Below are 72,089 nucleotides of genomic sequence, written 5' to 3' on the forward strand. Positions count from 1 at the left end.
TGGGATCCCTGCCACTGTGCTCCACAGCACCGTCTCCACCCTCTTCATCAGTCGACGCTGCAAACAGGGAGAGACAGAACACAGGCATCAGGGCACTGTACAATGGTCATATGCACACAACACAATTTCACATGAGTGGGAGTGTCAAACTTCACAGATGGCATCACACTCCCCAAAACACATATCATTTGAAACCACACACATGCACAAATTAAGAGGAATGGTGCAGCAGGCAGCAGCATCAATACACACGCAACAGCATGAACCTCCGAAGGTCAGCCTGACGTCACAAGCAACATGGGGAGTGCCAAACACATGCACACATGCCACCAGACAGACATATATCTGTACATCTTCACCACCTGTCACAGTGCAATCACCAACAACTATGGCACATCTGCCAATCGGCTCCCCACATGTCTGTGTCACATGCATCCATGGCGTATCACAGTCGCACACATGTCAAACACACACACACGCACATGTACACCGTGCACATACATGAAGGTGGAACCAGTATCCTTGTGTCACACTCCAACCATGGCATAGTACATACACAGAAATTATAACATGTGTGCATCTCCACATGCATTTGTGCATCATGCTTTGTAACACATACACCATTGATGTGCATCACACATGACTGGACTCACATGCAGCAGGCTCATGTCCCTGCACATACACATCCATACATGGGCCTTTCCAGACATATGTCCAAGCTGCACACTCCTTGCACACCTCAACATGCACTGCGTCCAATCAGTACACATGGACACTTACCACTCCACTCCGGATGGGTCTGCCTCTCGAGGACCTGGCGGTGAAGCGCTGGGTGTATGTGTTGCAGTACCCTCTGGTCGTTGGTAAGATGGACCCAGCACCCCACTGCATCTGCTGCATTCAATAGGCGCTGGGCCTTCCTGAGGGTCCTGGACCTGAGGTCCTCCCAGCGCTTATGGACGTGTGGTAGGTCGCGGGTTGCCACCCCATCCGCGTTGATGGCAACCATGATGTCCATCCAGATCCTCCTCCGTCCATCCTTGCCGGCGCGTGTTCTTCTGAAGAGGGCATCATAATGCACCAGGATGCCAACCTCTCCTGCTGTGAAGCTGGCAGCCCTCTGCCTCTCTGGCAGTGGTCTCAGATGGTGTTTCCCCCGACATGGCAACCCCCGAGGCAGGTGTGGGTGGGCAACTGGGTCCTGGTGCTGGGCTGTGGAGCGATGGAACTGCAGTCAGGAGTCTTCTGTTCCAGCAGGGGTGGTCACAGTAACTGGACCCCCCTTCAGATGGCTGACGTGCAGGCACCAAAGAGCAGGGCACGTGGCTAGCAGGCAGGCAGCAGCAGATGGCTGGTGGGAGTCGGCTCGGAGCTCTGTGGGACAGGAAAATGGCCTTCTGGGCAGGAGTGTGGTCTTCTGTGTGTTGTCGCGTGGCCAGCTTGATACAGAGTGATTTTGCAGGTGAAAAAACAGCATGTCAGCGTGTAATTCGAAGAAAAGCCCTTAGCGCGTAAGCGCGTATGTGACGTAACACGCGCTGCCGTTTCCCTCGGCACGGGTGCATACTGATTCAGCACGTGAAAAAACAGCACGTCCGCGTGTTAAAGCATGTAATTCGAGGAAAGGGCCTAAGCGTGTAGGTGACGTGACACGCGCAGGCGTTCCCCTCAGCGCGGGTTAAAGGTGAGCGGGGCCAGCAGTTCGCTGTATGTGCTTTTCGTGGAGACTGACACGTGTGTACCTACTTCTGGTTGTTTCATGTGCCATCATTACTTCACAGTGGATCAAGGACGTATCTCTTCTTTTGGCTGGAGTTTTGGCTACGCGTGTTTTTCATTACCACGTTAGTCAGATGGTGAGTCACGCAGGCTATTTTTCCCACTGCGGGTCCCCCTGTGTATCACATACCAGTTTTCGAGGTCACAGTAGCCTGCATGTCCCACACGTATGTGTTTTTCGTTTCTCTGGGTGCCATCACGTACTGCAGGAGGTTAATTCCACACACGTGGGCTACCGGGGGCTGCCTGCACAGTTTTACTGAAGTTTTGGGGTGCCTGAGTATTGTGTGACCCGCCACTTTATCACCGGGGTCACATACAGCCTTGCAGGCGCACAGGGGTGCTGTTAACATCTAGTACCCCACCCCCTTCACCCCAATTGCCCAGGACAATTGTCGTGTACACCTCCCATTGGCACTACTACATCTGTGCCGGTACTACTACATCTGTACCATGGTTGGGACGCCACGAAACGTGAGGGGTGCCTCAGCTGGGTGTCCTCCACGCGGCGGGCGTGGTCAGGGACGTGGCCGGGATGACCAGGGAGTAGGGGAAGCTCAAGGGTGTCCAGGGTGGCTGCAGAGGGGGAAGAGGCAGGGGGCGCATCTGGCACTGTGACCCGGCAGTCCGTTTCATCGACTGCCACGGGCCCAAGGGTAGTGGTAGCTGCAGGTGCAGCTGTGGCCACCACCAGCCAGGCTCAGGGTCTGCCAGCGCATGCTGCGTTGGCACCTGAAGAGTCCCAGTATGATTTACAGTTGTTCAGGAGGTATGTGGTAAGTGCACGCAGGGCTGCCCTGACCGAGGCACATGTCGCTGGGGCAGTATTATCATCTGCTGCCCCGAGCAGCCAGGTGTTGGCAACTGCATGGGCAGATGCAGCCGACACCACCCCGGCTGTGAGTCTGCCATCCAGGGGAGTCTCGGTCAATGACCATGGAACAGCGGATGTTGCTGTGCAGGGTCCAGTCAAGGGTACCCAGCAGCCACTGACGCAAGTCCTAGTTCCACCTGCCACTCCCTCGGTTCAATCCACCAGCGCCACTGCCCCTACTGATCAGGGCGGAATTTACCAGTCAGGGTCCGGATCACTGCCCAAGAGGAGGAAGGTCACACCTGCACAAGAGGCTGGGACCCCAGACACGGCTTAGGCCTCCGGCACGTCGAGGAAGAAGCCTTTCTGCAAGCAGGAACTGGACTTCCTTTTGGACTACGTGTCGGGACACGACCGTGATATTCTAGTGGGCCCAAATTGTTACACTACGGCTGCCCAGCGTTTGTACCACTGGAAGCATGTTGCAGAGTGTGTCAGTGCATTCAAACATGAGGTGGGCACAGCTCAGGAGTGCAAAAAGCATTGAGATGACCTCCGACGCTGAGCTAAGCTAAAGCGTGCCTCCAATTATGCCATGACTCGTCTGACTGGCAGTGGGCCACCACCTGAGGAAGATCTCACTTCGCACAAGTTGATTGCTGCGGAGTTCATACCGGCAGAATTGTATGAAGGAGTGGGAGAGATGCTGGATTTTGATGCCAGATGCTCCACAGGGACGTGAGTGCCCATTCATGCTCCATGTGCATTCCATGCATGCCCCTATGTGTCCTTGGCAGGATGATCATTGTAGTACATGTCCAGGATGACATACATTTAATGGCATTTGATCGTCCATTCCATGCCCACTCTGGCTCAGTCCTGCATCACGCACATGTTTAGGGTGTAATAGTCTGTGTGAGGCACAGGCCTCCCCCTGTTTCCGGCCCCCTGACTCTGTTCAACTCGTGTAGTGGCTTCTGCACAAAGGGGTGTACTACTGAGGGTTAATCATGTGTCCTGCTTACTGTCCCATGCTCATCTGCTGTGTTGTCAGTTGACTCAGATGATGCAATTGACGCTAGTCAACACTGTCTGCCAATACACAGTTCTCTGGTCAACCTTTCACTGCCATGCAATTCCTACTGCATTTTCACAAAGGGGGGAGATTGCCTGTAGCCATGCAACCCATTGCATGCACATTGCACGTGATGCCTGGACTTGCCCTTACACTGCCTTCATGTTTATTGATTGACATCATAATGTACTTGTTGATGTAGATAGTTGGTAACAAACACATGTTCTGCACTGCACCAACCGACTTCTGAGCCATGTTACACCATTCTACATGCCTACTCACTGCTACAATGTCAAAGTGACCTGGCATGTATGGTCAGATTATCATCCCTTCACTGTCATGAAAGGCACGGTCAGAGGTGCATCCTGTGACACATATACTCAGTATTGGAACACCCTAGTGGGTGTTTAGCAAAGTTGCTTGGTCAATCTGTGGCCCATGCCAACTGGTATAGGGGCAGATTGATTATAGCCTGCCAATCGGGTTGTAATGACTGTGGAGCTGTCTTCACCTGTGCATGTGTACACTTTCACATACATCGAAGCAAGCAGTGTTGTAGCTGCTTGCTTTGCTGTATAGGTTGCTGTTCATAATCACCATATGGGTGTATATGAACACAGGTGTTCTTGAACACTTTCACATGTACATATGCAAGCAGCTTCAACGTTGTGTGGTGCAACATTGCAGCTACTCACTTATGTGTGTGTGAAGGTGTTCATTTACACGTGTTCTCTGCAGCTTTTTTGTTGAATGACTAAAATGTAGTTGATTAACGTTAATGCTGCTGCGATTTCAGCATTCCGCCCGTTATGTTCAACTGGCACAATCCTGAAGGTGCACTGTGGTGCAGTATGTGTACGCCCAAGCCCACTTAGCTAATCTGGTGGGGCCTGGCCATGATGATTTGACACACTGAATAATGTTTGAGGGCACAATCAATGCTCAATGTGCTCAATCAGGCCCTGAGGGGTGTTCTGGAGGCTTCATGGCCGGCAGCTCGGACCATACTGGGCGTTATGGTCCCTCATGTCTGGTTGAAGGTATTCGCTTTGCTCGTGACATTCACTATGTCTACATGGCCCTTGACGCCCGGTACTGGCCGAGCTGCAGATGGATGAAGCTATATTGGTGATGATGGTTTAGTGATGCATGTGTACATGCATATTACGTGTGTCATGGTGTGTTTGGAATCACTTGCAGGTGTGGCCATTTTGCAGTTCAGACATGCTTATGGTATGTGCCATCTCTTTGTTGCCATCTGTTATTTCTGCCTGTGACATGTGCCTGACAGAGGTGGTGTGTGATGCAGGTGATATACTACATTCTGTACATGTGTAGGCTTTGCTATTTACACACATCCATTTCTGCTTTTGGGATGTGTTTGCATATCAATGCCACTGGATGCATGCCAGAATTTAATTTGTGTGTGATATGTCTGCTTCATGTGTTGGCTGTCGATGTGATGTCTATGTGTGTGTGAGTTATGTGCTTCTGACATGTGTACTCATGTTTGTTTTTTCCACATTACAGATGATGACGCAATGGAGCCAGAGGATGGTGATGTCAATCCTGACACGGGGTTGCTATCACATCATCAACCTGGCACAAGTGGGGGTCATGGGGTGGTAGGCCATGAGAAGCCACTTGTGCTCCAGACCATCGTGTCCAAGGCTGTCAATGAGCCTAGCTCGGATGATCACTCTGACAACAATGTTGAGTTGGATGCGCGTCATGTCCATTCGTTGATGGTGAGTGATTCTGATGTGGACGATCTTCTGTCCGCGACACCTGCACTGAGGGGCCAGATGGTTTTGGAACCTCCGCCTGTGGTGGATCGGGACGCACGGTCACACTCCACACAAGTTGATGATGTGCCTGGGGCACCACGTCAATGGAGGGATGTAGTCCTGCAGCCGCGGGTGGTGCCAACCCAGCAAGGGCCACGGCTCCTTGGGCCCTGCAGGTGTCAAGCCCGGCAACGCGGTGGCCGTGCACCACCGGGGTATACTTAGTGGGAGCAATACATGTGTGCCAATTCAGAACAACAGGGGGCAGCAATTGATAAGATCGCTCAGAGCATGGAACGTGTGGCCCAATCTGTGCTCCCCCCTGCTAGGCAGGTAGAGCTCCAGCAGCGGGCAGCACAGTCCACGGCCCGCTCACTCAGGCTGGGCATGATGGCCTCAGACAGGGCACGCCGGGCTGAAATGGTGTCTCTCCGTCAAACACTTGCTGCTCACACAGAGGCACACAGGGAGGCCCCGAGGGATGACCATCAATCCCTCAGTTGGACTCTGGGTGTGCTCAACATGTCCCAGAGGCAGCGGACAGAGGAGAGGTTGGAGCAGCTTGAGAATACCATCTCGCCTGAGCTACGTGCATGCCAGGAGGTGCTCCGGATGTCATGCGAGGCCATGCAGGAATAACTCTGTGTTACACGTGCTACCTTGCAATAGGAAGCACACATATCACGTGAGGTGCTGCATGCTGACATACGTGTCATCGCTGCACAGGACCAGGCTTACCAGTCCTGCAGACTTGCTGCTGATGAGGGGCAAGCTGCGCATAGGCATGGTCAGGGTACTGTGCCACGTTCACCTTCTGCTTTCCATCCAGAGGGTGACTCAGACGAGGACTTACCTCCCACACAGGTCGGGCCGTGCAGGCGTTGAGCCAATGGAGTTTTTGTTTTATCTCAACATCATCGCATTTGGGGGTTCAGGTGCACCCTGTACCTCCCCCCTCCTGGGTGCCCCCCTCCCGGGTCGTATGAGGGCATTTGTTTTTATTAGTTTAATTAGTTAATATAGTTTAAACATTTTTGTCTATTGTGCATTCATGTGACGGTGTGGTGCTTAGTGGCTTTTGAAAGCATCCACTGTCTGTTCCAGCTGGGCCCATTCAAGCTTGTCCCGTGTATGTGTTTGTGGCTTGGGGTCCTGACACATATGCCACTCCTGCTTCCCCTATCCATGAGCTTGCAAGGATGGTTCGGTGTGACAACCATTTACAAAAGGGCATTGGACTTTCATCATATCCGTGGCCTGTCTGTTGCTGTACTACTTGTGTTAACAACCCTAGTGGGGATTATGGATGTTTTCTCAAGGGCATGTCTGCAATCAATTTTGGTGAGTACATTATTGAACTGTCCATTTATTGATGTTGATTGTGATGTATGTTCTTTTCTTGCCTGTATACGTGCTTGATGCACTTCATGCTGTAGTCGGTAGCCTGCACCCTTTGGCTGTCAAAGTCACACTGATGGTGGGAGGGGGCCGGGTGATGACGATGTCAAGTTGGTACGTGTTGAGTTCAGCCCCTGGGGATTGTGGCAAAGGAGGATGCATTAGGAATGTGACCCAAGAGGCACATCTCACGGTCCAGTCCTCACCTGAGATGTCCACCTATACTACTACGCTCCGTTCCGTTTGGACGGCACGTTGTGTCTGTCTTCCCTCTTGGACTTTGATGCTGCCTGACAGCACAGGTTTCCTACTGGACTACTGCTCTTTTACTTGTTTTTCACACTCTGGTGCCTTTAGTCCCTGTTCTTCTTCCTGCTACTGTCCTTGTTGCAGATCTGTCCACCCGTCTCTCTGGCTGTTATTTCCATGTACTCTTACACTGCCTCAGTTTGCCTCAGTACACTTCTGTTCAACAGCATCTTTCTGTCGCTCCTCCTGTCTTTCATCTATTACATACATGCCTTTATGTTGACTGCTGGCTTTTACCAATGCTATTCAACTGTTGTGGCTCTTAACTTGCTGTCTGCTGTTTCCGGCTATCTCGCATTCTCTGTGCCTTTCCTTGACTTGTGCTGTCTCTGCCTTTCTTTGTTCACGCTATCAAAGATTGATAGGGTTTCAGCTCAACCATCCAGTTGTGCCAGCCTCCTTGGTTATTTTCGACTCAAGTTCCAGCTCTACCTGTCAGGGTACAGAACCTGGGGTTTTGTGGGAGGAGGTCAGATGTAGGTCTCAGACATGGCCCAGTGACAAGCAGCATAAAGACACTTAGACAGGAAACTTTCCAGCCTTATTAAAAGGTTTTATGCCCTTTCTGCAGGAAAAGGAGCCCCCAGACTACCTTTCCCAGCAGACACTGGGCCAAGAACTACAAAACCCTGGCCACGTTGGGTGGTGCACACATGCGCATGCGTGCACAAGTAGAAGCACAGGGCTTGTGCTCAGATGTCCGACATAAGCAGACGTGTTTCCAGGAGCTCGGAGCAAGGTGAGCAGCACGAGGGGCCACTCCCCAGCCGACCTTCCTCGAGGCCCCTCGCACATGAAAGCTAAGTAGCACCAGTGCTGGGGAGCTTAGCCAAGCGTTGGGGAAGATGCGCACAGTACAGCTAAGCCGCGGTGAGGAGCAAATGCCAAGAAGCTTTCCAAGTTGTAAGGGGCACACGCAGGGGGGCGTCGCCCATATCCTCGAGTCCCCCCTGCTCCATTGAAGCTAAGTTATTAGCGCAGTAACGTTCCTAGCCACAAACTAATACAGCGCAAGAGGGGGGGGCACCCAGGGACGCACAAACTCGAGTGCAGTGCATATCATTAGCATCTGCAATTAGCCACGTGCGCTGCCTATAGAAAGCCGCGGCTGGCATAACGCAACTTGTATTGAAGTTGCACCTCGCCACACGCGTCTAGCAGCACATCCAAGGCGCATTCTATCATGTGTGATTCTTAACACATGCTCTTCCATTTAACGCAGGGCCACATGCGGCTACCTTACTGCATTAACAGTGTATAAACCATCACGGGGGCAAGCAAAACTATACGAACAAAGCAGCAGACAAGAGTGCTTGTTTGGGGAGGAGTCACTAAGTTCGAGGCATGAATGGTGTTATGTATGTGTAGGGAAAACACACACAGAATAGTAACTCACGCTCTCTTTACAGCATTGAACTGCTCCTGTTACCGGACCTGAGAGTGCGCAGGCAGGAGGCCAGCACTCACCCCAGACATAAGTCTCTCTTTGGCTCACCTTTGAGCCATTTTGTACAATGTGCATGAAGTACATGGTTTCTCTGATTGAGTATGTATAATTGTCAATAGTTGTATTTTGTACTTTCACTACTTTCCCTTGCCCATCCACCTCCCATCGCCTGACCCTCTTTCCGGTTATCCTAAATACCGATGCCTACCCAACCAACAGATCCCTAACCCTCTTTCCCCATCGGGGTCTCAGAGGCCTGTGTAAGTTTTACCTTGCAGGCTCCCACACTGCGGAGGGGGTGGTTGGTTTGTGCCACTCCTGCGCCTGGAGACCGGAGCTGTGACACTACCCATCAGTTGTTGCATCCTCATTGATTGTTGTGTACTGGAATTGCTACACATCCTGTTGAACCATTGTTCAACTGTGCTACCTTGGTAGTTATTCTGTCATTCTGCTTGGACATGTGCTTGGCCATATTCAGCAACTTCAAGTCATCTACTGGAGACTCGTCCAGGGTTTTTTTGGTGGCTACAGGCTTTTTCCCTGGTTTGGCTCCTTAGAGTTCTCTGCGATTTGGTATTTTTACCAGTCAAGGTGGCCTATGAGGGGGCTAGACCCTATTTACACGAAAGGTAGAACAAGGAAACCAAGGGTTAGATTAGAAGACTAGACTACAAGGAAGAAGCCAACAGACCCCAGACACAGTTCTTCTGAAGGTCATGGTGATGAGTTTGTTTGTTTGTTTGTTTATTTATTTATATGGCGCACCGGACCAGAAGGTATGAGGGCGCAAGCATTACAAGAATATTCTCAACTTAGTTACAATACTGTACATTATTTACATTATTATGCATAGTGGGTAGATGCAGTTACAGTGAGTAGAAACAGTTACAAGGATACAGAGTAACATTACGACATAGTTACAAGTTGACAAATGTGTAGTAGTTACGGGTGTCATTATTGGCTGTCATTATTGGTCTTTGTTCTTAAGCCACTGGAGGTTGTTACGCCTAAATTGGTGGTAGGTTTGAAGTGCTCTGACGGAGGGTGGTAGTGAGTTCCAATGTTGGGCTGCTTTTACCTGGAAGCTGTTGCCGCCCATTTTCATGCGCTTGAATCTGGGAACAGTGAGCACGTTAGCATTGCTATTTCTGGTGAGTCTGTTGGGCATGTATCTGGTTATCCTGTCTGAGAGATAACTGGGAGCTGCGTTGTTAAGGCATTTGTGGGTGAGGGAGGCTACCTTAAGCAGAATTTTGTCCGAGGTAGTGAGCCAGTTGTGGGTTCTCCTAGTATTCGAGATGTGTACTCTTTTAGGGATGTTAAGCGCTGCTCCAAGGGCATTGTTCTGTAGGATCTGGATTTTATTGGTAATCTGTTTGTTGGCACCTACATAGAGGGAGTTACAATAGTGCAGTTTAGATAGTATGAGAGCTCTGGCTAGAGTAATGCAACTTTGGGTGGAGAGGAAGGGTTTGGCAGAGCGTCTAAGCTTGCATGTGTAGGCTGTGGTGGATGCCATGGAGCTGACCTGTTTATGGAAGGAAAGGGTGGAATCGAGATGCCAAGGGTTTTCACTTCCTTAGCTACCTTTATAGGGTTGCCGTCAATGGTGAAGCTGGAGTAGTTGAGTTCCAGTTTGTTTAAGTTCGTGGCTGATCCCAGGATGATGAGTTTGGTCTTGTCATCAGTCAGACATAGACTATGGGAGGCCATCCATGCCTGGATGATGAGGTACACCTTGTTCACCAAGGCCAAATCCGTGTTGTAGTCTCCCGTCAACGGGATGAGGATTTGGGTATCATCAGCATAGTTATTGTAGGTGATACCCAAACCATCGAGATCATCAAACAGGGGCTTAGTGAACACGTTGTACAGTGTGGGGGAGACACATGACCCCTGGGGGACCCCGCATGTGATGGGAATGGGGTCAGTGGAGGCCGTGGTGGAGAAGACGCACATGGATCTGTTGCTTAGGAATGATGTGATCCAGCCTATAGCTTCATGGGAAAAGTGGGCCGCCGAGTCTAAGTGGCTACATAGGATTTTATGATCAACAAGATCAAAGGCTGCCGAGAGGTCTAAAAGGAGCAATCAGGCAGTTTTCCCATTATCTCTCAGAGTGTCAATTTGGGCCTTGAGGTCGATGAGTGCGGTTTCTGTGCCATGTTGGGGTCTAAAACCTGATTGCCGGACTCCTAGGAGGTGGTTATGTTCAAGGAATTTTGGAATTTGAAGGTAGGCTGTCTTGTCGAGGATTTTTAGTAGGAAGGGGACGGTGGTGATGGGTCTGTAGTTAGTGGGTATGGCTGGGTCGAGTGTGGGTTTTTTTTAGTAGGGGGAGGACCCAGGATTCTTTGAGGTTGTTGGGGATGGTCCCAGAAGAGAAGGAGGCATTGATGAGTTTGGTGATAAATGGAGATAGGTCTCTGGCCGCGTCTTTGATGATTTGAGGTGGGCATAGGTCTCCTTGGCAGTTGGAAGGCTTGAGGCCGAGTATGATTTTTTCCACTTCTAGCGTGGAGACTTTGGAGAAGCTGAAGCGAGTGAGGGGGTTAGGGGGGGTGTCGAGGGATGGTGAGTGTGGGGGTGTTGTTAGATTTGGCATTGGATAGGGTCTCTTTCTTGTTGTTAATTTTGATTTGGAGGCCTGCAACTTTATTGGAAAGGTCATTTTGGATGCTGGTGCACCATTGTTTGTCTTTCTTGCAGGTGTCTGGGACCGGGATGGGAGTCTCCAGCTCTTTAAGGATGGTGAACAATTCTTTAGTGCTGGATTTGACATACAGTATTCTCAGATTGTAGGATTCTTGTTTGGCGAGGAGGATTTCTTTTTTGTAGGTACAGACTATTTTGTTGAGGATCAGCTTGTTGCTGTCAGTGGGATTTTGTCTCCAAATGTGTTGCTTTTTTCGTTTCTCTAGTCTGAGGGCTTTTAGGTGGGCCGTGAACCAAATATTCAGGTGTTTTATTGGCTTGGGTTTTCTCAGCTTTAGTGGTGCGATGGCATCTAGGGTTAGGCGCATGCTGTTGTTGTAACTTTCAACCAGATGGTGGTGGTTGGAGTTAGCAGGGAGTTGGTTCAGTGTAGGTAGAATGAGAGGGATGAGTTTTTCCGCAGTTATGTTTTTCTTGCTTCTAGTCAGGATGGCTGTGGCTAGGGAGATGTTAGCGATGGGGCTGGCCGCTTCGAGTATGAAGGAGAGGAGGTGGTGGTCAGACCAAGATTGCGGGGTGATGGCAGTGATGGAGATCGCGCAGTTGTGGTCTGCTATCCAGTCAAGAGTTCCTACCTTTGTTATGAGTGGGGATGGATACTCTTTGGGTGAAGCCTAGTTCTGATAGTGAGTAATTAATGGCTGACGCTTGGGTGTCTTTAGGGTCATTGTAGCCAAGGTTAAAGTCTCCTATGAGGAGGCATTGAGAGGTATTTTTTAAGTTGTTAGAGAGGATGGAGTTAAGGTCTTCCTCAAGGGAGCCTAGAGGTCCCGGCGGTCTGTATAGTAGGTGGATGGTGATGGTTTGGGAGTTGGTGGTGGGGAGTTTGGCTTTGAGCAATTCACAGGATGAGTAGTGATCGGTATTGACAGATTTAAGTTTGAGGTGGGTTTTGGCGATTATAGCGAGGCCACCGCCTCTAGAATCAATTCTGTCTGTTCGGAGGATGGAGAAATTCTCAGGGATGGCTAGCGCAAGGGCTGGGCCAGCTGCTGCATGAAGCCAGGTCTCAGAGATGGCTAAGAAGTCTAGTTCTTCCATTAGGATGAGGTCTGCTATGTCTGTTGCGTGGGCTACTATAGATCTTGCATTGATTAAAGCCCCTTTTATGGGAGAAGTGGTATGTTTACTCGTGGTAGGTGTAGAGGTTGATGATCGAGACTTATGTTTGGTGGTAGTATTAGTTTAGGTAGGCTTAGGTAAGTTTGTGCCTTTGTTGGACGGGATGGTCAGGATGTGAGGCTGGGGCCAATTAGGTGGTTTGGTATGGGTGGAATCCCTAGCTCTGGGCTTGTATGTTTTGGGGAGTCTGGCGCGTAGTTTGGAGTTTCTAGCAGAGAGGTTGCACAGTGTAGAGAGGTGCATGGTGAGTGGCAGGGTGGTAACCATGCTGGTCAGGCCTGGTAAGGGGGGGCTGAGGAGACTAGTTGCGTGGATAAGGTGGCTGATGACTCTCAGCAGTGCTGAGTATATACCTGGTAGGTACATTTTAGTGGGAGGAGGTGCGAGCAGTGGGCATGTGTTTGATATTAGCTGGTTCCTGAGTTGTTAAGGTTAGCCTTACCTAGGATCAGAATCAGGTAGGCAGCTAAGGCACATTAGATTGCGATGACTGAATGGGCCAGGGATACACATAGATTCAAGAGTCGCGTAGATAGCTAAAACACAATGGAATGCAATGACTAAGGGGGGGAAGGATTCACCTAGATTCAAGAGTCACGTAGACAGCTAGAACACATTGGAATGCATTGACCAAAGGGGGTAGAGACTCACCTAGATTCAAGAGTCACGTAGATAGCTAAAACACAATGGAATGCATTGACTAAGGGGGGCAGAGATTCGATAAATGATGGAGGGTCTTTTGTTGTCGGACAGTACACTTGGGCTACAGTGTTTGGGCACTCTTTGACATTCTCATTGTGGGGTACTATGTACATGATGTGTTCTGCTGGTCAATGGCTGTTCCTGTGTTGGGTTTACTTTTCAGGTGTCAGGGGATTGTTGTGGTTTGACATACTGGGGTGTACACATGGCCAATGATCACATGTGATAAGTGCAGGACACTGAGGGTCACTTGATTTCACATGCATGTATTGAGTGCATGTCCCTACTGATACACACACTTACACAATGCTCCACCACACATACAACCACCCTTCCATGCCCACGGATTGCCTTCTCTGGTTTGCTGTGTCCCTGCAGCGCATGATCACTTACCATTTGGGGATTGTGTACATGCATCAGTAGGTTATTTGTGTTGCTTGTCCTTTTTCTATGATGCTCAAGGTGTATCCCCAACACAATGGCTGCTCACTGTGCTGTGTGCTGAGCGGTGTGTTGCAGGAGACACACACAGCACACGGGTTTGGGATTTGCGGATTTGGATTGGCCAATGTGCATGCCAACAGGCATACTGTCTTTTGATGATGGTACCGCTGGTGGCATGCATATGTGTATGACTTTGTATGTGTGGGGGGTTGTTGGTCAGTCATTTAATCTGATTCCATGTCAGGTGTGATTGTCTCAGGCCTCTTTCCATTCATCACGTGTCACTTTGTCTCTAATTGGTCATGTGTTGTGCTTTTGGTTTGCTCTTTTGCTGTTGCATGCCATGTCATGGTGTGGCCGACAAGGGTGATGTGGGTTGGGAGGATTTGGGCGACATACCCGTGATTGTCATGGCCTGTTTTGCAGGGTGTGGTGTGATATACACCTTTCATGTGTTCCGTCTGGTCACATAGGATTGGTTATGTTTAAGTAGCTAGGGATGTACACAATGTAGCACTTCCGTGGCAACATTCTCAGGGTGGTATGGTTGTGACAGTTGACTGTCTCTTTGTCATTATCGATTGTCACCTGGTATGTGCCAGGCCTGTGTGCACTCAGCAGGGGTGGGAGTTTAGGTGACAAATGTGGCCACAAGCTGGGTCCGGGCTGCATCGCCACGTGCCCTTTCCCCTTCCATGAGCATCGCCTGTGCCTGTGGTTGGGGATGTGGGGGCACCACCATGTCCACCGGTACGCCCTGCCGTGTTGCAACATTGTGCAGGACACATGCTGCCACAATGATCCTGCACACTACTGGGGGTGCATATAGTAGCTGCCCGCCAGAGCGGTCAAGGGAGCGGAAGCGTGACTTGAGCACTCCGAATGTGCGCTCCACTATGCCCCTGGTTGCAATATGGGCAGCGTTGTATCTTACCTGGGGTGGTGTGGTGGGGTTCCGTATTGGCGTCATCATGTGGTTGCTCAGAGGGTAGGCACTGTCCCCTGGAGAGGTGAGGATGGTTGTCATTAGTTGGGTTTGTGTATTTGTCTGTGTGTGGCATGCATGCATGTGCACAGACATTTGTACTCACCAATGAGCCATGTGTCGCCATGCTTCCCAGCTTCCAGGTCACGGCTCAGGGCGGACATTGATATGAAACTGTCATGGGTAGGCCCAGGATAGTTTGCATAGACAGAGGTGATGTTTCCATGGGCATCGCATACAACCTGTACGTTGATGGAATGCCAGTGCTTGCGGTTTCGATAGATGTGCTCAGTGGCCCTAGGTGGACCTGGGGCCACATGGGTGCAATCTATGGCACCGAGCACTTTGGGGAAGTGTGCCACCCTGTAAAAGTCCTGGACCACGGCCTGCCTTTCTGCGGGTATCTGGGCATGTATATGTGCCTGCAGACTGAGGGGTGCGCAGTCATGATTGCCGACACCTGGTGTAGGCAGAGTGACTGTGTGGCCTGTGAGACACCCCCAACTATGACAGTTGTCCACTGAAATGACCCAGTGGCCAAAAATGTAGGACATTGAGCACCTTTTCCAAGGGGCTCAGCGCTTGGGAGCACAAGGTGGGTGATGTGAGGTCATCCTCCCACTCAGTGACCAGGTCTAGGATGATACGAGGTGGAAACCTATACCTTCCATAGACCTGGTCATCAGGCATCCCAAAAAGGATGGTCCTGGGCAAAACAATGCGGGGCTGGCTATTCTCCTCCTCCTGCGGTGTCCCACGATCAGTGCTGCGAGAAATAGAACATTCATTGTAGCTGAATATACATGTTTGTTGTTTGCGCGCACTTTTATACTGTGCTGGGACGCTTCCGCCTGCCTCCGTGTGGCGGACGTGTTTATGCCTGTGCATGTCTTTTGGAATGCGCAGATTTCCCATATTTGATTCCATGAATACGTGTTGTTCGCGCGTGTGTGGGCGTTCCGTGTATTTTCCAGCAGTACTTCCCCAGTTATGCCTGCATTTTCACGTGTTGTTCCCCATTTCCCGTGTTCCGCCCCCTTTTTGGTGTGTGTGCTACACGTTGTGCGCTTTCGCTGTGCGCATCACGCACAGCATTCGGGATGTTGCAGTGACGTGTGTGCCCGTGTGCGCCACAGCGGATTTGGCGCACATCCCGGGGAAAACACGCGCAGGGCCTTCCATGAATCGAAGGTGCGCTTGCTTTTTCACGCTTGCGCAAGCTTGCACCATGAATTTCGGCGCACATTTGTTCCATAAATCGGCCCCTATGTGTTTTTGGTGAAGGGCTACCTTTCATTCTAGATATGTGTTTGGTATTGTCGAGCGCTGGGAGGCAGTTTACGTCCTCGAATGGTGGTCGCAGGAGCAGGTATTTTAGTTTGGTTTACATAGTCTTAACGCTTGCCACATAGTCCCACTGTATGACAACTACCGAGGGCCAGCTCAGCTGCAGTATAAGGGAAACGGGAAACACACCATTATTGCACCACAAAAGGGAACCAGTTGGGCACAGTGGAACCTCATTAATGAAACAGTGAATGGTATAGTGAGAGTGGACTCATAGTTCTTGTCTTTTGGGGCAGCGTCTGTGCTCGCAGAAATCTCCACAATGGGTGCAGTAACATCTTCAGATAATGTATACATTGTGACATGCCTGGGTACAAGTATATTTCTGCAGCAGGCGCTTTACCACCCTGAGCTATCATGCACAGATCTTGACCTACCTTGACATATTTGGTTTGATTTTGCTATTTTTATTTGAATATATTTATTTTAATTGAATTTGTTGACCTTCTATTAATCATGTTTAACAAAGCTTTTGAAATTATTTGTTTGCACCTCATGCATAGTATGCAAACTCAACAGGGCCTGTAGGCAACTCCTTTTTTGCAGAGGGAAGACCTCTAACACTCTTTATTTACTTGTTATTGTTAAGCTGTGCCAGACAACCTATCCATTTCTTATCCAACTTGTATTACTGGCTTTTCCGCTATTCATAGTTAGAAAAGAGGACGTAAAGAAAAATCGACCGACAGGCTTTCCCGGAGTCATGCAGAGCTTAAACGCTTGCATTAGAGCCACATGAACAAATGAAACATGACACAGAGCCTATGGAAAAGACATTGGCACATGTAGAAAGCACAGATTAATGATTAGGCATGAGACTGCTAAATACATAAAAAAGTAAGATGCAGTGCCGAAGCAAAGGTATGAATGTCCCCTGACAGTGTGCAACGTAGTGTGTCAGGTGTTATTAGTGCCTGCCTCTGTGCTATTTTGCTTCTCTGTGATTAACTATATTCTCACTGAATCTCGGAGGCAGATGTGAGAAGAATCTTGAGGAGGCAGTCCCCAGAAGGCGGACGTGAGGAGGCGGACGCAAAGTTTGCTTATTACGCTGACACCGGCGCGGAACGCGGTCTGGTGTGCAGCGTAGTGTGTCAGGTGTCCGGTTGTCCGTGGTCAGTGAGGAACGCTATCAAGGAGACAAAATCTACAAAGGTGAGGAACTCAATTTGCCTCCCAAGCCAGGAGGACCTATTGCATTCAAAATTGTTTCCAGTTTTGAACAAACAACTGACTCAAAAAACAAAGGTGTGACGAATTTGATGGATGTTAGCCAAAATCAATTCAAAAAATCCTTTCTACCCCTGCGTCAGCCAGGTAACTGCGGGCAATAGCCTTTGAACCTTGCTGACACAAGGCTAAGAATCTTACGGACTATATCCGGAATCATTCCGAAGTGTAATCTGTATTTTAACGTCAGCTGGGTAACTGCGGGCAATAGCCTTTGAACCTGCTGACGCGAGGCTAAGAATTTGTCGGACTATATCTGGAATCATTCCGAAGTGTAATCTCTATTTTAACGTCAGCTGGGTAACTGCGGGCAATAGCCTTTGAACCTTGCTGACACGAGGTTAAGAAGTTCACGGATTATACCCAGAATTAACCTTAAGAACAATCGATACCCTAACGTCAGTCAGGCAACTGTGGGCAATTGTTTTTGAACCGTGCTGACGTAAGGTTAAGGAACTTATATTGGATTTGATCCAGAAATATCTAGGGGAAAAAACGGTTTGAGAGCCGAGTTGTATGTCAGACAAAGAAAAGGAACTCGAACAAAAACTCTGAAACTATCAAACTGCCAACTAATTTATAATGTCAACAAGATATAATCTACAGAGTGGACCCTTTGCAGATGATCTAAAAGCACCGGAATGGGAAGGTTCGTTCGTAACTCAGCCTCAAACTTTGGAGGAAAACCTGCCCGCTATTATGCAGCAAAGTGTTCCTGCGGGTCAGGAAGTAATAGCATGTGCCCAAATCCATATGCCAAATTATATCCAAAGTTCCATGAATTAAACAAATGATAGGATTGTACCATTGGATTTGACAGTAAGAAGTGGAAAAGATTTTACACTGACAGCTACGTATATAAAAAATAAAATTAACCAGTGCTTTTGCAGGCGAAGATGCAGAAGCATGGGGGACTTGGACTCAGGTGACTTCGACCACTCCTATTGAAAATTGAAACATCATAGGGAGGAGATGCATCAAGACTTAAAGAAAATGGGTTTTGGATCTACCGAAAAATTCAACCTTTTGCCAATACCCCAAAACAGTCAAGCAAAACAGACACCCTCAATAATTCAAAATCAGCATAGAAACCTCAGACATGAATCCAAAGGTTCAAGTCTGAGAGAGAATGAAGATATGAATCAAAATCATAATGAGGGAACAAAACCAAAATAAAGGACACCACTCTGCCCGAAGTTCAGAGTATCGAGGAAGGAGAAACAGAATGGAAAGATAGTGCACTTCAAACAACAAGGGGGAGAAGGCGAGTAAAAAAAAAAGAAGCAAAGAGAAGCAGCTGAAAAGGGGCAGTCTCTCGCGAATCAGCGAGGAAACAAATCAAAGAACATTAAATCAAAAAAGTTGAAGAACACCAGTACAAATGTCTTTATCAATAGCCTAAGTTCTCCCTCAAAAAGCTCACAGAACAAAAGAGTAAAGGAGGCACTTCATCAAAAGACTGTCATAGAACATAAGAAAGGTTCAACTAAAAGTAAAAAGTCTCACAATTTGGGATCCTTAAACCAAGACTCTCAGGAAATTCAGCTGACTAAGGCGACAATAAGTACCCAAACAGAGGGTGTGCAATATCCGAAGTTCAGAACCTCAGGGGTGGGGCAGAGTGAACCTAATATTCCATCTACGAACAAAGTGTCAAATGAACCGTTAAAATTGGCCCCGATTTCAGAAAGGAAAACAGAAAGGTAATACAGCAGAATTAGAGCCTCAAATTATAATGTTAGAGGTGGACAAGCGATCAACAGATCCTGTGATAACTTCAAACAGAGAAGTACAACAGAGAGAAATTGCTGTTGCGGTTACTGATGTTACTCAAAATTGCACCACGAGAATTAAAAAGCAAAAATCAGGCTATGAAAATCCATCACTCTTTGCAGTTCCAAGATTTTGCCTATTGAGACAAATATATAAGGCAAAAAATAAACGGTTGAATTGCGGTGCAATCTTATCAATCTTCCAAAAATCCCAGACTTATACCTTTTTTCATCAAAGGACATTGAATATGTTACATTTCTGCATGTCTACCAACCACACATCACAGAGGTTGGTTTTTCCTCCAGAAGGGGGGGTTAAAGCAATCCTCGCTGCCACACTACTTCTTAAACAAAGTGGGGTGGAGGTTCTTGAGATCCAACCAGAGATAAGTGGTCAGGAGAGTGGGGTGGCCTCAGACGCTGTTGAGAAACACAAAGCAAACCCTGCAAAACCTGAAGGGAATGTAAAATTGAGTCAGGGTGAGCAGGGTGAGCAACAAATGGTAACTATGTCTATGTTACCTGAGATCATAACACAGGTCATCAAGAAGCTGGGTGTTGCCCAAACCTCTCTTTAGTTGGGAGAATTGGAAATGTGTAGGCTGGAACACAAGAGGTCCCAGCTCATTTAAGAATGCATCTATGAGAAAAAGTATTTTTGACAATAATGACGTGATTTTTTTTCAAGAAACATGGCTAGTTAATGCTCCTCATTTAACGGGTTTCCAAATCATCCATCAGCAAGCAATAATGAAGGGGTTGGGAAGACCGAAAGGCGGCCTACTTATAGCCTGTAGGTCCACAAAAATAAAGGAAGTCATACCCATTCCCTTCAAACAAGATGGTTGATTGGCAGGAACTTTTAAGATTCAATTAGAAGAAAGATTAGAAGAAATAACAGCTATTAATTTAAACTGGAATCCAGGTAGTATAAAACTTACCATTTTTATGAAGGCACTATTAACTCTTCTAACTCAATTAAATTTAACAAACGAAAGAGCCCAAATCCTGATTGCAGGTGATTTAAACTCTCAATGCGTCCAAAGCAAAACAGGGATAAATGGTGAGAGGAATAAAATGGTCTCAGCCAAAGGAAGGAAATGTGTATCTTTCTTTACTGAATGGAACATGCAAATAACCAATGGTTCTATAGAAGGGGATGTCCCCCCAGCTACAACTTGGAGCCGGGGCATCTCCTCGTCTACCCTAGATTATATCTTTCTTACACCAGAAATGTTTGATAAGTACCATCAGCTCAAGGTAATTGAGGGCGGTACTAGTGATCATAAGCGGCTGGAAGCACATTTTGAGGGGAAATTTAGACAGGAAGTGAAAGTGTGCACACGTGAGGTAGAGGTAAACAATCAGAAAAACTGTTTAGTTAAATATGAGCGAGATGGTGTCCATTTTAATGGCCGTCTCCGCTTAATTACTGATGAGTTACAGGTAGAAGAATTTAAACACAATTGCAATCCACTCAGCTTTCATGAGTTCTTATGGGAGGTTGAAAGCCCACAAGGAATGTCCTCAACGAAAATTCCTCCTCATGTTTATAAGTTCGATGAGGCTACATGGCTAAAAAAATGAGAAATGAGATGTTCACTGAGGGACGTAAAGGAAAATATCTCGAATAGGGATGTTTGTAATGACTTGATAAAAACTATAAAGAATAACTATAAAAGTTGGTCTAAACAACATAACATAACCTGTATTCCAAATGATGGGGAGGAAATGCTGAGGCCCTAAATGAGAAATCATCACGTTGTTTTTGGGCATTAATCAATGGTCGGAATAAGAACCAAATAACAAGTCAGGCCAATCTGGTTACTGAACCAGTATGGGTTAGACATCTATCAGATCATTATAATACTCCATTAGGACTAAGTGAGGTCAGGACATAAGAAGAACTGTGGTATTTGGAGTTTGGGGAAGAGGATATAGCTGAACTAATAAAAAGATCTTCCTCCTTTAGAGCAGCAAGACCAAATGGCCTAACTAACCAAGTATTGAAGGGTGACATTGTAATGTGGTCGAGAATTTTAAATGAACTCTTCCGGGAAATAGTGAGTAAAAAAACTATCCCCCCTTCTTGGAAGTCAGCAATAATTATTCCTATTTTGAAGAGGGGGGGATAGATGCAATCCTCTAAATTATCGAGCTATCACATTGGTGGATGTAGAGAGTACATTATTTACTAAACTTTTGTTGAGAGATCTGGAATGGTGGGCAAAGAACAACAAAATTCTGTCAAAACAGCAGACAGGATTTAGAAAAGGACAATCAAACTGGCTCAATGGTATAACACTGTCTATTTTGAGTGAAAGAAAGAATGGAGCGGATAAAAGTGTTCCTCTATGCAGCCTTTATAGACCTGTTGAGTGCTTTCGATAAAGGAAATAGACAGCATCTCTGGGCCAAATTGACTAATTGGGGTGCACCTAAAGCTCTGGTAAATATTTTGGTAACATTGCAGGAGAACAATAGTGTAAGGATAAAGCTAAACACAGAGGGCCAACTTTCGGAACAGATAAAGATTGGAAGAGGTGTGAGAGAAGGTTGTATGGCAGCACCATTTCTATTTAATGCATATCTAATATATTTTGGCTCGGAATTGGAAGCTGTATCATTTGCTAGTCCAAAGATTGCCAACAACATTATCAACTAGCTGATGTATGTGGATGATATTGTTCTGTTGGATAATACTCCGGTGGGATTGCAGAGACTCCTAAACACGTTGGAGGAATTTATGTAGAGAAATGATTTAATAATAAATCCTGCCAAGTCAAAAATAGTAATCTTTGGTAAAAAATCCATAAAGGGATACAATCATACATTTTCTTGGTTAGTAGCTGGCAACGAGATACCAGTTGTGGAGGATATTCTATATTTGGGTTATAGCCTGTATGCTTCCCCTACAATGAGTCAAATTATAGAGGAATTTTCCTCTAAAGCTTTGTACTTAACATCACAAATGCAAAAGCTTTATGGGCTATATTGTCGATTCTCTCTAGTCCGGTAATAAAGTTCTATCTTTCCAAAGTTGTTCCGGTACTTATGTACAGATTGGAAGTAAGATCATTATCATGGGACGTAAAGTGGCAACAGATAGAAGGAACATTATGTAAAAAAGTCTTGGGACTACCGAACAGCGTATTGACAACTAGTTTGAGATACGAACTGGGTTTGAGATTGTTACAATCCCATGCTGACCTTGATGTCCTCGGTCTCACTGAGACATGGTTCATGGCCAGCTCTGTCACCAGCTTTGACACGCTCCTACCGGACGGCTACAAAATCCTCTCTGCGCCCAGGCCCAACCGCTCTGGTGGGGCTGTAGCCCTTATTTTCCCTGAGTGGATTCCTGCCTCTGTCACTCTTACGCAGACCTACTCTTTTTTTAAATGCCTTGTCTGCAGGCTCTCCCTCTCCCCTAGCCATTCCCTTACTGTGGCTAGTATCTATCGGCCACCTGGTCAGATTTCTTCCTTCCTCTCTGATTGGGCGGACCTCTCCTCCACTCTCCTGGCCTCAACTACTCAACTCCTCCTTCTTGGAGACTTCAACATCCACCTGGATGCCTCCTGTCCCCCCTCTGGACTCTTTTGCGACCTCTGCGACTCTCTCTCTCACTCACCATTCTCCACTCTGGCCTGACCCATTCTGCAGGGCACACTCTCAATGTTCTGATCTCCTCAGACCTTTCCCTCTCTGTCCCTCTCTCCTGGAGTGATCACTTTCTCCTATCCTCCCACCTCACCCTCCCTACCCCTCAGGTCACGCCACCTCCATCACTGCCACCCACCTTCTCGGTCATCCGACCCATGAAGCGCGTGTCAGTTGAGGCTTTCGCCGCCACCTTCTCACCTCCCCCTCCTCCTTTGGCTGACTCTCACCCTGACACAGCCCTCTCCACACTCCATTTTTCTATATCTGCTACTCTTGATATCCTTGCCGCTGTCATGAGAATCTTCCTGAAGCCCAAAGCCAAGTGTAACTCCTGGTATGACTCAGACCTCGTCACTCTAAAACGCAAGTGCAGGGTGGTCCAGAGGAAATGGCGTGCTTCTTGCTCATCCTCTGACAAACTGGCCTGCCGCCTGCTGCAAAGGCAATACCGGCTCTCCGTCCTCACCAAGAAGAGAGCTCATATCCAAGCCCGCATCTCTGTGGCATCTAACAACCTGGCTGAACTCTTTAAAATCTGCAAGGAACTGGCCAATCCTGCTGCAGTCTCTACCTCTCCTGTCCCTTCCCAGGCCCTCTGCACGGCACTGGCCTCTCACTTAATTTCAAAAATTCAGGACATCATGTCCTCACTCTCCTCCTATCGCCTCCCTCCCTCTACTCCTTGCTCATCCTCTGACCCATCTTCAGCCACCTCCCCTCCTTCTCTGCCTTTCCCCTTTTCTCTGCAGATGAGGTTTCTAGACAAGTCTGATCCATGAAAGTCTCATCGAAACAGGTTCACCCCTGTTCCTCCAAAACTATCAAGGACCACATCGACTCCTTGGCTCCTGCCCTGGCTGATTTTTGCAATCACTCCTTCGCCACTGAGTCTTCCCTTCCCCCCGAAGCACTCCCTTGTGCACCCTCTTCTTAAGAAACCCTCTGCCGACCTCTTCTGACCGGCTACTGTCGCCCAATCTCCATCACTCCCTTCCAGGGCAAGCTCCTGGAGAAACTGGCCATCTCCCAGATACATCTTCACACCGAATCTGTTGATTGTCTTCATGACCATCAGTCTGGCTTCAGAGCTGCCAGAAGCATGGAAACTGCTCTCCTGAACATCTGTGAAGATCTGCTCTCCAACCTTGACTCCAATACCCCTTGCATCCTCTTCTTGCGTGATCTCTCTTCTGTCTTTGACACTGTCAGCCATGCCATCCTGTTCAACCGTCTCCATGATAACCTGGGTATCACCGGTCAGGCTCTGGCGTGGCTGACTTCTTTCGTCTCCGACTGACCCTCCCAGGTCCAGCTTCAGTCCTTCCTCTCCGATATCTTTTTCTCTACCTGTGGTGTCCCCCAGGGATCTAACCTCTCTCCCTGGCTGTTCAACTAGTACCTGGCACTCCTTGCCCACCACATTGCCGCGCTCTGCCCCAACTTCCAGTGCTATGCAGATGATACACAGCTCATTTTCAGGCTACCCTCGGCCTCCTCCTCCCCTTCCCTCATCTCTGACTTCTGTCTGCAATCCAGGATTGGTGTGCCGCCAATGACCTTTGCCTTAATGCCAGTAAGACCGAGATCCTACTCGTCGGCACACCCACTCCCTCCTTCCCTGCAGCCCTCTGGCCGGCCTCTCTTGGCCCACGTCCTGTTCCCACCTGCAAGGCAAAATATCTTGGGGTTATCTTCGACTCCACTCTAGCCTTCTCTCCTCACATCTCTGATGTCTCTAAGAAGTCACACTACCAGCTGCACCTCCTCAGAGGTATTCTTCCTTTCCTCTCCTTCCCACAGAAGCTCACCGTCTCCAGATCCCTGGTTTTCTCTAGGCTGGACAATTGTAACAGCCTCTATCTAAATCTGCCTCTACTCTCTGCCCTTTGCAACTTATCCAGAACAGGACTGCGAGACTTGTCCTTGGCCTCAATCCCAGGGTTCGTATCTCTCCAGGACTGAAATCTCTGCACTGGCTGACAGTGACTGCGAGGATTAAGTTCAAAACCCTCTGCATTGTCCACAAGGCCTACTGGGGCCTGGGGCCGAATTACCTTCAACTCCCTCTTACCAAATATCTTCCTTCTTGAGCTCTTCGGTCATCTGCTTCCAACTCCCTCCGTGTCAGTCGCTTCTCTAAGCAACGAGTTGGTGGTAGATCTCTCTCTTCGGCAGGGGCCTCCCTCTGGAACAGCCTTACTGCCTCCCTGAAACTTGAGGAGAACCATCTCCGGTTCCGTAAGCCCTTCAAAACCTTCCTCTTTGCTTCTATTTTCTCTCCCTGTCTCCCCTGCTGAACTCTCGCTGAATCTGCACTGGTCAAAACTACCTGCCCACCCTGTCTGATTCGGCCGCAGGCACCGCCAGTTGCACACCTGCACTGCCTTCCCTGGCAACCCTGCACCTAGGGACTGTTTCTGTCTTCCTACAGTCCCCCTACCAGCACTTATGTCTGCACTTACCTTGCACTTGCCACCATCTGGCTCTTTTTATTATCTTATTTATTCTACTACCCCTTGTACTGCACTTTCCCCTCTCCTTTTCCCCCCTCGCACTTTTTCCTCCCCCCCACCATGCACTTGCACGATCTGGATGACACCGGACCTAGTAGGATCGTTGTCTGTCGTCCCTTTGTTTCCCCCCCTTGCCTTGTCGCGCCTTGAAACACTTGTGTATATGTGCGTTATAAATGTCATATCATATATCATATCATATATCATATCATGCTGATTGGAAAGTGCTATCTTTTTTTAGATTAATTATGGTCCCTCAAGCTAACACTCTTTATGAGGATCTGCTCAGCCATCTTAAATTGGATCGCTCACAAATCTTAAATAAACTAAGAAATATAGCAGAAAAGATTTTGATTAAGTGTGAAAGTGATCTTGACACACTAATCTTGAATCCTACTAAAACAAAGAAGGCATTGACAACGTCAGACTGGATTAACACCATTGATCAGATGTGGGCATCAAGTGCGTCTCCCACACTTTCCTTGTGTGACAAGAAAGTGGGTACTTTACCAAAATATCTTATAAAGTTCCAAGATCACAAGATGTGAGGACATTTTTTGAGATTACGCCTCAATGTAGCACACATTGGGGTAGTGTGGGATCGTTGGGGCTTAAAGGAGAAGCAAAGGCATTATGTGTGGAGTGCGAAGACCCAAAAAAACAGACTTTTGAACATCTAATGAGAGTGTGTAAAGGCACATTAGACATAAGAGAGAACTACTTATTTAAATGTGTACACTCAGTCGACCATTTTACATCAGCATTCTTTGGGGAAAGGATGATAGCGGGTCATGAAATAGCACTGACAGTGAATGCAATGCATGTCCTTTACCAGACAGGGCTCATTGACAAGGAGCGTGGTTAACAATAACTAAATGTTCTTAATTATGCTTCTGTATAATTAAATATGTATTTGTATCTTCGTTTGGGTTCGTTTTTATTTTATTTTCTTCTTTTAAATATGACTTTTTGTATATGAATGTTTGTGAAAAACCAAATCTGGTTAAAACACAATAAAAAAAAGAAAAAAAAATGTCCCCTCAAAAAATCTAAAACTAAACCAAAACATATCCCCCAGCCTATAGCAAATGGGTTATACTCTGACCTCGTTGGTCGAAGTATGCAGGTTGCCCTGTGATCTCTAGAAAATGGAACCCCTCCAATACAGAGTTTATGAACTTGCATTCAGCATTTGACCGCTGATGTATCCTAATTGACTTTTTCCTCCAGTCATGGTCACCTTTATATATATGCCTGGAGTCATACCAGAGCATAGTGTAACAATAAAAGACCTCTCGCGGACGCCGTGGCATTGCCGGTTGCGCAGCAAATGACGCTCAGTACACGCGATGGCAATAAAGTTTGCTTAGAAAAAAAGCCAAGTAGTCCTCCTTCAATATCCCTTAAGCATGCGCGCCCCAGGACTAGACCGGAGAAGTTAGACGTATGTGTGTCCTGCAGTCGCAGACCGAGCAGGTAAGGAATGCTTTCATTTCTTTGCTTTGAGGACTATATTTTGTAAGTCAGTCAACCCTACAAGTGTACTTTATAATGGTGATCTCTCTCTACCGATGGATAGATATATACCTTTGCTACGTCCGTGCTCGTTGACTAATATATAAAGTCGCACCTACATATAGACCCTAGCACGTAGCATTTAACACATAATGTGGTCACATCCATTCAACACAACATGAACAATAATCCATTCCCGCTCTTTTGTAGGGGAACCACTTTTTGATTGACTTGCAGCGTTTCATGCGAAGAACATTGCACCGCAGCAACAACAATATCATTTTGCACTGCCTGGCCAACGACGCCATCGGGTACAATGCATGGTTCTGAGTCTGGTGATAAAACTTTAAGATAAATGAAGCCACATACACCAGCTAGCTAATAATGGGGAACCTGTCGCCCTTTCTCGGCCCTCTATGCAGTATGATTCAGAAACCAAACAAAGGCACATCACTGTATTGGTGATAGTATCACATCAAACAGCCTAAGACACGAAGAAATAATCGTAGGTGGGTAGTGATCTACACCTTTAAAGACCAATTGTATGCTCTCTTATTTTGATCAGTTTTTAATAAACGTATGCTCTGGTAGCAAACCTCCCCAACACTATATTTCATTTGTTTTTATTTAGACTTGGGACATCTCTCCATTATTTTGGGAATCTAGAACGATAGTACATCGCGCGTTAAGCCATAGTGTCCTGAAGAAAGCCCAGCGGATCCATTATATATTCAAACGGAAACTGTTGTCAGTTGACCTCTGAGCTGGAAACACAAAAGTGTCGACCAATGTAGTGCGCTGAGAATTAATACAGTGCACTAAACCACATTTAGTTACTAACCACACCATTGCTGCGCTACTTTTGTTAGACTCTGTGAGATTTGCGGCCTAATTCATGGAAGTGTTTTATAATGGCGCAATCCCATAGGAAAACGTTCCACGAATCAGGCCCTTAGATTTAGCATACCTGTGCTATTAGATGTATGCTTATGTGTTGTTTCAATATGTATTTGTGTACTATTGATTGCGAATACATTTTGTTTTAACCATTTTTTGACTGGTGTCTGATCAAAACGATAGAGGGACCTGCACCTCAGTCTGGCTGTAGTCTGTACTCACTTATGTGGGTTTCCCTACCTAAGGACATGCCAGCAATAGCACTGCATGAGGAAGTGAGTTAAGCTATATTGGTTATAATATTGCTCTCAAACCAATCCCCTACTGGATTAGAATTTAGAGTGTGTCATCCCTTGATAAATACAGGGATCCACTCAAGGTTGTTCTGATGTAGATGGTGGTTCTTCACTAGCTTGGTGAAGACATAGCAAAGAAATGTTAAATTACTGATGGTTTACTGAGTTTTGGCTCAACCCAGTTTCTATTGTAGTTGGCACTACATTTCTAAACAAGTCAGAATTTCACCAAAAGGAGGAGGAACTTACATTGGATGAGAGTTTAAATTCAGTGTTGTTGCTAAGGCATGGGGTTGCACGATAGCAATTGAATGTGTGGGTTATCAGTACATTCTCTTTACAATAACTTTAGATATGGTGCTGTAGAAATGCTGTTGGAACAGAAGAGCATTTCATGCTATTTTGCACATCCTAGTATAGATGTAGGAGACTTTATTTGAAACGTAGGTTCCTGGATTCTGGAGTTTAGAGTACATTTGATGCTATGATTTTATGTAAAATGACTAACAATGAAGTGATAAGTTACTCTGTGTCTAAATATTTGCGCAGAGCATGGCTATGTAGAATGATTTACATGAAGGTAGCGTGTTAATAATACCTTGTTAATTATGTGATGTATTGCAACTGTTTTATAACCATTCATGGATGTGGTTTTCCCTCCTCACTGCTCTGGGTTCCTTTGCTCTCAGATGCCAGTTGCATGATGAACTGTATATTGCATATTGTTCCTAAGGACGTTCTGTCGAGTAAAGGATTTTGGCTGACTGAAATTCTGTTCTTTCCTTCTCCCTCGCATTCTGTCTCTCCTCCTCCATCATATCCTGATCCTCTCTCTCATTCTCCGTCATATTCTTGGCATCATTTCTGTTCCTACGCACTATTTTTTAGCTCGGTCCTGCCATCATCAAAGTAATAATATCTGCAAGATTCCTTCTTTCCTGATCTTCTCAGCCACTAAGACCCTTGTTCTGACCCTAATGTTTTCCTTTCTTGACTACTGCCCCTCTCTCCTTCTTAGTCTCCTTGAGTATGCTCTTTCTCCTTTCAATTTTAATTTTAATTCTGCTGTCAATCTTGTCTCTACACACGCTCATCCATTTCGTCTTCCATTGCCTCTCTTGATTGGCTTTCCTTTCCCACCTGACTCCCGTTTCATACTGTTTTCAAATGTACTCATGGTTTGGCTTCTGCTTGCCTTTACTCTTTGATCTTGGTTAACTCTCCCATTCCATCACATCGATTCATCCTCTTTTTCGGTTAGCTGTCCTTCATCATCCTCCAGCCCTCGCTCTCAACCTCATGCCGAGCCTCAATTGTGATCCTTCGACCTTCTTGCTCCTCAACTCTGGAAGTCCCCTCCGTACTCGCTTGCCTGCACCCCTTCTCTTTCCGTTCACTCTTTTTGGTTGGTGCATGCTACTACTTTCAAATCTGTAACCAGCCAATGGTTCCTCCTTGTAAACATGTCCTTTTTCTATGAAGGCAAAGCTAGCATAGGGCAATGCCAGCACGTTGTTTGGGATAGAATAGTACCTTTACATTCGTTCCCTCAACCACTGGAAACATTGCAAAAACTACACACTCTTTAATGTCAAAATGGCGGTGGTAGGAAACACAGGCAGAAATAATGTTACTGTCTAGTTTACGCATGGGCTATGAGTTTCCCCATACCCGGGTAAACAACCTGCGTGCACATGATTGTATTACCTTGAAGATAAATTGCCATAAATGTGCCGTGGTGTTACACTCAGTGGGAGTGGTGCCTTTCGACAATGAAGTCCAATGGGATTCGAGAAAGATGAAGAAAAGTAATCTCATCTTTAGGCAAAAGTGCCACTGGTAATACCATGGTGTTAGCACTGAAGCCGGTCCATTGGACAATATGTCCCATCCCATGTCTTGTCTTTATTCATATCATTAGTGAGCCTATGTTGATCTTTCTCCCACCGTATTTCCAAATACTACAGTGGTTGTTTTTCAAGCACTTGCTGGATGTATGCAGAGGTCCGCTTTGCTCGGTAGGTGTTCTTCTCAGGTGGTCATGCAGTATTCTGGCTGACGGTTGGAGAGGTTCACGGAGAAATGGCGCCGCTGGCAGAGGGTACATCTTTCTAGAGCTTCTCACAACGAGGAGGGGGGGGCTAAAGTGAGTGGTACTGGCACACCAGGTACGTGTTAAGAGGTAAACATGAACCAGAGTTCTGCTGCCGCGCTCCCAATTTCCCAACGTGGTCAGTCCATGGAGGTCAAACTGCTGATGCGTGTTTGTTTTACTGTGACTCCAACAGATAAGACCGGAGGATTGCTTTGGAACAGAAACAAAGCAACATGTTTCCATCGAGTGGGGTGGTGGATGAAACTACCAATGAATACGCATGTTCTGTATCTCCTGTGCTACACGAGGACGCCGACAGTACATTTTGCAATTCCAAGATAAAAGGACATAGAGAGTGAACATGAGGTAACATGTCCCGTGACAAGAATAAATAATTGAGCTACTGTTCAATGCCCTTTCGCATAATCATAGTCCAAAGCTTTGCTGATGCTCCAGTAAGCAACTCTTAGCAGATGTCTGAGCGACCACCGGCAGTTGGGCACTGGGAGGTGCCTGTTTGCCCAGAATCTGGTCCCATTGTAATGCATTGGTGGTGGGTAGTGGGCAGAAAATATCATACAAATGCACGTGCTGGCCCTATGCCTATGCTGAATGTTAAGTAAATCCTCTAGGCAGTAAAATCCCATATTAATCTTCGAAGTTGGAGACTGTACACCAAGCTGTGAAACTGATTGGCTAAAATAATCCCATGTTCTTATCATTGAAAAAACACATGGAAATCAGGTTATCTGCTTCCCAGCAGCTGCCTGCAAGGAGGCAGTGGGCAGCTGCTGGCAAGCCTGGCTGCAGTCCATGTAGGCACCACCACAACATTGACAGCCTTCAGCAAACCGGGTGCTTACTAGACAAGTTTATATAAGGATGTACCCCCAACACGCCTCAAGGATATATAGCAGGCAATGCCCTCCCTGAAAAATGAAATGTCCAGAGGGTAACAACATTCCTTGGCAACCTCAGTGGGGGGAGCCAGCCAATCAGGTGGGAAGGAAAGTGGGCTTGAACCGCCAGTGCAAGCCCGCGATCCAAATCGCCTGGCGGCCAGCTTGTCCCGCTGCCATCTTCCCTTCACCCTCAGCCCACTTTCTTTTTTCTTTACAACCCTGCACTTACCTTATTTCGGCTGTGGCAACCCCAGCCACCGCAGCAGCAGCTCCCTCTCAACTTCCCCTGGCCGCCATGCAAAGAGAAGAGGGGCTCTGTACGCATCCCCACCTTCCCTTTCCATGGTGGCCATCTTTGAAAAGGATTTTCTTTCCTGCAGCGTGCCTCGTTGGAGGAAGGAAAATCCTTTTCTTAGCACCCTAGGTTACCGCTTTGGTAACCAGGGGTGCTAATGGCCTTCATCCCCCGTTGATGGTGTTGGGGGATGAACGTCACATTAAAGCCCTGGATGATGTAACAATTCTGACAACATGGAAACAGGCACAGAAGGTTTTTTTAGTCTTGTCATGTGATCAGGAGCACGCAAACACACCATGGCTCGATTCAGTTGAAGTGTGCACTAAACAAAATCAATGACCATAAACGTAGGTCTTTTAAAACTTTTGAAAATATACTATTATTTGAAATGTTAGTTGTTAAACTAATTGGATGACTTTTTATCCTCGCCCCATGTTCAGGAGAAGGCACATAAGTAAGTCACGATTACAGTTATTGCGCCTTGTGATGCGACCTGGGACCCATCATGCAAAGGTCATAATTAGGTCAAATCTAATACTAACTGCAAAATTTGAATGGGTCTGGATGGGGAGGACCATTGCATGGGAGTGGGACTCGGAGCACCCACAGTCCATCCACACATACATACAATGTGGAGAGGGAAGATAAATCAAATACCACCTATTAAGTGAAACCACAATAATAAAACAGTGTTGGTGTTCATGTCAAGTTATAATACAATGTTTCGATATAGAAAGAAAAGTTAACAGTATTAAAAGTAATGATAACATGGGTGACCCGTTTGCACAAAAAAGTCGAAATTTCCCGAACCCAAGCGTTTGACTGGTTCTTTTTTATTTTCATTTTTTTATTTAGCATTTAGTTTATTTCAAATTGTTGCTAGTCTCTTACAATCAGTTAGAAAGAGGTCACAGGATTACAGCGTTCCACATCCTCAAAGAACACCACAGACAGAAAGAAAAACTCAAAAAGGAAAAAAAAGGAGAAAAAACACCCCAGATTCACTTATCGAGGATGGCATAGGGCAAAAGGATTGAAGGGAAAAAGGAAGAGAAGAACCATAAAACAATATAAAAAGAAGGGAAATGGGACACAGAAAAGAGGGACAGTGGTACACTCCTTAGCTCACTTGAACCGTAACTATTAACTTGTCTTCTTAGGCCCTTCCTAGGCTGAACTTAATCCTTGTTGGAGTTCCATCTCTTTGAATTCCTTCAGAAAGATCATCTCTACGAACTTTACCAAGATCCAAGTGAGACCCACATTAGCCCCCCCCCCCCATATAAATCCTCCCACCATACTTTGGCACCAGTCCCAAATGTCCTACTCATTTGTTCATACAAGAGCAGCGTTCTCTGAGTTCTCAGTTCAGGACAAAAAAGAATCAGGTTGTTTAAGGTTTTGGCTTGAGTTTGGCACAGTAATTGTATCAAGTTGCATTATGGTTCAACAGGTGTTTTATTGTTTTATTGTTTTAAGATACATAATGTGAGAAAGTTTATTTTCAAATTTTGTAAGTTATGTGAAAGATTTTCATTTGTTTACAGATGGGAATCAAAACACAATAAATATAAATATCAGCCTCGAGAGGCCCTTCGCATCTACGGAGCATGACTTTAGTGTGCAGTATATGTCCAGACAGAATCTGAGGAATAGATCTCTGTATCTTACATTGGGAAACCTTCTCAGGTATTGAGGGATCGTGATAGGTAGCGTAGAGGAGGACTTTGTTAGCGTATGCACCATTGAGTTTGATCTTTTTGATTCAGTTTCGCTCCAATCAACAGCCCATAGGGTCTTTTTCACCAGTGATGGGTTTTTACGATTTATAGTGATAATGTCGAATTACAAAATGTCGAAAGTAAAAATATGGAAAAAAAATGTCTGAAATTTTTGCACCGACAGACATAGGTTGAGCAACGTTTCGTTGCATCGTTCCAGCCACATGTTCAACGGACAATCGAACATCCCTATCTTTTTTACCATGAGAATCTGGAATTGAGCAGGACACTCAGGCATGTTAAATTTTCTGAATATCGTCACGGTTTTCCAGACCACCCTGTAAAAAGAAGAGACCTAACCTGTGTCTTATGATTGCCATGGGAATTACATTGGGCAGGAGCAGGCTCTTTCTCCACTACCTACCCTGTAATCTCTCCCAGATTTCCCACTTCAAGCCAAGACAAGCCTCCTCTGTGTATGTGAGGGACGGCGTATGTGAGGGTCGGTACCACTTTCTTTTTTTTTAATTTAAACTCTTTTTTATTTATGGTCAACACAGATTCAACTTATTGCACATTGCATATCACGGTACATACATTACTTACATTGTTAGATACATAATTCATCAATTACATTTCCATCACGTGGAGGTTTCCTCATCCGAAGCCATTTCACACAGGTATATCCGGAACGGGCCCATATGTCTTTTGGGCGGTTGCTTGATGCTACAGTCAGTGTATATTGTTCCTCGCATTCATTTACAAAAGTCAGATCATGGAGAAAATGCTCAATCTTAGGCGGAAAAGGGTTAGTCCAACATTTCAATATACATCTTTTGGCTACTGCACAGGAGACATTGAACAATCTCCTGGTTGTTTTGGCCTGTTTACCAATGTCCTCGAATATTTTTGCGTGGATAGGATCGCTGGGATTTGTGTTATCTGTTCTAATGTTTCCGCCACCTCTTTCCAAAATGTAGTTACTAGAGGGCATTCCCAATACATGTGATAGGACCCTGCCTGGGCTGTTTTGCATTTAGGGCATTCCCCCGAGGGTCCCGTTGAAAATTTGGCCATCTTACCAGGGGTATAGTGGAGCCTATTTAGGACCTTGAACAGAACCAGCCGAAGGCCTGCGTTCAATGACACTGATTTTGTAAGCATGCAGTATTTGGTCAATTTTTCCTCTGTAATACTTGTATTTAGGTCCTCCTCCCATTTAGCTTTGACATTGTTTATTGTAGGGATGTGTGTTTGTACTAGTGAGTATAGTTTAGAGACTCCGAGTCCCGTGCTTGACGTAGCTGCCTGTATGCACGGGTGTGAGGGTGGTTCATCCAGAAAGAGTGGCCAACGTGCATTAAATGCCGATTTCATCCTGTGATACTGAAGTGTTTTAAGTGGTCCCCACCCAACCGTACCTCCAAATACCTCTCTGGTCACAAATTTCCCATTCGGGAACATGTCACGCATTCAAACTTCTTTATTTGGGTCCCAGTGCCTCTGTATTGTTTTATCCAGCGTGGGCGGTATACCGGGGCATTTCCACAGTGGGACATCTGGGTCATATGGTGTTTCTATCTTCAACTTTTTATACAATGTTGTCCACGCGCGTACCGTGGTTCCCACTGGGTCATTGGGAATCTTTGTATTGAAGGTTGAATATAATGGAACGGAGGTCTATGGGAGATGAGGCAAATTTCTCAAACCATATATGGGGTGAGCGGTCTTCCAGGTCATACCAGTGTTTTGCAAATTGCGCTTGCGCCACCAAGTAGTATAATTCAAAATCTGGTGCCGCCATCCCCCCTGTGCTATAAGTTTCGGTCAACGTTTCCCATTTCATTCTGGGGGTCTTCCCGTCCCACACAAACGCCACCGCCATTGCTCTTATTTTTTCAAAAAAGGTTTTACCCGGCCATATTGGTATGTTTACAAACAAGTAGAGCTATTTGGGGAGAACCACCATCTTCAGGGATATAGGTAGCTTAGCCTATGCTTGGAACTTTACATTGAGCACCTGTATAATTTGTTCATAGTTATCTGTATATAGTGTTTGCCTATCTCGGGATATCATTATACCTAGGTATCGTATATGTCCGGTTGCCCATTTGAGATTCTCCGTTGTCGTCGGGCATATGGGGTGCAGTGTCAGTGGGAGGATTTCTGATTTTTTGTTATTTATTTTGTATCCTGAGTAGTCGGCACATTTATGTATGTCTTGCATTAGGGGTGCTAAATTGGTTTCAGGGTCCCGGACATACAATAAAGTATCATCTGCATATAGCGAAATCGACTGGGGTGGGCCTGACATTCATATCCCCCTGTCTCCATGCTTTAGTCTGACCATTATAGCCATGGGTTCAATGGTTAGTGCGAACAGTATTGGTGAGAATGGGCAGCCTTGTCTGGTATCCCAGCCCAGCGCAAATAGGTCAGATATTGTGTTGTTCGTGAGCGCTCTTGCCCCTGTCTTTGTATAAAGCAAATTAACATATTTGACAAAGTTGGGGCCCATTCCAAACTTTCTGAGCACCTCCAGGAGAAACACCCAAGACACCGAATCAAATGCCTTGGCATCTAGGGATACCGTCACTGCCTGTGCTTCTGCGTTTATTTACACCATTATTGCAAACAGCCTGCGTAAATGTAAAGCTGTGGGTCTTGTGGGGATGAATCCATTCTGATCGGGATGGATCAGTGTCTGCATATTTGGTAATAACCTGTTCGCCAATACCTTGGCAAACACCATGGCGTCTACATTTATGAATGACAGTGGCCTATAAGATGACATGTCCTGCGGGGGGCGGCAGGGATTTGGTAACACTGTTATTATCGCTTCTCTCATTGGGTCAGGGAGTTCCTTTAGTTCCAGTGCCTCCTCCCATACCTTCAACATGATTGGGACCAGCTCTTTTCCGAATTCATTGTATAATTCAACCCCCAACCCATCAGATCCCGGGGCCTTCCCTGAACTTAATGCTTTCATCGCCTCTGTGATTTCTTCCTCAGTAATTGGGTTTTCAAGGGCCATTTTCGCTTCTAACTGGAGCGTTGGGAATTCCAGGCCATTTAAGTATGTTTGTATTTCTGGTATTGATTTCTTATCATTATTTGAATATCATTTTTGATAGAACTTCAAGAATTCGTGGTTTATGGCCCGTCCCCCCGTTACCACCTCGCCCTCCCCATCTTGGATACTCATGATTGTGGTATGTTAGCGATCAGCTCTGATAAGGTTGGCCAGGGACCTTCCCGCCTTATTACCTTCACCATACCTACGCGCTCGGGTTGGGGCTGCTATGTATTGTACTTCCCTCAGGGCCAGCCTGTCAAAGTCCTTGAGGAGTTTGTTTATCTCCGCCAGGGTGTCTGTATTTCGGGTTTCGCTGTAGGAGTTTTCCAGATTTCGGAGTTGTGTCTCCGTTTCGGATAGCTTGCATCTCACTGACCTCAGCAGTCCCGTAGTTTTGGAAATCAATGCCCCCCTCGCCCAGGCCTTGAACGTCTCCCAGAGTGTTGAGTATTTATCTTAAATCCCCACATTGTTATTAAAGAATTCTTCCATTTCTATGTGCAGGGATTCAGCCAGATTAGGATCTTTAAGTATGTTTGCGGGCATTCTCCATTTCTTTTGTGGTTTTGGGGCATTCCTGAATACTAGGTCTAGGGATACCGGGGAATGGTCTGACAGTGTACGAGGATGTATCTCGCAGTTCTCAAGTCCGGCCAACACATCCTCAGACAGGAGCCAGTAATCGATCCGTGACTCTGAATCGTGTACACTCAAGTATGTAAATTCTTTCGTGCATGGATGCAATGCCCTCCATGCATCTCGCAATGTCAATTGTGGCATGATCTGATCCAGCACAATGGATGCCTTGGTTTACATCCTTCTGAATTTAGAGGATCTATCTAATTCTAAGTCTAGGACCAGATTGAAGTCCCCACCCCATATGATGCTAGAGGTGTCCAGTGTTGCCAGTAGTTCCAATATGTTGAGGTAAAAGTCTGGGTCATCTATGTTTGGACCGTATGTGTTGACTAGTGCAACTGATTTTTCTGCCATCTCTCCCCATATCATTTCATATCTACCCTGGGGATCGATTCTGTGCCCTTTGGTCTGGAATCCCAGTGACGGGTGTAGGATTGTTATGACTCCCCTGGCCTGGGTGGAATATTGTGTGTGGTATCTCTGCTTGCCCCAAGAGGCAAGTATGTTCACGTTGTTAGGTCCTTGTGTATGCGTTTCTTGTAGCATCACTACATGGGGGGAGTGTCTGTTCACATATGCCCCAACTTTTCTGGTCTTTGATGGATTGTTTAGGCCTCTAACATTCCATGATAGGAGTTTAATCTTCAATCCATTCCCCCTGCTGGCATTACTCATCTTTGTATCTATTCAGTTTTATGTTCTTGTGAAGGTACCGTTTAGTATGCATTGCGCAATTATCTGGAAGACCATTATTGGGAAAACCTTTGCAACTTTTTAACAGTTCAACGAACAGTCCTCCCCTTCCTCACCCATCCCACCCGCCACCCCCATCATCTGCCCCAACTTGATGATTGTGCCTTACAAACTCTTGGAGATCTCCTAAGGTTGCCATGTTGTTGCCACATGGCCACTGGCTCCAGGCTCACAGCCCGGCTTTCTTGTTCACATGCGGTGCCCCCGCATACGTCTATTTCATTAAATTCAATCATTGTGAAGGGTATTTGCGCAGTTCATTCAAGTATCTGGACCGTATCAGTCTGCCACAGGGGGAGGTCTGCCGTTTTGATCCGGTCTGCGGCCTTCAGGGGCTAGGGGTATGTGAGCCTCCACATAGGCCATGGCTGCTGTTGGAGTTTCAAAGAAGTGTGCTCTGCCCTCGTGTTGGATTCTCATTTTAGCTGGAAATATCAATGCATATTGGACTTGCCGTGCTCTTAGCAGCCTCTTTACTGGTTCATATGATCGTCGGTTGGCCTGAACTCCTGCTGTAAAGTCTGGGTATATGTGGATGCGGTTCTCCTCATATTGCAGCGTGCCTTGTTCCTCAGCCTTCCTGAGTATCGTATCTCTGTCCCTGTAATTGAGGAGGCGTGCTATGATAGTGCGGGGTGGTGCCCCGGGTTTCGGCATCGGGGCCAGCGTGCAGTGTGCTCTTTCCAAAAGGAATTGTTCGGAGAAGGCCTCGGCTCCGAAGAGAGTCTGCAGGAGGGATTCAACCTGTTGTTCAATTGCTCCTTTAACACATTTTCCAGAAACGCCGAAAATCCTTATGTTATTCCAGGTCCTCGCACTTAGTTTGTATTTTAATGAAATCATTTTTCAGTTGTGCAATATCTCGGTCGTGGGTAGCAATGATGTCTTCGTTGGTGAAGAGTCTACCTTCCGCTTCCGTAATTCATAAGCTCTCTTTGTCTACCCTTGCCTTTGGTGACCCGACGGTGGAAACTATATCATCTAGCTTGACGTTTATCGCGAGGAATCCATTTTGAACTGTGGTGGTCAGCCTGTCGACTTTCTTCGCTTTCCACCTCATTCCGGGTGTTAGATGTAGTTGGTGTTCTCGACCCCGGGTCTGCTGTTTGCTTATTGGTAAATGAGTCCATTGGACCTTTCTTCCTGGCCCATGCCCCTTTTGACATCTTTTCGGGTGTTCATGTACCACCTATACGATTCCTCCCAATTTACGGATCTAGATTCTCCAGTGAGTTTTAGGGTATTTTCCAACCAGTCGTGCTTGTCAAGTATGGTGGCTGTTTATTGAGTTTCTGACCGTTGATTCACAGGGTGAGCGCTCCTCTCAAGGCTATTTTGGGATTGTTCGGTAGGCACCCCTTGGTTGTGAAGGGGTGTCTCGTTTCAGAAAGAGTCGTGCTGTGCACTTCTAGAATGTGTCTTGTGTCTGTAGAGGGGTTGTTTCCTCGTAGCCGACAAGTGTATTATCACTGATCGCTGTCGCTGTTTACCCCTTTGTCCACCACACCTGTGCAAGATCAATCTCTCTGGCTTATAAGTGTGGGTTTGCCAGCTTCCTGTGCTGCAGTATTATAAAGGTGTTTTCTCTGATTCAATCAGTTGTTTTGGGCAGTTTAGGTTCTTACTTCCTCTTTCCTGTTTTAAATATCTTGACGTTCCCTTCAAACCAAAGTTCACCAGCATGGTTTCCGTTAGTCCTTTCACTGTAGTTCGGTGTTTATTTGTGCTGTGTACGGATTTCTCATGCCTCCAGGGGTGGGGTCCTTGTTTTCTCAGTCTTTTCCCCTCGTCTTTCGTACTTTGCCCAGGGGATTCAGGACCGGCGTTAGCGCTTGCTCCTGCTGCTTGTTTACAGGTGGGCTGTGCTCTCCTACGTACTATGGTAATTGTTCGCACAGTTTCTAGTGCTTACATGCTTTCCAATATTTGAACTATCTCTTCGAGATGAAGGACACAAACGCTGCTCCAATTAGCCTTTTTTGCTATATTGAGCGCCCAGTCCGCTGCTTGTCTTACGGCGGTACCCCACCAGACCACTGCTGGGCTACTGCGCAGTGCCACCAATAAGTAGCTTCTTCTGCACCCACCACAGCGTGGGCCACCGCTCCAGCGCTGCGTTCACTTATTTTGCGCTTGCTGCTCAAGCCCAACGTGGCCCAGATGGTTGGGGGTGCGTGGGGCCTCCCGTGCGGTCCGCCACCCCGCTACGCCCCAAATAAAGGAAGGCAGTCAGCCTAATGCCAGGCGCGAGCCTAAAGTTCCTACCGCGTCGGCGACTCCGCCCCGGCTCCTGCCGCTGGTCGCTGCACACCAAGGATCGGATGGTGCTGTCCCCGGTGCGGCTCCGGGTCCCTCCTCAGTCACCCATGCGGAGGCCCAGTCCGGGAAGCCCAGGCGCCGTTTAGTTGTGTATCGGATTTTTTTCTCCAGCGCCTCCTCTCTCGCCCGAATCCGGCTGCCGCCCGTCCTCCGCTTGAGTGGCGCTGTGTGTAGCTGCCCTCAGATGGCTTTCTCCGCATCCGAGGGGTTGTGTCCGTGCCTTGGTGACTCGCTGCGTTAGGCTTCCCGTTCTCTATGGTCAGCCAGATAGAGCGTCACCGGCTCAGCCCTGGTGTCTTACGGTGCTGGGACTCGGCTCGCGCCTCCTCCTTCTCCCGCCCAGTTTCTCCTCACCGTAACTTCTCACAGCCTTAACTGTTTTGCTCAGGATTTCCTCTGTGTGTTGCCAGGGTCTTTAGTCGCGCTTTCTAACCCTTTTTGTGTTTAGTGGGGTGCTCCAAATCAGGATCATTTTAATACGGATAACAGCCGGGTCGGAGCTCTAGATTCAGGCGGCCATTTTCATTGCACGCAACAGCGCCCCTCAGGGTCGGTACCACTTTCTGGTTGTAGAAATGTATGATCGGGAGGAGCGAGAACTTGCTGTGTCTCCGCCCGATCAAAATTCCTTGCGTGGTTAGCTGTTTCACTTTACTGATCAAGCATTCTTTCCATGGTTTCTCATAGGTGCTTGCACTAATTATTGTACCAAGGTGTTTTATCGAGGGCACTGTGTGTATTTGGTTTCCATTTAGGTCCAGCTAGGTGCCTTCTTTTCTGTACCCTTAAGCTGTTCAAAATAAGTATCGCGGTCTTAAGAACGTTTATCTTTAAACCATTTTGGTTTACATATCGTTGCAGCAGAATCTCGAGCTTCCTCTGCAAGCTGAAAAGGGTTTGGTCCAGTAGGACCAAATCATCGGCATACAGTAGCCATCCGGCAGTTTTTCCATTAATCTTTGGTGAACATGTCATGGGGGATCCAAGACATCTTTCAGATCTGTGATGAAGATGTTATATAAAATAGGTGCCAACGGCATTCCTGTTTCAGGCCCCTGAAAGTCCGGATCCTCCTTGTCAGAGGATGCGCCTAGTCGAATCTAATCTGCAACTCGGTCCTGTAATACAGGTTCTTAATTGCTGCCAGTGAGTCCAGGGGGCATCCCATGGCTATCATTTTGGCACATAAAAGCTCTCAACTAATACTATTGAAGGCAGGCCATGTATAGTTTGCCTTTGCCCTTTGTCGTCTTCATCTTTATTAGGCTAATCAGAAGCAGCCAACTCCCTTGACAAAGCCTGTTTGCCAAGGGTCAAATGACCCCGTCACTTTCACCCATTCTTTCAAATGTGTCAGAAGGACTCCCACAAAGATTTTTCCCAGGGCATCTAGGAGAGTAATAGGGCAGCATAATTGTTTGGAACCGCCCTATCAAGTTCTTAAAAATTGGGACTACCACTGCTCGCTTCCAAGTAGCCAGTACTTTGCCACAACGGACAATCCGTCGGAACAGAAACAGACACAAATCTGCCCAAATCTCCAGAGCCGCCTTTAGTGTATTATTGGTCTTCCCATCAGGCCCTGGTGGACGGGAATTACTGGCTCTCATTATTAAGTGCACAATTTCATCCCTATGAAAGGGAATAGACCATTGATTGCGCTTGCCATTCCACGGCTCTTCCTTCGTGTGGTCCTTCTGGGCAAATAGATTTTCAAAGTGCGCAACACAACAGTCCTCTGATTTTGGGTTCAACTGCAGGGAACAATTACCATTTTCCCTGCTGTTTAATAGCTACCACAGGTTTCTGGTGTTCTTCAAGTCCAGAGCCTGCAGCATAAATTCCAAATCATTCTGAGATTTGTGGGAGATTGCACAGTTTGTGTACTTCTGCTTCCATTTTTTAATTATTGACCCCCCCTCAATGAGCGGTGGGAGATCCCGTAATTTCCTGAGGTTGATACGCGGAAGTAATTTCTGCGTAACAAGCACTTTATCAAAAGTATGTTTTGGCTTGAAGCACAGTTTATTTCCCTTTCTTTGCTGTTTCCCAAAAATAGCCAAGGAACACTCATGTTGCACCCCCTCATCGTCCATCTGTTGCCAAGCCAAACATTTTTAGTTAGCTGTGGGACTGAGGAGGGACTGATTCGCAATCTATTTCTCCACCTTATGGTTCCATGAGTCAGGTTTTTCAGTACTTTTCCTGCTCACTATAGCCCAGGAAAGCACCACTGGATCATGTTCACTGTGGTTCGAGGGGAAGACTCTCAGAGATGCCATCCATAGCATAACATTATTTGAGACAAATAAGTAATCTAGGGTGGCACTGGCTTCCCCTGAGTGCCATGCCCTGGCCCCTTACAAGTCAACCGTAACTAGCCCGTTTACCATGTGCATGTCTCTGGTCTTCATTCCCTCCAACCACTCCTGACATCTACCTCCTTTCCTCTTTAAACTTACCACAACACCCCCTTCGTCCCTCAGACCCAATCTCAAGCAACAACAAATTATCCACCATGGGTCGATCATTAAAATGTGCATTGTACCTATCCATGATGACACAGTGTCCACAAAGGCACTTGCATCCCTGGAGTTTGGGTTCCAGTACAAGTCGAAGGCACCCAAACAACCCTGACTGTTAATAGGGTGTTCCCGTGGTTTTATTATTAGGATCTTGATATGAGGGTTTGGGTGAATAACTCGAATGACCTTCTGGATAGAGCTGTTTCTGATCAACGTCAATGGGTGAATAACTCGAATGACCTTCTGGATAGCGCTGTTTCTTATCAACGTCAATAGGCCAGAACTTGGCCGTCCAGATTTCTTTCCCCTTTGTCGCTTCATTGAGGTAGACAGAGAAGCCGTCTATGGATGGGCTCTCCCTAAGCCATGTTTCCTGCAGGCGTATGATGTCAAGTGTAGCAACTGCAGTGTCAATGCCTTGAAACAGATGGCTGAATCCTCTAGTCCCTCCTGCCGGGCCCTTTAGTCCCCCAGCTCTAATCTGTCCAGCCCAGTGCTAAGGCTCGGGCCAACCAGTACCAAGACTTCTCTTTATCACCCCAAGCAGTCTTAGTGTCTTCCCTCAGCACTACGCCCTTGCCTTCCATCTCATTGCATGTTCCATTTATGGTGATCTTTAATATGTTTGGGCCACGCAAAGCAACTGGCTTTTCCCTGTGAGGTTTATTTTGTAGGTCTGCTCATAACTGACTTTCATTGTTGTTGGGGCCGCCACTTGTGCTTCCAGACCGCCCCATCAGGCTTTGAGTTAGTGGTTGCCAGCCTCGCTCAGGGATTTGTTTTTGATGGATTTTTACAGTCTTCAAGTTTGACGCCCAGACCCTGCAGCTCATCACTCGCATCCATGACCAGACAGGTCAAAGAAGCAGAGGCCACATGCACACTTGATCATTTTCTTTCTCATTGGCAAAGTTGACAATCTGGATGTCTTTGGAGTCAATCACTCGCAGTCGAGAGATGTGGTGGAAAAGGCACATTATGTTGGAGAGTTTTAGAATGAATCCGTCATTAGCTCCAAGCACTCGTTCCAAGATTACCTTAGGATGGCCATGATTAAATTCCTTTTGCCTATCCTTACTATCCTGTTGTTTACCATACAGTCTAGGATCATAGACCAGGTTGCCCTCCCCAGGCTCCCATGTTATTGCATGAGTATATTTATCAGTTCTGGAGTATTTGGTCATTTTATCCAGGAGCAAGGTCGGTTTCCCCACGACCTCTAAGAAGCCTGTCACTCTGGCCCGTTGCTCTGCCAATGATAGAAATGGTGTAACATTTGGGGCCTCGCCCTCTGGCCGATAATTAGCACCTTCTTCCACTAGCCCCCGACAAGCTGAGGTGCTTGCAACTAAAAAGTAAAGTCGTCATCCAGGGAGTCATCTAATGGATATTCTTCATATGTGGACAACTGTAACAACGGGTCATCAAAGCTTTCCAGTTCTATTATCGCATCTAGTCACGAAGGAGCCATGCCTGACTTCTCTCTAGCCCCTTCTTTCGATGAAGTGTCCTTGCTGCATTCCATGCTGCAACTTTCCATTAGTGCTGTGAGTTTCATCGAGTCCATTGATACCGTTCTGAGGTTTCTTATGAAACTCTGGGATCCACCACCCTTTTATAACTTTCTTTGGGTTGTGTTTTTGGATGTCCTCAGTTGCTCAATCTTTTAGGGTTCTCTTTTTGACTTTTTAGGTCAAAGATTGGAAAATTACCTAGAACTACAGGAGCTCTGAAAAATTCGTCCTCGGCCACGACTACCAGCTCAGGGCCAGAGCTACCACTGGCCAAGACCTGGGGTGAATCCAAATCCACTGGGAAGAGAACTTGACTCTGAATCACAGTGGGTTCCAAACTGAGGTCTGCTTACCGTGAGGGGAGGCCTGTGACAGATTTTCGCTCTCTCAGGCAGACAGAAGTTGTTCCACGCCAACTTGCAGCTCAGGGCTAAAGATGGTTTCTGATTGTAAATTTTTTGAGGCCAGTTCAGCGAGCATGTGCGGGTCGTCACATTTATTTCCAACAACGGTGTCCTGATACTTCAACTGTGTAACAATGGACCTCATTACAAGTCCGGCGGGTTGCCGCCGGTCTTGTAAGATCTACCAGCACCTGTCTTGCCGGTAACACAGTGGATTCCAAACCCGGCATTCCGGAAAGTCAGACGCCAGTAAATTGTAATTCCCCATTCCCATTGACTTCGAATGGGAATGAGGAACACAGAAGCAGCGGCACCGTTAGTAACGGTGCCGGTGCTTCCATTATGGCTTGCTTACAGTAGCTGCTGTGTCCGGCAAGGTCTGCTATGTCGGGCACAGCGGCTCTGGCAAGCAAACCCGTAGTGTGCCAGTCTGGCACACACGTAATGAAGCCCAATGTCTCTAATCCCTTCAAGGAAGGACTTTTTGTTTTCCCTCGCCTCCTGAGTTGGGTTGATTAGGGTTTTTAAAATCACCCCCTCCATTTCTTTTTCTCTTGCTCTTTGGTCGTGAGAAACCTCAATAAATGACTCCATGTAAATTAACTTTGTGTGCATTAATACTAGCAATGTAGATTGGTCTTTATAATTGTCATTTAAATGTTCGTAAAGTTTTAGGAAGGGTGCAAGTGTGATGGAGACAACTGAACAAATGCGTGCCTGCAACTGGGCTATCTCAGAACCCAGAATACCGTCCTTTTCGGGATGTCCTTCTGAAGTGACACGTACCCTTTGGTTTGATCTTTGAAGGGAGGCTTCTCTTGCCTCATGGTGCGGTCTCAGGTTACTATTGGCATCCTGCTCAGAGTCCCCATTCAAGTCTTCACTCCTACTTGACACGTAGTGCTGGTAGCCACAGGGCCAAGGTGGACGTCCCTCGAAAATCCTTTTGGGTGTGGAGGAAAGGTGGCATTGTATTCAAATCAATTGCTGATGGAGGAAAGGCCACTCCGGGTTGCAAGGATCTCTGTTTCTTGGGGGGAAGTACTTGAGTCGCATCTGGGTCCTTTCCCACTTCCGAGATCAAGCGTTTTCCTCCTTGACTTCTCGCTTCAGTACTTAGTAGCAACGTCAAGTTTGCAATATCCTTGGTCAGTCTGGCCGTCAATGTTGGGGTCTCCTGCGAAGTTGCCCTCTACACAAACAAATCGATCTTCAGTTGATTTGAGAGATTTAAGTTTCATCCCTTGGTCTCTGGTTTCAGTTTTGAAGCCTCAGTATTGGGCGCAGTTGGAGTGTCCCGATTATGTTGAATGATGCTCAGCTCTCCTGTAGCCACCATAGGAGTTGTTACTTCCACCTTAGGGGGCGACTGGAGTGATGTTCCTTTTGGTTGGATGGGTGTCTCTAATGGGTCGTCTTCGGGTGACGGGACAAAAGGGTCAGAATTTTCCAGCAGATCGGCATCCGAGGGGTCATGCTAACCATCTCCCAGGTTTTGACCTACTGCGCCATTGGTGCTATTCTGGCTTATGGTCGCCACTTCAGTCGACCAAGCCATGGAAATTGTTAGAGACTTAGTGGCCTCAGTTCGCTTAAAATGCCATTTCAGCTTGGCATAGTCAAACAGTGATTTATTCCTTTGTTTTGGCAACTGAGCATCCCCTCATTTACTTACAAGCTCCATGGTTGCGGTGGCAGGCTTCAAAGCAACAGCAAGGATACAGGGACAGATGGTGGCCCTTACCTCTATATCCCCAAAGTTAGACGTCACAGTTGAGCAATCAAGAGCCTTGTTATTGTGCAACTTTTCCCCCTCCATCTCCCTCTGCCCCCCACACATGATCTTTCAATCCCATAATGATATGATATGTTATGGCATGTATAACGCACCTACACACAAGTGTTTCAAGGCGCGAAATGTCTGTACTATCTTGGCTGTTTGCCACAGGCGGACTAACGACAAATACGTATGGTGAGGATTGTTCCTGTTCCAATGATGGGGTACAGGGAAAAGAGGAAATGTTTGGGGGGGTCGGTCAACCTCCCGGCATTCCCGGGGTGGAAAAGGCAACCCAGAGATTGTCATCAAAGTCATGAGCATCCGAAAGCATCCCCGGTCAGTTTCAGGGACAGACCAGCTTGATACAGAAGTTCCAGAGTTCATTGAATTCCCAAAATTCACAGAGTTTGCAACAGCTGCCCCGTTAACTGCTATTTTCTGAATCCTAGCCTAACTTTGCGTTCTTTGTAGACCGCCATCTCCAGGTGCCGTCACCACCTCCATCCGCTTCACAAAGACTCACAAAAACTGTGCAAACACTCAGCCAACACTCTGGACCCACAGCTTCCTTGACAGCCAACACTGCGATGCTCAGCGTTGAGAGAGGCGAGTGTAAAGGAAAGGCTCCTCCTTTTCAGGATGGCAATAGAAAGCAGACTCCAAACAGCACGGCACAGGACCCACAGCTTCCTTGGCAGCCAACACTCAACCAACACTCAGCCAACACTCCGGGACGCTCCGTGTCAGGAGAGACGAGTGTAAAGGAAATGCTCCTCCTTCTTAGGATGACAATACAAGGTAGGCTCCAAACAGCATGGCACAGGACCCACAGCTTCCTTGACAGCCAACACTCAACCAACACTCTGTGACGCTCTGCGTCGGGAGAGGCGAGTGTAAAGGAAATGCTCCTTCTTAGGATGGCAATAGAAGGCAGACTCCAAACAGCATGGCAAAGGACCCACAGCTTACTTGACAGCCAACACTCAGACCGACATTTTTTCACGATTTGAGTAGAATAGGTTTTACAGAGTTTGAAATTGCGCATATATAAAGGAAGACGCCTCAAGGAGCAGTGCACTCAGTATCAGGCATTTGGTGAGGGATAATTCTGTGCTGGTGTAACCGAGGTAAGTAATGGGGAGAACATTTATTTTGAATAGGGAAAGATAAGGAATAGAAGTAGAGAAGGATTCTACATAGGGAAATTAGGGACAAAAGTGTTAAGGTAGACTCTGTATGGGAGACACAAACACACTCATTGAGTATGCTTTTTTGAGGACAAATTGCACATACTAACATAATATATCTTCATGCAGAAGAGAAACCGTGCCCATTCATACATGAAGCAGAGAAGTTACATAGATTGACATGGTTTTCTTTGTTTTCAGTACTTTACTAAAAGGGCATTGGAGCCAGAAGAATGTTTGGTGGAATGTTATTCCACACTGATGGCACACAATAAGTTAAGGCCTGCTTCATAGTCTCTCATTCTGATATTTTTTGGTTTACTGTCTCGTGCTCTTGCGGGTTATGGAAGTTCTCTGACTTCTGGAAATGGCTATAATTACGCATGGTAAGGTTGCACTTGATTTGACAGTGGTCTAGAATGTAATACATGCTGCTTTCATGATAAATGTCAGTGAATCTCTGACAGTTGGTTAGATGTGTTTTGGAATTTTCTGATGTCAGCGGTTAGTCTTTCTGCAATATGTTTACTGCTATGAGAGGCCTGAGGACCGACTAAGGGACAAACAAAGGCGCACATTCCCCCATCTAGGTGTGATAGTAATAGTGACTATACAGTGGTCCTGAATTCTGCAGCCACACTTTTTTATTTTGCATCAAAGCATTAGTTGATACGTGGCACTTTGGCACTTTTGGGCAATGTTTGAATTACAGGTGGACGTCGATGATGGAATCCAGAGATGTGGCACTCAGGGCTACTTTTGGTGGATGAGTGATTGTTTAGCTGGTTTGCCGAGCAGCACAAACTGGCAGGGTTGGGTTTTAAGTAAGAACTCAATTAGCACAAGCCAGTGTTTAAGCCATGAGACCGTTTGATGTATTTGTATTTGATTTATTTGTAAAGTGCAACCTAGCCCTGGGACAACTGGGTGCTGGTCTTACAAGTAATTTAGATTACATGTAATCAAGATATCGTGGTCCTTGAAGAGTGCTCCAACAGATTCCATATATAGATCAAAAATAACTTCTTACATGGTTGAGCCTTGAAGGACTCGGCACATGGCTGGCCCACATATGAATGAATGCTTTCATCTGCACTAGTCAGTGTCTCTCTGATAGATAGCAGGCAAACTGTTGAAGCTTGAATTGTTTGAGTCAGCGAACCCTCACAAGTGTGAACAGTGCTGTGTGGTCAACAGTATATGATTCTGCCAAGGGATTCAGTTGGGCAACCAAACATGAATCCCCTTTTCCATGATGTGCAATACATTGTTGACAAACCGTGCTTGGTTACTGTTTCAGGGCTGTATTTGGGTTTAAACCCAGAATGAGAGCCCTGTAGCAACCTATATTGATCTATTTGATTGTGCTGTTGTGGGAGCCGAGTCTTGTCAATGATATTTGGTGATCGTGTTCTAGATTGTGTGTCCAGATTTGTTTTTCAAGAAGTGGGCAAATCACAATCCTATTTGCTGAGCCCAGTACTCTTTGAATCTTTGACACCCTCCATGTCGGCTGTCACCAAGACCTTGTACAATTTAGAAAGAATCCCCTTTCTAGAAGCCATGCTATTCAGTACTTGTTCAAATGGTGTCAGCGGGCGCACCGACTTTCCCTCCCATCTAGGGTCCATCAACACACCTCTCAAGCATAGGTATTCAAATATGCTGAGTGCCCCTTACCCCAACATTGATCTGACCTCATAGCCTTTGAAAGTGCCACCCTCAGATAACCGACCCGCTATCTCTAGGCCTTCTTCTGACCACTGCTGGGAATGTTTGAAGTGCCTCCTACCGAGATCAAGGGGTATTCCCCACAGAGAGCTCTTTGGGGAGGGCCAGGAGGACATCATTTGATCCCACTTTCTTTCACAAGGACCACAGTACACCCAGGGTCGAGTGGGCCTTCACCTTTTCAGGGATGTCTTTGAGGGGGGACCACAGATAGTGCCTAACCCTTTCAGGGTGCATAAATACATCCTCTGTATAAGACCAATATGTACTGTGGCTGTTGATTTGGGCGGTGTCCGTGGCATGCAGTTGGATGTGCAAGGTTTTGATGAAATCCATAAAGGCCTCTTTCATGGAGTTAATATATGCAGCATAGGGAAGGTAACACTGTAAGCTTTACATGCCCATACCACACCTATTCCTGCCAGCCCACATGTGAAGGCTATCAGCATGCCAATGTTGCACATTTCAGCATTTGGCTTCCTCAGGACTCTGTACCCCTGACGTGGGAGCTTATTCTCTTCAAGGCATTTAAACACGGAACAGAATAGCACACAACATAAGCTGAATGATAATCCTGCAGAAATATTTGTTGTGGCGTTATTGCCACACTTGCTGGTTGAAAGGCCAGGATTTAGGCAGCAGGTGCAAACAGATACTCTCTGGAAAATCCACAGCCAGCAGTACTTTTTACAAGTCACTGCATCACAGTTTACTGGCCAGGTTATTATTGCAGTCACTTGACCTGAGTGAGGGAAACAAAGTCCACTTCACCATGGACATGACGCCCAAAGGTACTGATTACTTTGCCACTGTTAGGCAAGAAATGCTGTAGTCACAGTGGGTGAGACTACTCAACACTTATCTGCTTGGTACTAGGTAACCTACCTTTTGGTTTAGGTATGTACAGCACAAGTTGGTAGTGTGACTGAGCAGCCAGGCCTATCTCAAGAGGGGTAAATGTGAGCTGTAGAGCTGTAGAATTGAAATCCGTAAATACAAGTTTTTAAGACGGATTTCTGAACTCTGTCCTGGAGGCGCAGAGGTTCAGAAGGCCAACCTAGTTTCTTGGAACAGGGTAACCTCTGGACAAGCCAGACCAATCAGGGTAGCGATCGCGGCGGTCAAGACTAGGTCTCAAGAGGGGTGAGGGTGACTGAAAGCCCGCAATGAGCACACAAAGCAAGGACACTTACAAATTACTCCAAACAGGTGTTATATTAAAAATATATACACATTTGTTACAAGGCCTTTATAACATTGACCGTAGCGAGAAATCACAATAAAACTCCAGTAAACCAACACGTACCAAACCAATACAATATATATACAAATACAAACGAGTCTAACGAGTTAGATGCACGAAATGTGTAGACCACCTAGATGGGGAGGAAAACAGGTGGTGCAAATAATAATTAGAGTCCGCCTTCAGAGGCACCAAACTAAAAGGAAGTCCGAGCCTACGAAGAGTGGAGCCTTGTGCTCAAAAGTACCTGCACACGCTGGTGCCAACGGGCAAAAAGGGGAGTCTCTTCGAGGGAATCAGGCAGTTTAGTTCGGTGAACAAATGGAGATGAACAGAGCTCCGCGACTCAAGTGCAGCCTCCGCTGTGGGCAGAAGCAGAGCGTGAGTACAAAAGGCGTGCTGTTTGACACAGCGGGGAAAAGCTATGGGCTCCTGCAGGAGGGCGACCAGTCCCTAGCGATGCTACTCACCGGTCCCCGATGCAAGCAGACCCAGGCTTCTCCGCGTCAGTTTCAGTGCTGGCAGGTTCAGATAGGAGCAGGGGACGTCTCGTCATCGTGTAGATTCCGCAGCAGCAGAAGTTGAGTTAAGGGCGTCCCAAACGCAGTGAACCCACACAGGTTGTTACCACAGCAGGGCAACAAAGCGGCCGTGTGTATTTCAGCCAAATGTACACTACTCACTTCAGACCTGGGAATGCCAAGTGTACGAATCGTGTGAGAGTGACAAGGACTCGTAATACAACACAACCTGACAGCGGTTACAGAGCAAGACTCCTGGGTAGGCTGGTCAGACTGCTGGATGGCCCAGAGACACTTCCGAAGGCTTACGTGCAGGAGATGGTGAAGATGCCGAGAATAGTTGTTCCCACTATTCCAAGGGTCGAAGTACCAGTACAGGCCTTCTCGTTCGATCCGAGGTAGAAAGGGTTTCACAAAGCGACAGCAGTGCAGAGGAGCAGTCCTTCAGCGGGTCAACAGCGATTCCTCGGTTCAGCCTCGTGGTTGCAGGATACTTGGCTCCTGTATTCCTTTGTTCGTGAGAACTCATGAGATCGACATGGTAGTGGCGTTCCAGCCCCCTCTTATCCACGGTTCCCTTCGCGCCAAAACTGAGGGGACCCAATGGAAGATCCGCTCATAAAACACTCACACCATCTGTGGACCTCATCACGGACCACGGGGGTCCCAGGCATTCACACCACCCTAGACTCTCTGGCGCCTAGGATGTGTATTGGGACCAGACATCCCAGCCCACATCCTGGAGGCACACACAGGCCTGTAGAAGCCCGCGAAAGCATCTGTGTTTCGCGGGAAAGTACATGCCCAAATAAGGAAGGCCCCGGGTCGGCTCGACCTGGGGGAGGTGAAGGGGGCAAGACGGTCAGCGGACAGGACAAAGAGCCTCGTGGTCTGGCCATTTTGGGAGCCAGGCCACCATTTTCGGCTAAGCGTGAGAAACGCGCTTAAAACGCCAAAAGGAGCTCAAAAACACAAGAAACGATTGCTGCCACCAATCCCGTCCGTGATTCACTTGCACTGTTCATTTACAATCCAAAGAGAGTATCTAGGGCCTGTAGAAGACTAGAAACCCAAGAGAGCAGTAACTTAGCTTACAGTGCCCTCTTGTGCCATGTTGCACGAAATCTGGAACATGATAAAGAAACTACGGAATACAGCGTTTCCCGGTACTGACTGTCTTAAGGGCATGAGCTTTCCCCATAAGAATGGAGCGAAAGCCCAGAGGAGTGCGGCAGAAGGCTGCACTTCTCTGGCAAAGTCTAGATCATGGTGAAAACAACAGCAAAACATTTAGGGGTTGCCACATGGAAGGAAAATTACCCACAATTAAGAAATCTTTCCTAACACTCACCCCTCCCAGACTATGGGCAGGGGGAACTAATCCACCCCTGGATGAGTCTTGTGTTCAGGTCGGTTAAACATTCTGGACAACCCATCAGCATTGCTATGTTGGACACCTGGCCTATGCTCAATAGTGAAGTCGAAGCCTTGTAGACTTATGGACCACCTAAGCAACTTTGGATTCTCTCCCTTCATGTTCATTAGCCACTTTAAGGGCTTATGGTCAGTTTGCACAGTGAAGTGGGTCCCATAGAGGTAGGGCCTCAGCTCCTGTAGGGCCCACACAACAGAGAAACATTCTTTCTCCATTGTGGACCATCTGGGCTCTCTGTCCTTAAGCTGGCGACTAATAAAACCAATAGGGTGTTCCTTACCCTTCTCATCTACTTGCGATAGTACAGCTCCTATCCCGGTGTCAGAGGCGTCCGTCTGCACAATAAAAGGTCTTTGATAATCAGGGGCCCTGAGGACAGGGGCCTGGCACAAGGAGTCTTTTAAGCTATTGAAGGCCTTCTCTCACTCGTCGGTCCAAGTTACCTTCTTGGGTTTCTTCGGAGTGGTGAGGACAGTCAGAGGGGCAGCTATGGTGCCATAGTCTGCCACGAAGTTGCGGTAATACCCCGTGAGTCCTAAGAAGGCTCTCACTTGGGTCTGTGTAGTGGGGGTAGGCCAGTCTTGTACGGCTTGTACTTTACTGGGGAGAGGCTGTATCCTCCCTCCACCTACTTCATGTCCAAGGTAAACCACTGAGCCTTGTCCAATCTGGCATTTACTAGCCTTTATGGTCAAGTGTGCTTTCTGAAGAGCCTGGAGCACAATCCCGAGGTGTTTCACATGGTCTTCCCAGGTGGCACTGAAAACTGCTATATCGTCCAAATATGCAAGGCAGAATTCGTCCAACCCATTGAACACATGATTCACAAGCCTCTGGAAAGTGGCAAGTGCATTTTTCAACCCGAACGGCATTACCCTGAATTGGTAAAGGCCGTCTGGAGTAGAAAACGCTGTCTTCTCCTTGGCATGTTCTGCTAAAGCTATTTGCCAATAGCCAGCAGTAAGGTCAAACGTGCTGAGGTACTTGGAGGCACCCAAAGTATCCACCAGCTCATCTGTTCGAGGCAAGGGGTGTGCATCTGTCTTGGTGACAGCATTTAGAGCCCTGTAATCCACGCAGAACCTCAATTCAGAAGTGCCTGCCTTTGGAACCAAAGCCACAGGGCTGGACCAAGGACTACTAGAGGGTTCAATCACTCCAAGGTCTAACATCTTGTTGACCTCGGTCTTAATGTAAGACCGTACTTTGTCTGACACCCTGTATCCCCTACTTTTGGTAGGTACACTGTCTCCTGTGTCTATGTTATGTTTGTACCAAGGTGTCAAACCAGGCGACTGTGAAAACAGGGGGGAAAACTACCTAAGCAAACTTTTCACCTCAGCCTGCTGATTAGAAGTCAGGTGAGTATCCACTCGGACACCCTCAAAGGAGCTATCTGAATGACCGCTTTGGAACAAGTCGTGGAGAGGTTCAGACTCCTCTTCCTCAACATCTGAAGCCAGTAGCAGTGCTGCGATTTCGACTCTTAGGACGAAAGCCTTCAGCCTATTTACGTGGAACACTTTTGGAGCCTGTCCAGGCCATCCAAGGTCCACTAAATAGTTAACCTCACCCAGGGGCTCCACCACTGTGTAAGGGCCTGACCATTTGTCCTGTAAAGCTCGAGGCCTTATGGGATTCATGATCAGGACTTGCTGACCAGGTGTAAAGTTGATGAGGGAAGCTTTCTGGTTGTACCAATGTTTCATCAGCGCTTGTCCTGCCTTCAATGTATCACTAGCCAAGCCCATCAGGAGTACCATCCTTTTTCTGAGCCCCAGCACATAATCTACTACGTAGGTAGTAACAGGGGGAGTGGGCATCTCCCATCCCTCTTTGACTATGGCTAAGGGTCCCCGTACAGGATGACCGAACAGAAGTTCGAAGGGGCTGAAGCCAACACCCTCCTGTCGTACCTCTCGATAGGCAAACAGTAAGCATGGTAAAAGAAGATCCCATTTTCTTCTCTGAGGTTCTTCCAGAGCCGCAATCATGCTCTTGAACGTTCTGTTGAAACGTTCCACCAGACCATTGGTCTGGGGGTGGTATGCAGAAGAGAACTTGTAGGTGACCCCACATTCTTTCCACATAGCCTGCATATACCTTGACATAAAGTTGCTGCCTCTGTCAGACACAACTTCTTTAGGGAAGCCAACCCTAGTAAAGATGCCAAGTAACGCTTTTGCAACTGACTTGGCAGTTAAAGTTTTCAATGGGATGGCCTCAGGATATCTGGTAGCATAGTCGACTAGCACCAAGATAAACCAATTGCCTGAGGATGTCTGCGGGTCAAGGGGACCAACGATGTCAATCCCAACCATTTCGAATGGTATTCCCACAACTGGGAGTGGTACCAATGGAGCTTGGATTGTTGAGCCACTCTTACCAGATAACTGGCAGGAGGCACAACTCCTGCAGTGACTTTCTACTTGCACCCCCATCTTGGGCCAGTAGAAGTGCATGGATAACCTTTGCTTGGTCCTCTTAATACCAAGGTGACCAGCAAGGGGCACTTCATGCGCCAACTGCAGGAGGAAGGGTCTTACAGCAAGGGGAACCACCAACCTCCTATGGTCTCCTTCTGTAGACTCTGTGGGCTCACTATACAGGAGTCCACCTTCCCAATAAATCCGATGCGTCCCAGGAGGTTCACCCTCAAGGTGGGAGCAGGCCTGTCTCCTTAGGCCTTTGCAGAGATGGGCACTCACGTTGGCCTTTACTGAATTCTTCCCTGTCAGGACCACCTTCTACTAACAAGTCTTTTAGTTCCGGATGGTCGTTGGGGTCAAATACTTCAGGCATCGCCACCTCCTCGTCAGGCCCGGGCGATTGACCAACTTCCTCCACTGCAGTGGTAGGCGAGCTCGGGGGAATGTTCTCTTTCCCTCGTCTTGACTTGTTTACTCCTTTCGCCTTGGGTTTCCCCTTCGGCTGGGGCGGCGTATTGGTCTTGGCCAATGCTGCCCGTGTTTGAGACCGTGTGCAGGGTCTGTCGGCGGTGTCTCCTACGAGCCCTAAAGCTCTGAGATCATTGCCTAACAAGACCTTTCCTGGGACGTTTCTCTGAATGCTCACTGGAATCCTGACTGCTGTACCATTTAAAGTAAGATTTACAGGTATCACTGGGAACATGCGAGGTGGGCCGTCAGCCAACTTAGTGGGCATCAGAGTAGCTCTGGCAACTTCCTCTGAGTCTACCAAGGTAGAATCCACTACAGTTCGACTGCACCCACTATCCCTAAGAGCTGGAGTATCCACTCCATTGATCAGCACACTGTCTTTAAAGTAGTGCTTGGTATTATCTGGAATCCTAGCATAAGCCTCTGCGGCTTTAGGTTCCCAGGAACCCAGGGGAACTAAAACTACCTCAGCTTCTATCCCGCTGGGGAAGGAGCCTGAGGAGAAGGATGCTCCTGTAATCTCTTCTTCCTCGTATGCGGAGATGGCCAGATTAGCGGAGTGGACCCCCAAAGGTTTAACCTTACACCGGGGATCCCCCTTCACGTGGTCAGTTGCTCCACAAGCAAAACAAGATCCATTGGGTCTGTTCACATAGGGAGGTTTACTGTAACCAGAGTTCTGTTTTGGAGGATGACCTCCACTACCCTGTGAGTTCTCTTGTGTCTTACCCTTATTTTTCTTTTTGTGGCCCTTTTGAGAAGAAGATTCATCAGATTCTCCACCCTCCTTATCTTTGGACTTTTTCCCTTCCTCCTGCTTACCAGGATGAGTTTTGTCCTTATGGGACACTCGATGTGACACCCATAAATCTGCGCAATGGCCAGCTTCTTAGGATCTATCTCCTTCGAATCGGCCAAATGCTGCTTAAGCTCTGGGGAAGAAAATGCAAAAATATGTTCCAGCATGACAAGACTTATCATGCCTTCAAAGATAGAAACCTTATAACCTTCCACCCAGCCAGTCAAGTTTTTTAAGGATTCGGTTACATAAGATACCCAAGTACCACCTTCTTTTTTCTTATACTCTCGGAATCGTTTTAAATATTGGGCAGGAGTCTTTCCAAACTTTAAAATGAGAGTTTGCTTTAACATTGCGAAATCCGCTCGCTCAGCCTTCGACATTTCCATAATGGCACTGCAGCCAGAATGGGGCAGTCTGCTGAGTAACCAGGCAATCTTATCAGCATTGTCAACTTGTTGAACTTCACATGCATACTCAAACGTATTCAGCCAGTCCATAATGTCATTCCTTTCCTTGTACACACTGAGCAGATCTTTCGGAAACCGTGGATGAGAGGAGGCCCCAGACCCATGTCCAGGACCCTTGGATCCATTTGAAACCTGAAGCTTGGCCAGTTCCAACTGGTGATCCCTGTCTTTCTGTTTTTCGGCCTGTTCGATTCTTAGTTTGGTTATGTTGAACTCAAGCTCCTTCTGCCTAAACCGCAGCTCTTGCTTCTTGAATTCAAGCATGGCCTCCCCATCGACACTAGCAGAGGAAACATTAGACATCTCATCCTCCCTTTCCTCGTGGTCGCGGTGGAACCGTCGGTTCTACCAGTGAGGGCAGCCCCACCTCCTTCCGCACTGTCCTCAGAAGTTATAGCATCAAGCTGCGCTTCTTGCCACGCCACGATTCTTTGGATCATATCCAATTTGGTGCCTTGAGAGGAGACACCTCTCTCCGCACACATCTTTTTCAATGTTTTGGATTTAGAAGCATTTAAAGTTAACAAGGTATTTGTTTAAATACTGTTAGATAGGACTATGGCCTTTTTAAAGTTATACTACGACAATTCACTACGTGTCCTGGTAGGAATAACTTGAAATGCCTGCGCTCGTGCGCAACACTGGATACCTTCAGTCGTATCCCACCGCTGTACACCAATTTGTTAAGACAGATTTCTGAACTCTGTCCTGGAGGCGCAGAGGTTCAGAAGGCCAACCTAGTTTCTTGGAACAGGGTAGCCTCTTGTCAAGCCAGACCAATCAGGGTAGCGATCGCGGCGGTCAAGACTAGGTCTCAAGAGGGGTGAGGGTGACTGAAAGCCCGCAATGAGCACACAAAGCAAGGACACTTACAAATTAATCCAAACAGGTGTTATACTAAAAATATATACACATTTATTACAAGGCCTTTGTAACATTGACCGTAGCGAGAAATCACAATAAAACTCCAGTAAATCAACACATACCAAACCAATACAATATATATACAAATACAAGCGAGTCTAACGAGTTAGACGCACGAAATGTGTAGACCACCTAGATGGGGAGGAAAACAGGCAGTGCGAATAATAATTAGACCCAGTCCGCCTTTAGAGGCACCTAACTAAAAGGAAGTCCAAGCCCTACGAAGAGTGGAGCCTTGTGCTCAAAAGTACCTGCACACGCTGGTGCCAACGGGCAAAAAGGGGAGTCTCTTTGAGGGAATCAGGCAGTTTAGTTCGGTGAACAAATGGAGATGAACAGAGCTCCGCGACTCAAGCGCAGCCTCCACTGTGTGCAGGTCCCCGATGCAAGCAGACCCAGGCTTCTCCGCGTCAGTTTCAGTGCTGGCAGGTTCAGATAGGAGCAGGGGACGTCTCATCGTCGTGTAGATTCCGCAGCAGCAAGAGTTGAGTTGAGGGCGTCCCAAACGCAGTGAACCCACACAGTTTGTTACCACAGCAGGGCAACGGAGCAGCCGTGTGTATTTCAGCCAAATGTACACTACTCACTTCAGACCTGGGAATGCCAAGTGTACGAATCGTGTGAGAGTGACAAGTGACAAGAAATCTTTCCTAAAACAAGTAGCCAAGTAACACTTACACTTAAGGTTTCAGTTATAAATACTTATTTATTTATGTAACGTCAGTTTAAATACACATTCTTTTAATAAAGGCAATTTGTTGTCACAATTCAAATACACTTTAACATTACTTTTCAGGGTCAAATAAAGCCAGTGGATAATCTTTGGATATTTGTCATACACTACTCCTACACCCTGAGGTGACTTTAATCATAAGGATAGTATTTGCATTTATATATCACACCAATACACTTTTGGAGACTCTGATTTGCAGAAAGGAAAGGGTTAGGGAAGTAAAAATGTTAGAACAATTTCTCAGCAATTGTGAGGACATTTGAATCCTCCAATGAAGACAAGATAAGCCTTTCCCAGCAGTACCAGTATACAACAAGCTACCACCTATGAGGAATAAACAGTATCAAACAAAATCAATGGATTTAGAAGAGTGCCTTTAGGGAGCCAGGACAGCCAAAGTCATTTGGAACGCAGTCTATGGATCTGATGCAAATTAACAAGGGGGGACATGGGAGTCCCTCTGCCAGACATTAGTCCCAGTTACGAGATCCTTACCCCGATTCATTAGCTCACTATCTTTCACAGAGGACAAATATCCAAAACATATTAGTCTTTGTCCTGCCCTGGGGCAGTCCAGCACCAAAATGCTAGGCAATTCGCTTCCGAACAAAACTACCAACAGCATAAGTGGGAAAGAGCAGTGGTTCCTGAAGGCATTCGGGTTTAAAGTAGTTCATATGGCTCATAGCGGCTACATAGGTGTTTCCAAAACCAAGGGTGTTTTGAGATCCGATTATTGGTAGCCAGGGTTTGGCAGAGACATAGAAAGGTGACTTAGTGATTTTTCAATGTATTGTTGATTTGTTCCCCAGGTGGTGTGATTTCAGGGTGGTGAGAGATATCTCGGGGGAAAGTATGGTGGAAGTTTTGCAGGGAATATTTGCAAATGAAGGTGTACCAGAAAGTATACTTACCGACAATGGCACTCAATTTACCGGAGGGTGTTTTCCAATGTATCTAAAGAAATGTGGTGTGAAGCACAAGAAATCTGCTTTATACCATCCTGAGACCAATGGGGTCGTCGAGAGAATCAACAGGTGTGTAATAGAAAGCATTTGCATGGGTCAGGTGTGGGGATATGACAAGATGGTGGTGCTTGAAAGAAGAATGTGGGCATTACGCATGGCACCTCATGCAACTACAGGATTGTGTCCCTTTGAGTTGATGAGGGGTTGCAAGCCGTATTCATTGGTGAGTCCACCGTGGTTGGGAAGGAGCCAAGAGTCTGATTTGGTTGTGGAGGAAGTGAGGAACAGGTTGAAAGTGAGAAAGGAGAAGTGGGTGATGCGGGTGAATGAGAGGAGAGGTAGGAAGGAGTTGCGTGTGGAGTGTGGCGATTGGGTGAGAATAAAGAAAGGAATTGTCAAGAGAAAGGGAGATTTTTTATATTCTGAACCTGTAAAGGTTGTTGCTGTGCTGAAAGGAGCTGTGAGAGTAATGGGCGGTCAGGTTTGAAATAAGAACAGAATTGCGATGGCGAAAAGAGGTCATGTGTGATACGGTTGTTTAGTATATTGCTTTGTGTGTGTTGTGTGAAAAAAGGGGAGATGTGTTGTAATGTTAGTTGCTCTAGTAACCTCATGTCACGTGGAACTCTCCATTACACGGGGTCCTGATGTGGTCATAAGGTTCTGGTTTATTGTAGAGAGTTCCAACTGTGGCAGTTGGAGATTACCTGAGTTGTATGAGGAGCTCTGTTCCTCATACAACCTTATGTTCATATATGTTAATAAAACATCCTTCATAAATAAAAAAAAAAAAATACCAATAGCAACCACACACACGTGTTTCGGTCTGTTTGCACCTCATCAGTAGGGTGGAGCTGTACCTCTCTAAGAATAGTGAGCAAGGGGTCCACGTCTGGATTCCCCTAGTAACTTAGGGTGAGGCCCAAAGTTACTTAAATAATGCATATTAACAAGAGGGTCCTGGCAGTCCCTCTGCCAGACATTAATCCTGGTTACAAGATCCTTAACCAGATTATTTGGCTCACTATCTTTCACAGAGGATAAATATCCAAAACATATCAGTTTTTGTCCTGCCCTGGGGCAGTCCAGCACCGAAATGCTAGGCAATTCTCCTCTGAACAAAGGTACCAACAGCAACCCATGACACGTGTTTCGGTCTGGTTGGACCTCATCAGTAGGATGGAGATTTGCCTCTCTAAGAGGGTCATTACAAGGTTGGAGGTAGCCATGCCGCTATTTGCGGCATGGCTACCCCCATACCGCATACCGGGTCCGTGTTCCCTGAATGAGGAAATACCGGGCCATTCCAACCTTGGAGGACCAGGTATTTCCCCATTCAGGGAACACATCCCCATTCCCATTGGAGCCCCCATTGGGCTGGTAAAACCATGCAGCCTTAGCGGGACCTGCTAAAGGACCTCGTCGGTAAGGGGTTGACGGCTCCGGCACCTTTTACCGGCACCGTTAACCCCTTACCGCCAACCTTGTAATGACCCCCAAAGAATAGTGAGCAAGGGTCCACGTGAATAGTGAACAAGAGTACCAACAGCAACCCCAGAAACGTGTTTCGGTCTGGTTGGACCTCATCAGTAGGGTGGAGCTGTACCTCTCTTAGAATAGAACCAAGGGGTCCACATCTGGATTCCCCTAGTAACTTAGGGTGAAACCCAAAGTTACTTAAATGACAGCCTAAATCATTTGGAACACAGGCTATAGAACTGATGCACTTCTTGGATACAATGGGCCTCATTACAAATCGCCCGGTATGGAAACAACGGTGGCGGTAAACCCGTTGTTTCCATGCCGGGCGATCACAGCTCCTGCAGGTTTAACACCGCCCGCCTGCAGGCGGACGATGAAACACCGGAAGCATTACGAGATGCTGCCGGTGTTTCCATGATCCCCATTACCATTGAGTCCAATAGGACTCAATGGGAATGGGGATTAACACCATTCCACCTCTGTGATTCCCGGAAAACCAGGGTTGTAATGCCCCGGTAATTCTGGGAATCACGGAGGCGGAATGGTAATACGAGTCCGGCGGTAACCAGGTGGTTTTACCGCCTCGGTTTCCACCGGACTCGTAATGAGGCCCAATGTCTTGCACAAAGTTAGAGAGTTCAGGAAAATCACTTGTGGGGTTACAAACTGTTAAGCCTGTGAGAAGAGAATTGAAATCAACTCGAAAAAGCTAAGCCAAGCCAATTCCCAATTGAGAAAGCTGTGACTACAGGCAATAAGGTAAGTACCCCAAGCCTAAACAGTACCTTTGGTTAGAAGAAGAGTGGTCCAGCTGGATTCCGTCTTGCTATAGCAGTGCAGACCCTGGTTCCTGAGCCTCAGTCATGGGGACAAGAGGTAGGACGTCTGGAGGGCTCCTGCGGCAGTACTCTGGAGGTTGTTGGCAGCTACGGGCTCTTTTCGGTTCAGCAGCACTTTGTGGTTTCTGCGCTTAGCAAACAGCACTGATGCGGATCTCGGACACCGGTTGGACTTCCTTTACTCCCTCGGACCTGCAGTCTGCTGAGGGGACTCTGTGTCTGAGGCTCCTGCTTCTGGAGGGTCCTTTGGAGGCTCCTGGAGCTTCTAGTCGGATTCGTTCTGCGGTAGTCGTTGCACTCGACTACGGTCACTTGACCCAGGGCACTGAGCTCTCGCAGCAACAGAGAGGCACAGCAAGTTGGGGATGGTGGTCCAGTGGAATTAATCTCTGGGTTAGTTGGTCCCACCTACCCAAGGGGAGAATTTGTTCCGTCCGGAGCTCCTCTGTCGAGGTGAAAAAGGAGTTGAGCACAGCAGCAGGCCTTTACCGGGCAATTCAAAGGTCCAGAAGGTTGCAGCAGGCTTCGTTCACGGTTTCTTAATCGCGTGTTTATCCCAGTGGTCAACTCTGCCTTTAGTTCCAAAAACCTCACCTTTTAAGCATGTTTCTCTCATCATCACAGCCTAGGCTGTCAATCACACAGCAGTGTGCTGTCCCAAAAGGACAGCCATACAATCAGGACTAGTTGCATTCAGGCATTCGTAGAGACAAAGAACAGGGGAGTTTCGGGACCCTCTCTCACATCCTGTCCTTCCAGACACACTGGAGCCCGGGGCGGGCTTCAGGGCTGAAGCCTGCCAAAGGCAAGGCAAACAAAGGGCTAAAACCTGTCGCAACGCACAGAGTAAAACCCAAGAAAGACCTCAGCAAATGGTGAAAAAAGAAGGCATGGGCCATCTTGACAAAATGGTCACACATGGGTGCTGTACTGCAGCAGAGGGTTCAGCCTGCGGTAGAAAAGCACAATGGTAGGAAAAAGTAAACCACTGCCACCAGCCATTTAAAGTAGTGACGGTAACATAACAATGTTACATGAGAAATTAGGATAAGGGCCTACTAAGTAACCCCCCAGCACTCCACATAAGATGGTGTGCTGGACCTACAAAGAAAAAAGGTAAGTAAAGTCAATTTCACTTTACTATTCTTGGGAACTGTTGAACTGGGTGGACCCCAGCAGGCACATAAGACTGGGGGTCTCCAAACAGCTCTTTAAGAGGAGCAGCAGCATCCTTGAGATAGATGGGGATGCAGATTTGTACTCTCGCATCAAATAATAATGACAACTCAATAGTTTGGCAAAGGGAGTCCGTTTAATGACAAGTACAAAAAACGGGGAGTTCAATGAACATCAGCAACCGCTCGATCATCCTTCTCGCTTAAACTCCAATTAGTTTCAGAAAAACCACAACTTTTATACCAAAAACTCGTCATCATTGACGTGTAATCTTAAAAACCTAACGTGCAACTTGATTGGTTATAGGAAGGTAACTTTAACATAGGTACTATATCTGTATATGGTAACAGGCAGAGGGGATTGGGTAATAATGTCAGTTGGGGCAACCAAGCCCTTCCTTCAAACTGGTTACTGTAAACATCTCTAAAAGTATGACGTCCCATTGGCTCTACTCCCTATAGGACCAGATTACATGGTCCACTATGATTGGGTTGGCATTGATCCCACACATTCTTTTCCACTTGCGCTTAGCAGCATGCAGAATAATTGGCCAGGTGCAGGGAGTAAGCCTGCACCCCAGCTTCCCTTCAATTTATGTTACATTCATTCATCACCTCAGTGGCCGTGTGTCAATTACTGCTTGGTAGTTTGGCCTTGAGTCCGCTTCTTGGTTTGAGAAAGTTAAGGAGTATGGGTACGATAAGGCTCCATACGTAGGTGTGAAAGTCTCATCCCTTTCTGCCTGCCTTGCTTCCTGACTAGGACACTGTGAAATCGGCCTCTTCTTCATGCAATTCGGTGAATTTGATTAAATTCTGTCAGTCGTATACCATCTGCGGCTTATCTCGACCTTGCTGAACAGGATACTCTTGTTATTCAGAGCTTTAGTTGTAGGCATAGCTAGCCTATTCCAGCCTGGTGCAACCTTGGCTTCCTTGCATGGTTACCTTCAGCAGGGTTTCTCTCTGTCTTTACTTCTCGATTTTGCTGCAGCCCTCTCCTCCTTAGACCTTTAGTAACCTCTATTGAATTCTGCTCATGTGCGTAGTGGATTTTTCACTCATTTAGAAAGTGCTTCTGAGGTAGATATATGTATAGTTGGCGCCTGCTGTAATCTATTTTTCTACTAAGCGTAAGCAAGCTTCACAATTTCTTTGCTTCTTGCGGTTTCTTGCATATGTACACGTTTTAACTGACTTAATGTCTTCATCGGGCATATGGCATAAGTTTCTTCATCTTGAAATCAACTGTTTCACCTTAGGCTCAAGATGTCACTTATCCATGGTCTTTCATCTCTTTATCAGCATTCTTAGGTCCTTATATTATGCATGTGCGTCAGTCTGATTTCTCATGACATCACCAGTCGTCTTTTAGTATCTTCTTGGTTTCTTCAGGTATTCCATTCTGACAAATGTCCTTTTGTCGTGTCTGCAGATATGGATTTCTCAGTCGGTACCTTACTGTCCAGGTTTGCTTAGGTGTTGGTACTTCAATGAGTGCTGTTATCCCGATAGGCACTGGGCAGAGCCCAACTGCAGCTCTCTGCTGGTTTAACGGTACTCCATACATCACATATTTTGGTGTGAACATTCCTGGCACTTCGAAGGGCGTGGCTGGAGTGTGAACGACGCCTGGCACTTCCTCTTCACTGTAGTTCACACAAGAGAAGGTATTTAAACCTTAAGAGAAATCTAAAGAATTTCTCTGTGATACTGCAGTGAAGGTGCTGGGTGTCACCATCCAAAAAGCAGATGACTATGGTATTTGTCAGACTCCAAAAACAGTATAAAATCCAAATCAGATCAAAATACATGAGAGCATGAGAAAGAGGTCCCACTCATTCCAGGGTGAAAATTAAAAAGTCCTAAAGTCCAGCAAAAGAGCAGGGAGTCTCTATGGTGGAAGGGAATTAGCACAGAAATGAACATTCTCCCTAACACTCCTCCCCCCCCAGCCTAAGGGACAGGAGGATTTAATCCACTCCTGGATGAATCTCTTATTCCAGTTGGCCATGCCTTCTGGAGAGACCATCAGCATTTTGGTGATTACACCCTGACCTGTGTTCTTTAGTAAAATCAAACCCTTGGAGGCTGATTGACCATTTTAACAATTTTGGATTCCCCCTTCATCTGCATTAACCTTCTCAAGGGTTTGTGGTCAGTCTGAATAATGAAAGTAGAACCATGCAAGTATGGCCTAAATTTCTTCAGTGACCACAGAATGGCAAAACATTCACGTTCTACAGTTGCCCACCTTGTCTCACGGTCCTTCAGCCTCCTGCTGATGAAACAGATGGGGTGTTCCCTGCCTTTCTGATCAAGTTTGCTCAGAACTGCACCTATCCCTGTATTAGAAGCATCTGTCTACACAATAAAGGATTGGTTATAATCAGGAGCTTTCAAGACTGGTGCTTGACGAAAGGGCTTTATTCAGTCCTTCTAAGGCCCTCTTCATTCCACCTGACCTTGTTGGGGAATTTGGGTGAGGAGATTACATTTAAGGGAGAAGTTATGGTCCCACAGTTCCCTCTGAAATTCCTGTAGTACCCAGTGAGACCTAGGAAGGCTCTCACTTGGATCTGAGTAGTAGGGGTGGCCCAGTCTTGTACAACTTGCTAGGCAATGGCATAATTTCACCTCCTCCTACCTGATGTTCAAGCTTGACCACCTTACTCTGACTAATTTGACATTTTATAGCCTTTATGGTCAGATGGGCATGTTCCAGGGCCTGCAAAACATATCCTAGGGGGGTAAGAGGCTCTTCCCAAGTGGGGCTGAACCTGCAATGTCGTCCACGTATGCCATGCAGAAGTCATCTAACCCATTCAGAACATGATTCACCATCCTTTAGAATGTAGCAAGTTCATTCTTGAGTTCAAAAGGCATAACCTTAAACTTGTATAAGCCTCCTAGAGTGGAAAATGCAGTTTTCTCCTCGGCATGGTCTGTCAGGGCTATTTGCCAATAGACTCAGGTTAGGTCAACTTGTATTGAGGAACTTGGCTGAACCAGGTTTGTCCACCAGCTCATCTGTTCTTGGTAAAGGATGGGCATCAGTCGTGGTGACTGCATTAAGAGCCCTATAGTCCATGCAGAATCTCAACTCTTTGGTTCCTGCTTTGGGTGCTAGTATAACTGGACTAACCCACGGACTGGTAGATGGCTCAATAACCCCAAGGTCAAGCATCTTCTAGACCTCCTCCTTTATATGAGATTTCGACATTCTGTAACCCCTGCTTTTGACTGGGAGACTGTCACCAGTGAAAATATCATGCTGGTCCCAAGGGGTCAAGCCTGGGTCCGTGAAAACAGGGAGGCAAACTGTTTCAACAGAGCTTTGCACTCATTCTGTTGTTGCAGAGTCAAATCTAAAGAGAGTTTCACTCCATCAATTGTCTCATCTGAAGGTTGTCCGCTGAGGAGATCAGGGAGAAGCTCACTCTCCTCCTCCTCTTGATCGGAGGCTAGAAACAAAGCTCCTAGTTCTGGTCTGGAAATATAAGCCTGCAGACGGTTAGTGTGGTAGATCCTTGGTGCCTCCTTGGGTTTGCCCAAGTCCACCAAATAATTGACCTCCGCAATCTCGCCTATAATCTTGAAGGGTCCAATCTACTTGTCCTGTAAGGCCCTCTGCCTTTTAGGCACCATAATCAATATTCGGGAGGTCGCGTGAGGATATCTTAGGGGCAACGTGCTCACCTTGAAAGAAAGACGACACAGAGCAACACAGGTTGGATCCCCAGCTCTCTGCTTAAATACCTCAGGATATTAAGCGCATTATAAATAACATATCATATCATATGATAACTGGTCTGGAGTGAACTCCACCATGTTGGCCTTTTGGTGGTGCCAATGCTTGACTAGAGCCTGACCAGCTGTCAGGTTTTCAGAAGCTTCAGTCATCATCAGTGCCATCCGATTTCTGTGGCCTAGAACATAGTCAGTGATTCTCACTGGCTGTAGGGAAGGAGCACTCTCCAACCGTTCCTTAATCAGGGCTACAGGGCCTCTGACTGGATGACCATAACGAAGTTCAAAGGGGCTGAAACCCACCCCTGCTTGAGGGACTTCTCTATAAATAAAGAGATGGCATGACAGTAGAAGGTTCCACTTTCTTCTAAGGGGTTCTTCTAAGGCACCTATCATGTTCTTAATTGTACGGTTACATCTCTTCACCAATCCATTGGTTTGTGGATGGTAGGCGGTTGAGAACTTGTAAGCAACTCCACAGTTTTTCCACATGGTCTGCATGTAGTGGGACATAAAGTTTGATCCCCTGTCAGGGATGAATTCCTTAGGAAAACCCACCCTGGTCAAAATACCAAGTAGGGCCTTAGCCACTGCCGGAGCAGTAACAGTTCTCATAGATATTGCCTCAGGATACCTGGTAGCATGGTCTAACACAACCAATATAAATTGGTTGCATGAGGAAGTTTGAGGGTCTAGGGGACCAACAATGTCAATCCACACCCTCTCTAAAGTGACTCCCACCACAGGGAGGGGCACTAAAGGTGCTACATTCTTGGGTCCACTCTTGCCAGAAGTCTGACGAGTGTGGCAGTTCCTACAGAACTTATCTACATCAGCACCCATCTTGGGCCAGTAGAACTAAAGAGATAGTTTCTCTTTGGTCCTCTTGAAACTCAAGTGACCAGCCAGAGGGATCGCATGTGTCAAATATAGAAACATTTGTCTCACCTCCTGGGGCACTACCCGTCTCCTGTAGTCCCTTGGGGTAGACTGAGTAGGTTCACTGTAGAGGAGGCCATCCTCCCAGTAAAGCCTATGCTTTCCTGGCTCTTGCCCTTCCAGCTGGGAAGCTGTCTGATGGCGCAGATGTTCTAAAGAGGAACAGTCTCTTAGTCCTCTGCTGAAGTCTGCCATAGAGGGTCCACCTTCTGCAAGTAAAGTATGCAGCTCAGGATGGTCTCTAGGATCCAGATCTCCAATGCAAGGAAGGTTTTATTTCAGCTCTGTGTCACCAGTAGATGATTCCACAGAATTTGGTTGGTCCTCCCACTCAGCATCAGCTGGGGAAGGGGTGTCACACCCCTGGAGTATCATACAACTCCTTCCTAGCCACAGACGCCAAATGCAGTTGACCACGCCCACCTTGGTAGGCACAGGCACCTGACTTTAGTATATACAGGCACCGCGAGGCAGCCAATGGGGGGAAGAGGGTTAGGGAGAGGTTGTGGATAGGTAGGGAGTGGTAGGGTCACCAGAAAGAGGTTTAGGAATCTTGAAATGGGACAGGGATAGGGAATATAGGTAAAAGACATAACTTGTTCAACATACACTTGTACAACCAGGTCTACACCTCTTTGAAATGCCTATACCTAGCCAGTACCATTCTTGATTAGGATATAGCATCCTACTCCTGTATTCCTATAAACCCTCTGAAGAATCAGCAACAAACATAAGCACATAAAGCATTATTGATGGCCATGGATAACTGTAGCACATACAACATCATAGACAATAGGCACAAGTAACAAACATGGATCTTGCCACTGTGTGGTATTCCCATTGGAGTGATACAAACCCCTCCTGCCGTGTCACTAGGCGTGAGTCAAATCATAATACTGCCTTGAACATAAATGACTTGCAACTGACATGAAATGTAACAAATAGCAAGCAACCACAAACAAACATAGCGTTACTCCGCTTCTCATGAATAATATTTCCCCGGAATTCTACTGTTCTGAGCGTTATTGTCACGCACCTGCCATCCTGGCACTTGTGGAAACCATGGTTGTATCAACGCCATTGAATAAGCACACCAAGTTTTCTTGACTAAGTGTAGCAGCAGTCTAGTTGTTAACTGTCATGGTTGCCGTTGCCCATTCTTAGCCACTCTGTTTTTTGGGCTCCTCGCATTGCAACCCTTTCACCTTCTTGTACCTTTGGGGTCCGAAGCTGTTATTTCCTTGGCTGCTCCTGCATCGCTCTACTTCCCCTCCTGTGAGTTATTGTGCCCTCTGGGTGGCGCTCTCACTGTTCTCTCTGCCCTGGCTCTCGTTCCTTCTCCCGCTTCGTTTCTCTCCTTGATGGCTTTCTCAAGCCCTGTCTTTCTCGGCACCTGTCCATTCCATGCTTTTCTTTCGGCGTTCCCTCTGAACGCTATTCTTCCTCCAGCTCCCGTTTCACGTGAGCTGTGTTTCCCATACTCTCTACTCTTCTCTTCCGTCTGGCTTAGCATTTCTACCGGAGAACTCCTATTTTCCCGTTCTGTGTTCTGTGTGGCTAATCTGCTGCTAAACTCTTCTTACAGCCATCTTACTGCTAATGAACCAAGCTTTCTGGCACTTACCTCTCCTTTTGTGCTGCAAGCTTACCCGTGATAGGGGATTCTGGACTTCATACTACTCATTTGCTCTGCATTCCTGTGGACAATCCAACGCTGGATGAGGAGGTCTTGCCTCTTACACCGGGCATCTGTGAACATTCAGCTACTGGATTCTACACAAGGACATGTTCTGTTAAAGAGTTTTTTTCTGCTAGCAGACTTTTTCCTCTTTCTTGGCTTCCTCGGAAAGGGGTTCCCAACCGGCCTTTTGGTTAGCTGGCATAGTGGCTTCAATTCGAGTGAGATTATATCTCTACAGAAAAAAGCGGAGCACCCTCAGTAAGAAAGGAAGCAAGACTTTTCCGAGCACTTCAGAAGAATCAGGTGAGGAGGAGGGGGAATTATCTGAATTAAGTGAACACCATAAAGATTCTGACAGATATGGTTCTGCCTGTCGCGGCATGCCCTGCATGAGTTCATGATACTACTGCTGAGGAAACACATGTGAAGTCTGTCGTGGCCTGTATTGAACCCTTATCAGTATGCGAGGGATAATGTTCTGTGAACTGCACACTGTGCAAACCGCACCCAAGAAATGATGGTATGCACCCTAGAATCACATCCATATTCATAGAAACACTTAACTGAGGCATGGGGGGAGCTCGCCGGCACCTCCCTAGGCAATACGTTCTCCCACGTTGGACGGACACACCGCCGTGATTGCTCTGTGCCCTTATGAGGGACATAGCACTGCTGGGACTCACCACCTCACCGCCTGGGCTGGATCCTTCATGAGCCTCCAAATGATCCTCTGCACACCTGCTCTCCTCCAGCCCGTGCCTGCCACCCCAAAAATCATCAACAGGCAGCACGGACCGGGGAGTGTCTTAAGTAGCATGAATGAGCAGGCACACCTGCTCCCCTCCGGCCCAACGGAAACCAGAGGTTCATGGGAAATGTAGTCTTTTACTCGCTTTTGCACAAAAACACTCCCCTGAGCTGCTTTGCAGCCTATGAATCCCCTTTTCCTTTACATTACCCTTTCTTCTAGTGCCCTTTCTAGGACCGAGTTTACCCAGATGGGACCGATGAAATAATCTTACCAGATGGTCTGTATGCACTGCCTCCGTAGGTTCCAAAGAATCATCCTCAGGACCACAACCCACCCAGGAAATGAGGTACCAAAGTCTTGTACCACGCAACTTGGAGTCCAAAATGTGCTGCACTTCAAATTCATCTTGGCCAGCCTTCATCACCGCAGGACCCTTCCTTGTCACCACACCAGGAGCTGCGGGTTTAACCAAAGAAACGTGAAACACTGAATGAATCCTCATATGAGAAGGCAATTGCAATCCTACTGCCTTATCAGAAACACAACGTACAATGGAATAGGGCAAAAATGTATGAGACCCAAACGACTTAATGTGCTGAGTGGACAACCACACTCTTACTTAGGACTGGATCGTTTCTTTCGATCTGCTTGTTTCTCATAATTCACCTTGGCCTTGTCCAGATTTTGGAGTGTCTTCTCTCGCATCTCAAGAAGCTCCAGCGCGCGTTCAGTCACTGCCGGGATCTTATTAAACCTTGGAAACTGTTCTGGTAACATTTGACAATTTTGACTATGCAGGCAGAAATGGGGAGACCTTCCCAATGAGTCGTGCTGGCATTATTGTAGCAAAACTCTGCCAGCCAAAGTGACCAAACCCACGAGGATTTGCCTTTGGCTGAAAAACATCTGAGGTATTGCTCCATGGTCTGATTTACTCGTTCAGTTTGACTATCAGTTTGGGGATGGTAACTAGTGGATAGTGTGCAGGAGATTCCGAGTAACTTACAGAAAGCATGCCAAAACCGAGAGGTGAATTGTGACCGTTGGTCGAATACTATTGTCCTTGGCAAACTATGCAGTCTCACTATATGTTGCAAGAATAAATCCACCAGAGTACTAGCACTTGGAATTCCATCACATGGTATAAAATGTGCTTATTTTGTCAGATAACCCACTACTACCAAGATTGTGCCACAATTCCCATCTCGTGACAGCTCTGTGACAAAGTACAAAGAAACACATGCTCAAGGTTCCATGGGAGTGGCCAATGGCTGCAACATTCCAGTCTTCATCAAATGATATGCCTTAGATCGTACACAAGTCTCACAACCTGACACATAGTCCTGTACCTGGGAGGCCCACCCCTCCCATCAAATGTATCGTTGCACCGTGTCTTGTGTTTTCCTGATGCCCATATGCCCTGCCATGGGAGAATTATGGCACCAAAACAATGTCTTTTTCCGCAATGACTCAGTAGGGTCAGTAGGGAGAAACAACTTCCCCTCGTGATAAGTCAAATCTTCTTGTATAATTCTGGCCTTCCCCTTCTTCACCCATTCTGTCCACTCTTCCTCTGGAAAATTCTGATGAATCTCCCCAAGTACCATCTGCGTTACTGCCCCCACAATCCTTTCCACTGGAATGACACTTCGTTCCATTTGACACTGGCCTCACCGATTTTCCTGCCTGGATAATGCACCTGTCTTGCTGTTGATCCTACCCGGCCTATATGTGACCACAAAGTCAAACTCTTCAAAGAATCGGGCCCATCGCAATTGCCGCAAACTCAAGGTCCTGGCTGATCTTAGGTACAATAAATTCATGTGATCAGTGATAACCACTACTGGGTGGCGGGCCCCCATTAGGTAATGATGCCATTCCAGAAAAACTCTCTGATTGCTATAAGTTCCTTATCAATAATGGCATAATTCTGTCCACATGTTGTCAATTTGTGAGAAAAATAGGCCACTGGATGTTGGATGCCCTCCTCGTCTGGCTGTGACAAAATTGCCCCTACGGCCAGATTAGAGGCATCAGTCTCCACCTGAAACTGTTTCTCTAGGTTAGGGTGAAATAGAATGGGGGCCTGCGTAAATGCTGCCAATCGGGTAATGGGTGTCATAATAGCAGAGAAATTGTTGATAAACCTTTGATAAAAATTGGCAAAGCCCAGAAATGATTGAATGTCCTTAACACACCGGAGGGGGTAGCCATTTGGTGACTGCCTGTACCTTCTTGTCATCCAACTACTCCTGATGGTGTGAAAATGAAGCCCAAAAATTCTACTCTGGTGGCATGAAATTCACATGTTCTAATTTAGCGAACAAATGATATTCCTGGAATCTAGCTGGAACTGCCTTGACATACTGTACATGCTGTTCCATGGACTCAGAAAAAATCAAAATGTCATCTATGTACACAATCACAAACACATCCAAATATTCCTGCAACACTTCCTGCATAAAATGTTGAAAAGCAGCAGGAGAGTTGCATAAGCCAAAAGACATCACCAAATACTCAAATAAACCAAAAGCCGTCTTCCACTCGTCACCCTCCTTCACCCTGATGAGATGGCCTGCTCCCCTCAAATCCAACTTGGTATAAATCTTAGCCATCCTGACCTGGTCTACTAATACAGAAAATAATGGCAATGAAAACCGGATTTTGATGGTGACCCTATTCAGTGCTCTGTAATTTATGCAAGTCCTTAAGGTGCACT

Source organism: Ambystoma mexicanum, chromosome 4q, assembly GCF_040938575.1.
Source record: "Ambystoma mexicanum isolate Mex_15411 chromosome 4q, UKY_AmexF1_1, whole genome shotgun sequence".
In the NCBI taxonomy this organism is placed as follows: Eukaryota; Metazoa; Chordata; class Amphibia; order Caudata; family Ambystomatidae; genus Ambystoma; species Ambystoma mexicanum.